At 28.1% G+C, this 52,264-nt stretch overlaps 6 protein-coding genes across 11 annotated transcripts; 3 read left to right on the top strand and 3 right to left on the bottom strand.

The window, feature by feature from the left end:
- Positions 1-411: 411 nt before the first annotated feature.
- LOC145183800 (UMP-CMP kinase 2, mitochondrial-like) lies at positions 412-4,324 on the top strand. The gene is made up of 6 exons (XM_090083793.1): positions 412-1,073; positions 1,428-1,530; positions 2,940-3,141; positions 3,345-3,572; positions 3,656-3,743; positions 4,027-4,324. Exons 1-6 carry the CDS (start codon positions 552-554, stop codon positions 4,108-4,110), a joined length of 1,227 nt encoding a protein of 408 aa, XP_089939919.1. The 5' UTR covers positions 412-551; the 3' UTR covers positions 4,111-4,324.
- On the top strand, positions 4,248-9,471 carry LOC145183798 (adenylyltransferase and sulfurtransferase MOCS3-like). Of its 4 annotated transcripts, none has more exons than XR_016451411.1 (13): positions 4,248-5,082; positions 5,235-5,327; positions 5,652-5,772; positions 6,092-6,166; positions 6,324-6,365; positions 6,498-6,573; positions 6,682-6,790; positions 7,037-7,099; positions 7,889-8,000; positions 8,078-8,125; positions 8,389-8,485; positions 8,613-8,690; positions 8,972-9,471. XR_016451411.1 is itself a non-coding variant. In XM_090083789.1 (13 exons), the coding sequence occupies exons 1-13, from the start codon at positions 4,869-4,871 to the stop codon at positions 9,133-9,135; spliced, it is 1,344 nt and encodes a 447-aa protein (XP_089939915.1). In that variant the 5' UTR covers positions 4,248-4,868; the 3' UTR covers positions 9,136-9,471. The 4 variants fall into 4 exon arrangements, 1 of the variants encoding a protein (XP_089939915.1); XR_016451410.1 differs by having other exon boundaries at positions 7,837-8,000; positions 8,576-8,690; positions 8,972-9,183; XR_016451412.1 differs by having other exon boundaries at positions 8,576-8,690; positions 8,972-9,183.
- Positions 9,472-12,737: 3,266 nt separating this feature from the next.
- On the top strand, positions 12,738-19,558 carry LOC145183469 (uncharacterized). The gene is made up of 6 exons (XM_090083803.1): positions 12,738-12,823; positions 13,067-13,114; positions 15,598-15,762; positions 18,321-18,377; positions 18,502-18,726; positions 18,972-19,558. Exons 3-6 carry the CDS (start codon positions 15,607-15,609, stop codon positions 19,089-19,091), a joined length of 558 nt encoding a protein of 185 aa, XP_089939929.1. The 5' UTR covers positions 12,738-12,823; positions 13,067-13,114; positions 15,598-15,606; the 3' UTR covers positions 19,092-19,558.
- Positions 19,559-19,783: 225 nt separating this feature from the next.
- LOC149889578 (zinc finger FYVE domain-containing protein 21-like) lies at positions 19,784-25,060 on the bottom strand. The gene is made up of 7 exons (XM_090083801.1): positions 24,803-25,060; positions 23,376-23,426; positions 23,113-23,281; positions 22,114-22,177; positions 20,505-20,611; positions 20,294-20,424; positions 19,784-20,087 (listed from the first exon to the last, which is right to left on the bottom strand). Exons 1-7 carry the CDS (start codon positions 24,941-24,943, stop codon positions 20,058-20,060), a joined length of 693 nt encoding a protein of 230 aa, XP_089939927.1. The 5' UTR covers positions 24,944-25,060; the 3' UTR covers positions 19,784-20,057.
- An 11,236-nt stretch (positions 25,061-36,296) lies between these two features.
- On the bottom strand, positions 36,297-38,060 carry LOC145182923 (gamma-glutamyl hydrolase A-like). Of its 2 annotated transcripts, none has more exons than XM_090083796.1 (3): positions 37,838-38,060; positions 37,023-37,697; positions 36,297-36,888 (listed from the first exon to the last, which is right to left on the bottom strand). In XM_090083796.1, the coding sequence occupies exons 2-3, from the start codon at positions 37,687-37,689 to the stop codon at positions 36,599-36,601; spliced, it is 957 nt and encodes a 318-aa protein (XP_089939922.1). In that variant the 5' UTR covers positions 37,690-37,697; positions 37,838-38,060; the 3' UTR covers positions 36,297-36,598. The 2 variants fall into 2 exon arrangements, with proteins under 2 accessions (XP_089939922.1, XP_089939921.1); XM_090083795.1 differs by having other exon boundaries at positions 37,843-37,996.
- An 8,055-nt stretch (positions 38,061-46,115) lies between these two features.
- On the bottom strand, positions 46,116-49,973 carry LOC145183402 (uncharacterized). Of its 2 annotated transcripts, XM_090083798.1 has the most exons (5): positions 49,801-49,973; positions 49,382-49,646; positions 49,211-49,247; positions 47,680-47,782; positions 46,116-47,454 (listed from the first exon to the last, which is right to left on the bottom strand). In XM_090083798.1, exons 1-5 carry the CDS (start codon positions 49,835-49,837, stop codon positions 47,027-47,029), a joined length of 870 nt encoding a protein of 289 aa, XP_089939924.1. In that variant the 5' UTR covers positions 49,838-49,973; the 3' UTR covers positions 46,116-47,026. The 2 variants fall into 2 exon arrangements, with proteins under 2 accessions (XP_089939924.1, XP_089939925.1); XM_090083799.1 differs by lacking the exon at positions 47,680-47,782 and having other exon boundaries at positions 46,678-47,454.
- Between the last annotated feature and the right edge of the window lie 2,291 nt (positions 49,974-52,264).

Genomic DNA, 52,264 nt, shown 5'->3' on the forward strand with positions numbered 1-52,264 from the left:
CTTGCAGAAGAACATTTGAAAAGAGAACAATGGTTACTTTGTAATATGAATTCTTAATTTGCTTTCATTTATTACCATGTACAAGAATGTAAATTAGGTACCATTTATTGAGTCTAAAAATTAAACTTTGTAAATAATTTTCATTTGGAATATGATGAAATGAGTCCTAACTTTAATGATGTAGTTTCTTATGTTGCTGTTTCATATGCTGTTGTAATTTTCTAGCTGTTAATGTTATTATTGCTAGTAAATGGTTATGTAAGGTAAATTTGGTACTTAAAGCTGCTAAAATATTGGTTATTTTAGATATTGCTTTAAATTAAGCACCTTTTGTTATATTGAGATTTATTTTATTATTTTTTTGGTGTTTTTTTTTTTTTTCAAAAAATTTTTAATATATTTATGATTATTATTTTAACTTTATATTTAGTTAAGATTTAAAATTGCAAATCAATAAAAAAATAGTTAAACTACTAATTCAAAACAATTTGCAAGGTTTTAATCAGGCCTTTGGTTTACTATGATTGCATCTGTGTGTACATATCACAGCTATGTATCGGCTGAAGTTCAATTTTCATAAGGGAGTCTTGAAAACAGTTATGTCATGCAAAAGAAAAATTCATATCTTTGGTGTAGAGACACACAGTGGTATATATCAATTAAAACTTGCAACAGAATGCTGTGCTGACAATTGCAATAGTGGCTTTCCTTTATATAGCAAGTCTTTTTTAGTCACACATCCGAATTCACATTTTGATACAGAAAAACAATTATTAAAATTAGAAAAATTTTTTAGCTCTATCCAAGGTCCTGCCTATAAAGGTTATGTGCTGAACAATGGTTCCTTCCAGCGATCACTTGTAATTAGTGATGATGCAGTTATTCCTGATGATTTTAATTGTTACTCATGTAATTGGGTTGGAGAAAAAATAGTTTTTAAATCCAGTGATGATAGCATAAATGGAAAAAAATATGTTGTTGAAAAACTACATAGTTATCATCCTGTATTCGATTGCAATTTGAACAGTCCTGTTTTTAAGTCTTTTGACCGGACATTAAGAGTTCTAAGTCAGGTCAGTTTTTGTTTTAATGGTTTGTTTGTGTTATGATATTTAGATTTCTTGTGAAAAATGATGAAAAGTTGTTAATTTTTAAATAATTCTTAATTGATAATAAAATGTTATTATCAATTAAGAATTCCTTATGAAGAAATATTGTTGAGTTATAAAGATATCCAATTTAAAGACAATAAAATTAAGATGATAAAAATTTCTGCTTGAGTGTTGTTTTCAACAAGCGTTTTAACAATTTTTTTTATTCCAGAAGAACAATTTATTCAGTTTATTTATTCAGGGGTTTTTTATTGTTTAAAAAAGGGTAGTTGTTTAGAAAAGGGTAATTGTTTAGAAAATTTGTTTTTTGTTTAGGTTGCTAGTGAAGAACTATTGGAGTATTCTAAAAATGTATATCAAGGAAATCCAAGTAACCTTAAGTACCCATTTATAGTAGTTGAAGGGCTGGATGGCACAGGTATGAAATGTTTCAACTATTTTTTTAAAAATTTGGTATAGTAGGGACTCTTAGCAAGTCTCTGTTAAGTTTAAAAATCAAAAATCAAAAAATCATATTTTAATCTTTCTGATGTAAAAGATTCATGAAATCTCATAATTAAAATTCAAAGTGCATTTATTATAAAATTTTTTGGCATGCAGTCTAAATTTTTCACAAAATGTTGTACATACCCAAATTAAATTACAAATTTTGTTGCATTTCCCATTTTAAGTTTAATTACTGATAAATTGCATCTGCTTAAATTCATCTGATTGTTTCAAGATTCATTATTATAGTGAAGATTTTAACTTTTTTTTTCCTAAGTTTGTTTCAGTTTTTTTAAAGGTGTTATTTGAATAAATTTGACAACTACTTTTTCAAATATTAAAATTTTTCTTTTAAAGTTTATCAATACTAACAGCTGGATTTACTAAAGCTTTTTCTTCACTGTATTTTGATGGTTTAAGTGTCTTTTAATCTTTAAGTTCTTTACAAGGGTTTAAAAGTTTAAAAGAAAAAAAAAACAGGTGGTGTGTTTAGTGAAACAGCACAGAAAGAATTTGAAAAAAATTTTTTAAATTTTTTCCACCTTTTTTAAAGGCTAAAGCAAGCTACACCTAGAATCTGCAATAATTTTCTTATGTGAGGTGGTAGCTCAAGTAGTGTAACATCTTCAGCCATGTTGTGTTTAGTAATCTTTATGGATTAATGTGTGGTATTGTCATCATAAATAAGTAGAGTGGCCAATTTTTGCAGATTTTTAAAGGAAGTAAATAAAAAATACATGTAAGAATTTTGCAGCAAGATAAAAAATAAAAAAATAAAAAAACCTCTTAATTGGACTTTTGCATTTGTTTTTATTAACGATTCAGCAAGCTGCAACATAATCATGGTGTCTTTTATATCTTTTCAAACTGAACATTTATTTTTTGATGAAAGTCGATCATTATAAAATTAACCAATTAAAAGAATATCATAAAATATTATAAATCAATTTTTATATAAAACATTATAGGGATCATTTTCAGTAAGAGAAAGCTTTGTAATTGCTCCCATTTTTAAGAATATCAGAAAGTTCTCAAGTAACTGTTAGTTAATATATGACTTTTAACAATACAAAAATTCAAGCCAAAAATGGCTCTATATAAACTTGAGAAAATATCTGCATAATAACTAGGAGAAAAACCTGTGTAATCAAATGGCACTTTGATCATGTTATTACTTTTTTAATTCAATTTTATTAATGTTATTTTCTTCATTAAAAGCAAATCAAGGGTCTTCTAAAAAGCGTATTAAAAACATATTTCCCATAAATTATTTCCTTTCAATTTTTTGTGGTTTTTTATTTTTTGTTCGAAAACATTTATAAAATTGAATTTATGTCAAAGGAAAATCCACAATGACAGTAAACTTAGCAAAGCATTTCAATGGTGTTGCATTGAGAACTCCTCCTGAGGAACTTAGTTGTTTCCGAAAAAGATTTGATGGGTTTCCTGAAATGTTACGAAGATCATTTTACTCCTTCAGTAATTATCTTGCTGCAAGGCATTTATATGATGCACTGCAAACACAGCCCGTTGTCTTGGATAGGTACTTTTTAACATTAAAAAAAGTTTTTTTTTTAATTACAAGTTTAAAAAAAAAGTTTTTTAATGTTAAAAATCACAAAAAAAAGAAAAAAGATAATTTTGCTGAAGATTTTCTTGTTTAGCTGTTTTTCTCAGTATTTTGTTGCAAAAGAAAGTTTTTTCCTTTCTCAAAACAAGAAATTTTTTTTGCATATGCTTCAACAGGTTCTGGCACAGTACAACATCTTATGCAATAGCAAAAGAAACTGCTTTTGATTGTTATTTACCACCAAAAGGTCATTTTGTGTATTCTTGGCCCCCTGATTTAATACGTCCAAGTGCAGTAGTGTTTCTCACCACTCCTGAGAAGGAAAGAGATTTTAGAGTAAATGAAAGACAAGAAGTCACAAATGAAGAACAATTATTAAGTCAAAACATACTTCTAAGAGAAAGGTAAGCTTTTTGGCATTTATTAACTTTTATAATAAGCTAACTGCCTAATGATCTTGTGTTACAACAAACTTCTTTTTTATTAGAATAAAAGAGACATATAGAAGAATTGGCTATGATAAATGGATAGAGGTTGACACAAGTGGTTCACAAAAAGAGAGTTTGCAAAAAGCAGTATGCGCCCTTAAAAACATTAATATTGCATAAAAAGATGTAATCACTTTAATAACTAAAACGCAAATACTTTTAACAAAATTCAGACAAGTTAAATATATTACAGGCCACATCCATTTTATTATTATAAGATGTCTTTTTAGATAAGTAATTTTTTATATAAACCTTTTTTATTTAATCTTTTAAAGGATTGTTGGATTATTTTAGTACCTTTCAATGCAGAATTTTTTTAAAAAAATTTTTCAATCTATATAATTATGGTGGGTATATCTAAAAATTCCAGGCTATATCTAGAGCTTCCAGGTTCAAGCACTATTTGCATAACTTGCAACAGCCTGTCTCTGTAATTCACTCATGGTGTATCTAATGAGAGAAGATTGCTAACTGAAAGTAAACATTCAGATGGAACTAAAAATAGGTTGAAGTGTCAAAATTTTTTTTTCTACTTGATTTATAAACATTTTGTATTTGCACAAGATTCATTCAAAATTCTTGTGGTAGCAGAATGAGATGACTGTTCTAAGGATAAGTGATGAGTTTTGAGAAAACTGTTGCCATTAATATATTTTTTTTTGCTTAAATTTTTTCTTCTTTTGGTAATTGAGAGATATTTAGAGGGTTCTTAATTTTTCATTTATTTATTTTTATTCTTATTTTTATTATTGGAGAGATATTTAGAGGGTTCTTAATTTTTCATTTATTTATTTTTATTCTTATTTTTATTATTGGAGAGATATTTAGAGGGTTCTTAATTTTTCATTTATTTATCTTTATTCTTATCTTTATTATTGGAGAGATATTTAGAGGGTTCTTAATTTTTCATTTATTTATTTTTATTCTTATTTTTATTATTGGAGAGATATTTAGAGGGTTCTTAATTTTTCATTTATTTATCTTTATTCTTATTTTTATTATTGGAGAGATATTTAGAGGGTTCTTAATTTTTCATTTATTTATCTTTATTCTTATTTTTATTATTGGAGAGATATTTAGAGGGTTCTTAATTTTTCATTTATTTATCTTTATTCTTATCTTTATTATTGGAGAGATATTTAGAGGGTTCTTAACTTTTAACTTATTTGAAAGTTAACCAGTTTGTTTATAAAAGTTATAAAATATATAACAATGGCATCTGATATTCAAGAAAGAATTACTGCCCTGAAAGCTGAGCTTAAAAGTTTAAAAATCCAAATTGCTTCTAAAAACGCTTTGAGTGCTTCTGATGCATCATGTTGCACTAACCAAGCTAGTATGCACTCAATAAACAAATGTAATTTAAGCAATAAGGACATTCAACGTTACTCAAGGCAGATTATTCTTCCAGACATTTCTGTACAAGGTATTGCAGCTACCAACTTTATTCGTAACGTTTTTAAATCTTTTTTCTGCAAAATATTATTTCCTTAAAAATCTGTTATTAACTTTTGAAAAAATAGATATCACTCAGATGTAAAGGCGTAACTATATAGAAGTAGTTTAATTTCTAAACAGGGCAACTTCAGATCAGAGATTCTTGTGTACTAATTGTTGGTATTGGAGGCTTAGGCTGCCCTGCTGCACAATACCTTGTAGGAGCTGGTGTAGGTACAAAACTTTTTACTTGCTTGTTTATGATGCAAAACTTTAAAAAATCAATTCATGGTTTATGTATTAACATTCCAAGACTTTTCTTAAAAAATTTGAGCAACTGTGTTTTTAAAATTTGTTTATTCTATTACCTTTCCACTCCTTTTATTTACAGGATTCTTTTTTTTTAGTTTTATACAAAACTTACATTAAATCTTGAGTTGTTGAAAAATAATAAAACTATTTAAATTGTAAAAAAAAAAAATTCACAGCATAAAGTTTATTTTTTTGTTATGAAATACTTTTTTAAGAAAGTGATTATTGTGTTTAAAATTAATTCAGGTACAATAGGCTTAGTTGATTATGACACTGTCGACCTAAGCAATTTGCAGAGACAGGTTCTTCACCGTGAAGATAATATTGGTATGAGTAAAGTTCAATCTGCTATACATGAACTGAAAAGGTATTCTCTTATGACTTCACTACTTGTTTTATTTTGTGTTTAAATGATCAGTAACTCATTAATTCGTGTAGAAAATGCATTTTCAAAATTCCACTTTGAATTTTTTCATTTAAACTTATCAGTCGTAAAGCATGTAAATTTGATCATGAAGTTATCAATATTTTTTAATCATGAAGTTATCAATATTTTTTTATCATGAAGTTATCAATATTTTTTTATAAATGATATTTATATCATTTAGTTTTTTACTTTTTCTCTTGTATACTGCTGTTTTTTTTTTACTTTAGACTTAGGTCCAACACTTTTTTTTCTACTTTAGGCTTAACTCTAGCACTTGTTTCAATGAACATATTGTTGCTTTATCTGCAAGCAATACTTTATCAATAATTGAGAAATATCTTTTCTAGGTGAATAAGTCTCCCTATGACTCGAAATATACTTTTATCATTTTTCATCCAGTTGGTTTTTACTTTTTTTTTCTCTCAACTTTGAAGCTTTTTATATATTGTTAATATATAACAAAGAATCTATTGCACTTTAACAGCTCTCACATATGATCTTGTATTAGATTGCACTGATAACGTTGCAACAAGGTAACAATTTTTTGATCAACAGCTTTAATTATGAAGGTTTGTTCCCTGAAGTTTATTTATTTTAAACATTCACGTTGCTCATGTTTTGATTTATTGCTGTAATCGCAACATTAAGTACCTGATATAATTTAGATATCTTTTAAATGACGCGTGTGTTTTGTATGGCAAACCTTTAATATCGGGAAGTGCATTGAGGCTTGAGGGACAGGTAATAATTTTTTTTAACTGACCCACTTAACGCATTCAGGTAAAACTTATTCAATACTTTGAGAACAAATTTTGAACGACTTAATATTCATAGCAAAACGTTTTTTAGCTGACAGTCTACAACTTTCGAGGTGGTCCTTGTTACAGATGTCTTTTTCCGGTGCCTCCACTTGCTGACGCTGTTACAAATTGTTCGGATGGTGGAATACTGGGTTCAGGTAATTAAACTTTTCTTTTAATTAATGAAAAAAGTTTTATCATTTTTTTTTTTAATCTTTTATTTGTACTTGAAAATTAAATTTTTATCTTGCAATGATAAAGTTTTCTCTCGGTTCGCAAAATGATATAATTTTTAGTAAACGTTTTTTAATTTAAAGCATAAAAAATTGTAGGAGATTTAAACATTTTTAATAGATATGTAATAAACATATTTGTTATTTTAAGAATTATTATGTATTTTAAAGTAACTGGTGTCATTGGTTCATTGCAATCCTTAGAGGCTATAAAAATCATTTGTCATCAATCAAGTATGTTGAAGTTTTTTATTTCTAATTTATGTTATCTCGGTTAAAAGCCTTCATAAAAGCTTTATCAATTGTCTATTGTGACATAAAATGATTGCCATTGAAGGGATATTTGATTTTCCACCACTTGTAACTAATTCTTACATAAAAAAATAATTTCATTTAGCTTTACATAAAAAAATAATTTCATTTAGCTTTACATAAAGTTCGCGAGAAGTTGAACTTTAAAAAAAAAACTAAATTTATAATTGAAAAAAAGTTTACACAAAAATCAAACACGTTTTTTTTTTTTTTTTTTCATAAGAGACGTGTTTATAAAAAACTAGGACTAGAAGCCCCAAAATCTTTAGAAACCATTATTACTTTTCGATAAGAAATTTATTTTATTAGGAGCTCAAAGAATATTCCCTGATTTGTGTTCAGAGACAAATCTGAGTATTATGTTATATAGAATGATATTGATGGAATTCAAATAATTTTAGTTGACAAACTGTAAAACATTTTATCTTACAAAAATGAATTTCAGAAAAGTCATGGTTTTTATCTTTTTCATAAGACTCGAATCTAAATACGTTAGCTATGAATTAAGAAACACCAAAAGTGATTCAAGTGCAATTCTGATTAGCGTTATACCTAATACCACTTTAGCTATCTCTAAAGAATCGACCGACGTAAACTGTTATTCGACAGAGAAAATACAGTTTTTAAATTCTTCTGATATCTATTTATATATATTTTAGCTTCTTATAGCGGCACTCTGTTATTATTTGACGGTCTTCGGGGAACTTTTAGAAATATCAAGCTAAGAGGCAAAAAGGATTCGTGTTACGTTTGTGGAAAAGATCCTGTCATAACAAAACTTCTTGATTATGAGCGATTCTGTGGTACAATAATGGCTGATAAGGTTTCTTTTTGAAATCTACTAAAACGTTGTCTTACTGTGTTAATTAAGGTTTAAAAAAAGCAGCTTCTATATTTTAGGCTATATCTTTATCCATCTTACCCGAGATAAAAAGAATAAATGTTCAGGTTGGTATTTTATAACGAAAATCCAAAGATACTTCATTTTTCAATAATGCATATAATACATGGTTTTTTTCAAAATTTGAATGGTTTTTTTTTTATTTCTTATAAAGTTATAGAAAAAAAGAATAAAAGTATTTCGTGTGACTGATACGTTCTATAACTTTACAAACTCTTACGTAATGTTAAACAACTTATGCCGAGGCTTGAGTTAATCAGAACCTAGTGTCGTAACAGTTGTAATTATATATAATTTTTTCTTCGTATAGGAATATTCATCCCTGCGTTTATCTAACACTCCTCACTTGTTGGTCGATGTTAGACCTAGAGTGGAATTCGAAATATGTTCACTACCGGGGTCGATTAATATCTTTTTTATTTGCGGATTTTTTTAAAATGAATATTTTATATTCTTTTATCCTCCATCAATTTTTATTTGAATTAACTTCTTTTCACATATACCTTTAAATGATTTGAATTAACTTCTTTTCACATATACCTTTAAATGATTTCTTACGTGACCAGTGTGCAGAAGAAGCAAAACAAGTTATTCTTCGCGATTCTAAAGATGGTACATTTTCCTATTTGGATTTAAGTTTGTAGTTTCAGTTCTGGTCTTGAAATTTTTATTTTGTGTGTGAGTGAGTGATCAAGAGAATATATTTTAAAAAGTCAACAGTTTAATCGACTATAACAGCTGTTAAAGTCGATTAAATTAACTGAACCTGAAATTACAAACTTGTATTTCATTATTTTTATTTTTATCTTCTAATTAATTAAATAATTCTAATCAATTAATTGAGCGATCTGTTTTGGTACTTGCTTAAATAATTATCTAATACTTTTTTATAGTGTACTTCATTTGCAGACGAGGTAACGATTCACAAAAGGCTACACTCCATTTTCTCACTCTGCATAAAAATTATGTCAAAACTGGTAGGGAAAATATTAAAGATATAATTGGTGGTTTTGCCAGTTGGAGCAGTTTAATCGACAAAAATTTCCCAATTTATTAAAACCTACCAATGTGTAAAATCAGCGGAATATTTTTAAAAATCTCGCTTTTTCGTCGTTTTTACTTGGAGTATCGTCCATAAATGTTATACATTGTGAATAAAAAAAAAAAAAAAATCGTTTTTCTCACTCGCATTCCGTTGTAACAAATTTTTGCGTTCACTCAACATGGAGTTTACGGTTGAAAATACGAAATCGCCAGATTTGGATTCGATTAATTTGGATTTCAACAACTGAGTCGAATATAAAGTTTGAACGCACTGCGTCGTATTTCTTTTTTTGTACAGAAACTTATTTTTCGTATTTTTTTTTTTTGGTGCTAAAACCTTCACATTTGACATATTTTCTTTTTTGACTATTTATTTAGGACTTACAGTTTAGTTCGTACTTGGTAGATAATTATATCATATAAATTAACTTATATATCACAATATTTATGTATCATAAATTGTAAGTTAATTCAAAGTTTGTAACTTAAAACCTGCTAATTTCAAGTTCAGCCATGTGAAGAATGAACAAAGAAAAGGTGGCGCAGTGTACAATAATTCCATTTAAAAGCCGTGAGAGGAAACCAAAATTTCTTCATACTGACGATATTCAGATTAAGAAAGGGTGATTTATGCTCAATTACGTAAAACGAACTCAATGTAAATAGTTTACCCGTAACTCACTCACAGGATCCACGACGGCTTCTAAATAAGACCTAAATGTGTCACTGCGTTGATATTGTTTCCTTATTCATACAACTCATCACCTCAGCAACAGCTATCTTAGCATTTATGGTATACAGAGAGAATTTTTTGACCTTTAACTGAACTACGTCCCACACATTTTTCTATTCTAGTAACCTAGGGAACCCAAAGTCGGTTTACCAGTGGAATGGTATGTTCTTCGTAAGCCAGGCTTGAGTTATTTAATTTCAAAGAAGAATCTTATCAAGCCGGAAGTCTCATGCTTGAGGTTACCTTGCAGAACACCGCGACTAATTTAGTCGTCATAATTTCACGTCTTCCTAATTTTTTCATAGGTTTTGATATTCTAGTTTCCATTTGTTTTTTCATAGGTTTTGACATTCTAGGTTCCATTTGTTGAAGACTTTGATTTCACTTTGCTCTCTAAAATTGGTGATAAAATCACCGCTGTTGCTACTACCCCGGATTTGTCCGATAGAAAAGATAATGTCTAGTTTTAGTATATCCAGTAATATCCAGTCCTTAATAATATCCAGTTTTAAAAGTTTATTTTTAGGGAAAATATTCCTTAATCGTGCTTCCTAAAAACTTTCAAACTTACGTGCTTCTAGTTCAGCATTAATACTTTTTTTTTCTTTTTCTTTTCAAAGGATTTGATTTGCATTCTTCTTTTTTCCATAACAGAGTGCTTAAAATCAATTCCGCTCATAAATCCAGTTCAATCCTTTTGGTCTTTGCAATGTTAAGAAACTTATCTTGTTCAATAGTAAATATCATAGTAAATACTTTTCATCTTCATTATAGTAAATACTTTTGAACAATATTAAAGAGATCATTAAATGAAGAAATAAAAATTATTTCTTTTTCCTTGTGAGAACCTAATTTTCATTCAAAGTGTTTTTATAAATTTCTTCATTTTTTTGTAAAAAGCTTCCAATTTATTGATGCAATCTTAAGCTTTTTTAGTAGAGATTTGGGTTTTTTTCCCAGAAAACGAGAACTTCTTGTATTGATAAGATTGCCCTTTCTCGTAAACCGAGTTTTATGCGTAAGTTGTAGAACAACACTTATTTGGTAAAAGGTAATTTCTGTCATCCATTGAGAACAATTACCAATAAGGTAAGTTTTATCCTGTACATTTTGAAGACATCTCAAAAGCGTTTTTACCTGTAGCACTTAACTCATCAAAAACCGTGGATGAAGTAACGATCAGTGCTGATTTTTCCATCCTGATATAGTTCTTTTCATGCGTCTCAACTGTGAATAATAGTAATAAGCAGCAGTATATAATAGTATTAAGCAGCAGTAAATAATAAATCATATGTAAACCATATAATCCCGACAAAATGCAAACAATTGTGCGTTTAACGGTTTTGCCGACTTATAATTTAAATAATGGCGATTTGTTTTTATTATTTATTTATTTTTAAATTGAGAAAATGATAAATTTGGCAAGCAATAAGGAAAATCAATTCACATCAAAAAAAGAAAACTGTTTGAGTCAATTATTGCAGAAATTACAAAAACCATTTTAGAGGGTGTACCGAATTAAAATTTAAACAGAAATTTTTCCTGTGAGAAAAAAGGACCACTTGATGATTTGATCAGTAACATCCGAACATCTTTTAGATGATATACCCGTATTTTAAGTGTTAACAGAAATTAACATATTGCATTGCTTTTTAACTATGATGCCGAATTCAGTTACAATAATTTTAAAACATCCCAAACTACAAAACAAGTGAAAATCTCAAGATTCAACTATGCTTTAAAATTTGTTTCAAAATAAAAAATAAACTGTGTAAGTGGCTTCCTCAAATTAATTGCTCGTTAGATTAGAAGCCGTTGCTTCCTAGCAACAACGTCTAACCACTTAATCATTCGATGAATGTTGCTCAAGTTTTTTAAAAATATTTTCAGATATATGCATTTAATTTCTGCAATTTATAAAATTTATAGAGATTATAAATTACATTAAAAAGTTAACGTAATTTATAATCTCTTTTCTTATCAAAGTACATACGCACCTTAAAATTTATGCTTCTTTTACTTATCTTTATTAAAAGTAAAGCAAATAGTTTGTGTATTCATTATCTACGTAATAAATATCTGTTATGTAAAACATTTTTTCATAACGTTACTGTAGCTTTTACAAAGAAAGTTTTTTTTAAAAATTTCCACCAGGTTGTTGTGAGAAAAATTTTAAAAACTTAGATGTATGTAATAAAATGATTTCATCGCCACTTTTCCCTCTCCGAAAAAAATGAAAAAGTTTTGTCTCATTGTAAATGTTTTATCTATTACAAATGATAATAAATCGTTTTCTAGTGTTCTTCTTTTTTATGTGCTCTTCTTGCTCTTCCTTAGAAAAAGATCATCTTTAACTGTTATCATTTCTTATACCGAACTGACTAACTGAAGCATGTTTCTTTCCAACACATTCGATTACTTTTATTTAACTTTTTATCTTCAATATTCATAAAAAAAGGAACACGAAGTTATTTGCACATTTCAACACACATTTTTGTCAATTTGCAATGGTTGGTTACTGTTAATAATTTTTATAACTAAAAAAATGAAGTTGCATTTCTTTGCCAGCAGATATTTAGATGTTTAAATGGACTGGCGTATACCATGAAGAAAATATATCTAAGAAGTCTTCATCGCTTCATTGGCTCAATCAATTTTTAATCTCCTTTTAAAAAAATCATGACTTTTTAAATGAGCGGTTTTGTTTTGAACTGTTGAACTATAGAAGATAGATAACTATAGAAGATAACTATAGAAGTAATAGTATTAGTGCATTCACATTTTTTGTCCCACGAATGAACTTGACACTCCAACAAATAGATCAGCGTTATCGTGGAAGAGACTCTGAAAACAATAAACACTGCTTATACGAACTTATTTCCCTAAATATTGTTACATAAAGTCCATTAAATCATCGTCGATTACATCAGATCTAAATAAATTCTACCGCTGGAGCACTTTAATACTTGTAACACATTTCAAATTCATTTATAAGTTATTTTTTGTACTGATGTATACTAAAAATTATTTTAACTTCTTTTGTCACAGAAAAAGCGCAAATTTCTATTTTTAAATATGTTTGAGAATTTCATAATTCTTCAAAAGATCTGCAAAGGAGATTCATTAAGGATGTATCAAAATTTGCGTATGACAAATGGCTTCTTATAACTTCCGCCTATATAACCTACATAACATTCTTTTTACTGTCTAGCATATATCTCTGGATGTTCAGACGACGATCGGTTCTTTGCAATTTAAGGTTAGTGCTATCAATTTTAGAAGATATTTTTATGTTTTAAGTTACTTCAAGCGATTTGTTGCTTCTTAATGACTCAAGCTTTATGCAAATAACTTTAATAGCAGGTTTCAGATTTACTGGTATATGCAGAATAACTGGAATATTTTAAAAGTATTAAGATTCCATCAAAATAAAGCAACACTAAATCTTCATCACTTATCTTCCTAATAAATCATTATTTTTTTAAAAAGTTTAGAAACAAAGACTTTTTATGAAAAAATTTTCTTCATAAAAAAATATGTCAACAAAAATATTCAATTTCACTTTACACACACAAAAAAAAGTACAATTTTTTCTAACTTTTATTAAAAATTTGTAACAAATGTAAATTATTTTTAGCAATAACTCGATGCATGGACGCAGCTTTAATTTCTATACTTCTTGTTTCAGATACAAAAAAAATTTAAGTCTACTACTAAAATTTAAGGTGTAAACAATGAAAATTGGTTGATTTTATTTAAAAACTTGTTAAACTTTAAAGGTCAAAATTTGCTAAATGTAAACAAGCCGTCTGTACTAAAATAAAGTGTATTTTTGCACAAATTGTAAAGGGTTAGAAAATGTATTTCTAATAACCATCATTATATTCAGTTATGACCTCAGGATTTAACCTCAGTTTCTACGAATTAAATTGCCCAAAGTTAATTTTATTATCAATGATGATTTAATTATATAATATAATCTAAATGATGATAAAATTGTAGAAGCAACTTCCAGTTCGTGTTTGTAACATATTTTGAACAATTTAATGAATGATGTCATATAGATGAATAATTAGAAACCATTTCTAGGCGTAGTCTACAAATTATAAAGCGGGACATCGATTTGATTTTTAAAAATACAAACTAATTAAAAATTGCTAATCTTAATGTTTTTACAGATTTCTTAACAAATGTGTCTTAATATAGTGACTAATTTTAGAAATAAAGCAATTAAGGATTCTAAAATGATATTAGATTACAAACTTCTTCTAAAATATGACATGACAGAATACAAACTTCTACAAAAAAAAAACAAAACAAAAAAAGACAAAATATGATATTAAATAATAAATTTTTTCAAAAAAAAATAACTGATTTATAAACAAGTTATTATGATAAATTTAACAATAGTTTCCTTCCTAAACTATCACGTAACACAGTGACAGGAAAAGCTGATCATTAATCGTATACATCATAACAATTACTTGCAATTCAACATTTTTCACAAATTTATTTCATTAATTCCATTTCACAATTTTTTTTTGTTTGAATTTGTTTTAAACTTTGAGTTTTGTCTGATTGTTCAGCGCGGTTTCTATAAAAGTCAACCCCAATCATCAATTTTTTTTTTATTTCCTAACATGCTTCTTTAAAAATTTAATATAAATTAAAATTTTCATAAACTTGTCTAAGCTAAATTAATGTTTATATCAATTTAATTGTAATTTGAAAAGCCTCGTTGAATGTTACATAATTTTTAATTTGCAAACAAACCAATATACCGTGGTGTGACCTAACAAAATCTGTAAGGAAGTCCTAATGTAAAAATTTAAAAATTTTATATTGTAAAATAAATATTTCGGGAAAATATTTTTTTTTAAATTTTAATTAGATATCTAGTTATTATTTTAAAATTATAAAGTATAAGAAAATATTTATTTTATAATATACAAAATTTATAATTTGTTACATTAAGACTTTCTTACAGCGTACAACTTTCTTACAGCGTACAACTTTCTTATAGCGTACAACTTTCTTACAGCGTACAACATTCTTACAGCGTACAACTTTCTTATAGCGTACAACTTTTGTCACATACCACGGTAACAACTTTGACACTGAAGGAATAAATTTTATTCACACATAATATTAGCTGTCTTGGTTACCAGAATTGAAATATTGCTAAATTTATTTCATTTCTCAGACAATCTCTTTTTTCAATGTTCTTTTGTTTTCACTTTTTACGAAAATGTTCTGCATTTAAACATGTTCTGCCTGCATTTAAACATGTGCGTCTTCAGCGTAAAAAAAATATTCTTTACTTCTTTGCTTTATAAACTTTTTTTTTGCTCTTTAAGGCTTTCACAATTATTTTTAAAAATCCAGAGCACCTTTTTATTGATAAGAGAAAAGAGTAACTATGATTTAAATGGATATTGAAAAAGAACAAATCTTAAAAATTTAAATTATCGCAATTTCTTTCTATTTTTACCAGTTAGGCTCTTAAGATAACTTCTAGTTATAAACTCTCTGTAATTTTAAGATAAACGCTATTTGTTTTAAATCAGAAATGGTTTAAGGGAACTCGTTGGAGTTCCAACATTCTCTTTTAATTTAATTGGACCATGGTAAAGTTGTTACAAATCACAAATGTTTCGTTGTCATTCGTTATAAGTCGTTCATGTTTTGTTTCTAATATTTTGTTAAAACTTTTTTATTTTTTTTCTCCTTATAAAATTATAGCATCTTAAAATGAAAGCGCAGCGTCGAAAATTTGTCATTACGTTTTTGGGAGCTCTCCAAGTGTTATTTGGTATTTTCTTGGTAATCGTTGGCATATGGGCACTTGCAGAGTGCCAAGCTCCAGTCGGGAAGACAGGTGCAGTACCATTTTGGATTGCTGGACTGGTAACACGTTTTGAATTTATAATTAATAGTATTTTTTCTTAGTTTAATTTCCTTTTTTTCGAACCATCATAATAAACCATACATGTTATGAAAATGAATTTTTACATTTCTTTACAACTGATAAGTGACGTTGAAATTCTTGATGCAATCATGGACCTATAAGAGATGGACGTGCAACCTATTGTTTTACATCAGAGAGGCCGCAAAAGTCAGCGAGCCATGCGAGTTTCTGACAAACTCTAAATTTTCACCCGTCAACAAAAAAATCTATTAAAATGGCTGCACACAGGTTTAAAACAGAAACTCTGATCACGTGGTATTAGTTTAAACTTTTATAGCATTTGTTTGATAAGACTGTTCAAGATAAAGTAACTACTTCACGCGTTGACAAATTACTAAACAAATTACACCAAGGTAAAGGAAATTAGTTGTCGGCACGAATAGATTTTCATCATTTTTCCAAGATAAACATTTGTAAATTTGTGAACTTTTGTTCCGTCAAACAAAAGTTTTGTTCCGTGTAAACAAAGTTCCGTCAATAATAAAATACACCTGTAAGGTTAATTTTAAAATGACTAAAAAAAGTATAGCGAAATATAAAAAAGCTTAAATAGAGTTTTTAGTTAAGGCTTGGTTTCATTCAACTCCTTGGTACTTCATTCACCAGGCTTAATTTTGTGTATTTTTTTAGTATTCTTTCCGATACGTCGCCATTTTTTGCCTCGATTACTCTATAAACTCCATAATACATATTCCACTATGCATTATTTTTTAGTAGTTGTATTTTCTAATGGGCTTTTTTGTAATTCGTTTGATAAAGCAAAACCTTTTAAAAAGTTGTTCAAATTTACAATTATCTTGCAAAATGCGCCCAGATAATTCATGTTTTTGTTTTTCATATTTCATATATTATTTCATATGTCATAAAAAGCACATAATAACTCATTTGTTTTTGTCAAACAAAAATCAGTTTATATATAGCTGGTAAACCATACCATGTTAATATTAAATACTTAGTTATTCTTGAGGTTTGCCATAAATTGGCTTTGCTAAATTCTTTAAAACTGTGACAAATAACTTTTATTTTTATTGTATTTACATTCATTTTATGTATAAGTTATTTATCCTTAACTGTATATAATTCTGTTGTTAAATATAAAAGAAGAAAACTCTATAATATTCATAAACTGGAAGTCTACAGCAATATAATAGATGGAGTAGTTCCCTGGACACGAAACCATTATGCTCCAGGTAGCTACAAAACTAGCTGATATTGTGTATTATTTATTACATCTCTAGTTATACATGTACTAAAATGGTTAAGTAAATGATCTCAATTTCTATATTATCACCAGCGTTATATCTAAAAGTATTAAGAATATCTAGCTATATAAAATTAAACTTAAAACCTGATTCTATGGCTGTTAACTTGAATAACTAAAAGGAAGTTGATGTGACTGGTTAGACGAGACCAAAACTTTTCGACGAATCCGACAGACTTCAATATAGTTTAATTTCTATTGTTTAAAACAAAAGATTTGCAACAATGCGCAACGAGCATGGTTCGCAAAAAAAGTAATAGGTTGCACGTCCATCTCCTATAGGTCCATGATGCAATAAAACCGATTTCAACTTGATTTTTCACAAGTGAATATAAAAATATTTTGTCAAAAAAGAGAAAACCAACGAGTATCGCAAATTTTTCGAAAAAAGGTAAAACTCGTGGAAAAAGTGAAAAAATATCAAATACATTAAGAAACGATTCACTTAGGAAAAACATCAGTGTATATAAAGCTGTTAGCAAGTCAATCTAGATTTGTAAAGAGATTGGTTCAATGAAATGAGGAGATAGGAGAGAACTACTTGTTAAATAAAAATTGGAATGAAACAATTTTGAGAAAATAAACAAAAAAAGCAAGTTCTTGTGAAAACTTTTAAATGTGAAAAATACAGTTTTATTGTACTGAGGCTGCAAAATGATGTTAGGGCGTAAGTATCTGGTGGCGTGATCACCAGACAAATCTTATTAAACCTATTTGTGATTTTATTGACAAAGAATAAGTCAAGGTCCACATACATTCGATCAAGTACTAGAGGCCAATTGGATAAAAGTTCCAACTAAAATTTGCAATAACCAAGTAAATACGATACTAAAAAGATACTTAGTTTTCAAAAAAGCATGAGGGGACTAGATTGAAAAATTAACTTGGTTTTTTTTTTTTTGTTATTGTTGTGTGTATTTTGTCTTCGTAATTTTTGTTAGTTATTTTATTATTTTGGATTATAAAAAAATTTTCAGCAGGATACTTTGATATATCTTTAATATCAGAATCAAATTAAAAAAAGAAAAAAAGTCAGTTAAAAAACTAAAACAGTTTCTATTTTCTCACTTTATGAGCTTGAAATAAACTTTATGAGCTTGAAATAAACTTTGAGTAAACTATATGGAAAAAAACCTTTATGCGGCTATTTCTTTTTCTAAAAGCGCTGAAAGTTATAAATATTTTTAAGGTGAAAGTTTGAAGAGAGTCTTTGTAATTGTTATATCTTATTTTTAGTGCTTGCTTACCGGTTATATCGCTTTATCTTTTCCGAGAAACTGCAGCAAGAAATGGGTAAGTTTAAAAATTTCAACAAAGGTTTCAGGCTCTCTTTCTGTCACAAGAAATTAGGATGAGAGCATCAAACAATGTGATCATATATTTACACAGTTATATAGAAAATTATTATTTCTTGTAGATATACCTTTTAATATGCGCTTCAATTATTTCATGCATTGTATCTGCCGTGGTGACCAGCTGGATGTTTGTTATGTTACTTCGAGCATCTAACTATGCTGAAAGAATTTATTTTAGTCTTGTGATGAGTTGCAATATTTTCTTGATGTTGAATACCGCAGTATTGGCTGTTGTCGGACGAGCAGAAGCAGATATATCTTCTTTTAACTCCTCCACAACTACAAGGGTAATTATGTCAAACGCTTTTAAATCTTCTTGATCTTTCCTTGTCTTTTATGATAACAGTATTTAGTTTTTAAGTATTTTTTTTTTAAGTATTAATTTTTAAATAAAAATTAATAATGTTTAACAGTAATTTTTTTTTAAGTAGTTTTGAAAAATTAATGAATCCTTTATCATTATACTTATTAAGTTTCTCAAAAAGTCTTTTAGAAATAAAGTTTTTTTTTAAAAATAAAGTGTTTTATTTAGAGATCTGCATCTTTTATGGATCATCCTCCACCATATACAAACGTTGCGTTTCAGTTTGGAAACATTGATTTTTCACTACCAGCACCGGGACTCGATGCTCCTCCACCGTATGAACCATAAATAGTAGCTAAAGAGACAGAGTTCTTCATAAATTTAAGAACCGTTGGTTTAAGTAGAATCAAGGAAAGGACAAATATTCAAAGTTTTTGTCTCGCTGCGAAGTCCACAAGTATAAATACCAGTTGCATACAGTTGCACAAGTATACCAGTTATAAACATACAAGAACTTCATAGAGAATTGAAAAAACGAAAATATCTTATAGTGTATATAAAGAATTTGTTTAGAGTAAGCAGCACGAAAATGAATATGGTTTTATACGGGACAGATCTCGATTACATATGAGCCTATCACTGAGGAACATAAAATTGCGGAGATTTAAGGAATTTCGGTGCCGGTTTTTATAAACTTTTGAAATTTTTGAATACCACGTGGCGTTTATATTTTTAATGGTCTTTATTAATTTGATCGACCTTTTTATTTACCACTAAAAAAATTTCTTCATTTAAACTCTCAAATCATTAAAAAATAGTTTTTACTGTGCATTAGTTGCAAAAAATCTCTAGTTGCAAAAACCACGATTCTCCAATAATATTGATCAGATGCTAAAGTTGTAATAAACTCGACCAATAGGTGTAAATCCAAAGAAGATAGATAAATTCTTAGATTTTATCATATTCTATTAGATTATTATTTCATTATTTTTTTGATACTATTATCACTTACACTAAAACAAAAGAATAAACTTTTCATACTTTTTAAAAATAAAATATTTAAGAATTTAAAAAACTTGTATAAAAATTACGTATAAACAGAATGTGGTGAAACGTAGCTTATGTTACAACATTTTATGAATACAAAATCGTCAACAAAGAACAAAACAAGTGTTATTTGTTTACATATCAGGTTTGGAGTGGAAGTGGGGGTTGTAAAGCTTACTTTAAATAATCGCCCAATCGAAATATTTTTTCACCATCTGACCACACTGCAGCATACCAAATGTAGTAAAACCGTTATAATTCTGAAAATTAGCTGGAATCATAAATAAAGCGAATCACCTAAAAGAAAAACACGGTGAAAAAAGTTTGTTGTCAATGACGAATTCACAACAGAGAGTGACACAGTAATGAGGTTATTAAAATTGTCGATAAAGATACAAACTTTATGAAACTATAAACATTTAAAACTGAAATAATATTTAGACGATATACAATATATAATTAATAAGATCTTTAAATAATTTTATTTGAGAAGCCCAGTTTACCTTCTGCAGTGTCAGCAAGAAAGTGATAGCTTCCTTACGACTAATTACACTGTTCTGTACATTTAGCTTCAGATGTCTGGGTTCCGTTCCTGACTTATACTTTATATTTACTCCAACAAGTTGTCCAGCTCCTAAAAAAACTCATTTAAACTGAATTCTTAACTCATTATCCTTTTAAGAAAATTAACAAAAAAAAGTTACAACATCATACTTAAATTATTTTCAACATTTTCTAGAATACACTGGAACGATTCAATTTCTCGTAAAAGAATTCCTTCTTGATATTCATTAGAAGTGGAGCCTTGGAAAGTTAATTCTCTGAAAGATAAAAAAAATTCGTATTGTTATTAATTCACCTCGTAATAGAAGCTCAGAATAAAAGATAATGGAACTCGTGAGAGAAGCTCAGAATGAAAGATACTTTAAGAGACCATTCTCAACTTTAAAAAAAATTTGAAACCATTTTGCATTATACATAAAAATACATAAGAATAAAATACATAAAAATGAAAACAGTTTTTCATCAGTATTTAAAAAAAAAATTATTTAAATTGACTTATAAATCATTTCTAAAACAATTAGAAATTAGAAAAATATCTTTATTTTCTAATACTTTATTTGATTGGATTTCTGGAAACTAAGTTGTTAGAAAGTTATATAGAAACTATAACAAAATCCTTTTACGTTGGTATAAAATAAAAATAAAAATCTGTTATTGAATTTTCTGATTATTTTTCTGATTATTTTGTTACATTTTAAATTAATTCTTTTTTGAAGTTAGCATAAAATTTCATGGACATGTTAAAAAATTGGGTGCAGTTTGAGAATGATCAATATGTTAAGGCTTTATGAATTACTTTAAACCATGGAATTGTAACTTCAGTAAAAAAAAAAGCTGACTCATTTCTTCTCAAAACCCTTACACTGTATTAAAGGCTTTCAAAACCTTTTCAAACTTTTATCCATACATCTGGTTTAGACAAATAGATTTTTGAAGCAATAATAAAAATTTCTCCATTTTAAGAGAGATATTCTTGAAGAAATGTTATTCTTTATCGCGTAACATAACTTTACACAATTGTCAGCTCTAATGTAATTTTGCACTTTTTTTTTGCTTTTTTTTACTTTAGATCAAGAAAAAAAAAAAGATTAAAATCTTAAAAGGATTTAAAACTTTAAAAATTGGTCTCCATTTTATCTTGTGTAAATTTTAAGCTTTTTTTAATCTTTTAAAAAAATTTTCAATGTCTATTTAAAATGTATTGGTTATTAATAAATAACAAATTTGAAATGCAACACAATAGCATTCAACTTTTTTTTTTCCTAATTGATTTGCGTTTATGTGTTATAATTATTACAGGAATGAGAATTGTTGCTGGTTACTGTTTTAGGTTGGTTATTCTTAGCAGTTTTAAATTATGGAAATTAGCTTGAAATTTAAATTAAGTTCTTTGCATGAAAAATGAGATTTCAAATTTAAACTTTCATTATTTGCAATAAGTCATAATTTGTAATAAAAAAGGTGGTGCACTTGAGTCATGTTTTTTAGCAGTGTTTACAGATTGTACAAATCCTTATTATCATTAAAAATATTAAAACAAATATTAAAAAAACCCCAAAAACTAGAAAGATTTTATGCTTGGTATATTTAAAGCAAGGCAATACCAAGATTTTATGAGGTCCTGGATGAGAAATGATAAGCACAAGGTACATAAAATCACTGTGGATTTTCTTGTAAAATCAGTGCTTGCACTCTCTCATGTTTGCCCTTCATATTAACTAACAGAAAAAAATATATAAAAATAAAAGGGAATTGGTACCTCAGTGATTTAACATCGAGCTTACAGAGCATAGAATTTGTTTCATTGACAAGAAATTCAGCACCTAAATTAAAAGAAGCTAGTAGAAACTTTAAGAAAATGAAGAAGTTTTTTTATATGAGGAGGGAATCAAAATATTTATTTGGTATTACTTGAAAAACGTTTTTTTTTTGTGAAGTAAAAGTACATCAATCTATTGATTAACAGAATGATTATTAACAAATTGAATTAAAGTCAAAATGGGTGATACCATCATTTTATTTTATTTTTATGTTCTTCTTAAACACATACAAGAAAATATTTAATTGAAGGTCTGAGATAATGCATTAACACTAGACTTTTTCTAAAGTTCCTAAATGCTGTTTTCATGACCACTAATGCTTTATCTTCTCTTAAAACATGGCAGTAATCTTTAAAGTTAACATTTTTTCATCATCTGTCTGAAGTAGAACTCAGAAACACTACTGTTTTCGCAGCTTGAACTTTGTTATGACTTTTTATTCTTAATTAAATAATTTAAATAAATTTCTTTTAGTTGATACTGGTACTGGTTTTCTGCCTATTTGCTCGTTTTTGGAAATATTGCTAAGTAATTTTTCAGTGTTTTTTTAATCCAAATGTTTTTTAAACCAAACTTATAAACTTTATAAACTAAAACAGTCCTTAGATCTAAACTAAAAAAATTCTGAAATTAGTTCAATTATCAGGGCCATGTACAACTTCTACTACCATGTTAACAATAACAGAGATTTAGTAAAGGAAGAGTTTTTTGTGTGTTTATTATTACAAACCTAAATTACAATAAGAAAAAAAAAACTCTAACGCTCTTTAATCTCTGCTAAATTGGTGTTAAAAAAATTAGCATTAAGTTAAATTTAACATGAACAGTACGATTGTTACTAACTTAAAAATACAAGAAACTTTGTACAAATTTTTATTAATTGATATATGCTATTAAACTCCATTAAATCACAGAAAAAAGTTCATTTTTACTGTAACCTTTTGTGAGGATTGGGACTAAATTTTCATAAAGGTCAATTTCTTTTTTCACTTTGTCAATGCAGTCTTTACAAACAAGTTGTGGATCAACAAAAGAAAGTCTCGGTAGAGCAAACTTGTTAGTGCAACAATCACTGCAATATATTTTTCCACACCTTCGACAATGATGCTAAACAAAGGAAAAAGAATTAAATTAAAAAAAAACTCTATTTTTGATCTTTTTACCAAATAGATTAATTTTTTTATAATAAATTAAATTTTACCCTTCTGTATTTCAGTGTGAATCTTTTACTGCACTTATTACAAATTGGGTGCTAAGTAATAAAAAAAAAAAAAGTATTTTTGTTAAAATGTAATTTATTAGAAATGTAATGTGTTTAACAGAAGAAGTTGTTGGGCTATTTGTTTTATCCAAGTTTAAAAAAAAAATTGGCAAGTTTAGAGTGAGTCTTTAGCAAAAAGCTAAAGACTCACTCTAAACTAAAGTTTCAATAAAACCTGAAGGAACAAAGAAAGTCATTTTCCACTTATAATGGAGAGACCATTATAAATGGAAAATGAGTTTCTTTGTTCCCTCAAATTTAGAAAAAACAATGACTCCTAATAAAAGTGGTTTAAAATGAAAGCTCAAACTTTATAAAGTTTGTTTGTAAAATGCTAATGTAAAGAAGAAGAAGGAGTAAAAGAAGAAGAAGAAGAAAATTTAATTTGTTTTCTAAAAATTTAAATACAAAGAAAAATTTATTAGAAACACTGATGTATAAGTTATATACTGACGTATAACTGTAAAAATGAGGTTAAAAAAGTTAAAAAGTTTTAAAAGAAGTTAACTTCTATAAATATCAAATCAAAACATAAAGATGTTAAAGTAATGTATGATTAATTTACTTATACAGAGTCAAATTATACAGCAGTATGAATAGTAACTGTTTTAAAAGGAAATCTTATAATCAACTCTAGAAGTACTTATTTTTTCACTAACACTGTTCCTATTGAAAATCAATTACTTATGTTAATCTAAGTTAATAAGAATTTGAAAAGGAACAGAAAAACTTTTCTTCAAAATACAATTCTTTTAATTTAAATTCTTAACTGGAATTCATGGAACTTTTGGAATTTTCTGGTAAATTTTTGGGTTATATTAATGTTATGAACATAATGTTCAGCTAAACTCTGTATGTTAAATTTCTTCAACTGGTACTGAACAGAAATTAATAAATAGAAAAAACCTAGCACCACCATTAAAACTGTTCTATTTTACTTACAAAGCTTTTAAGGTAATTAACTATTTTCTTTTAATTGATTACTAACAAAACATTCACAAGTGAAACAAGTTTTTTTAATGAATTATACATGTAATATACATATAATATGATATAAATTCAACTGTTTGTTTTGTTTTCAAAAAAATTCAACTGTTTGTTCTGTTGAGAAAATCTTAAATTCAGATCAACATTAACCATGGCTGAATACACAAACAGATAAAAGTTAAAACTTTTGTAAATCTAAAAATGAGACACATTTTTAGATTTACAAAACTTTGCTAAAGCTTATTTGCAGAAAAAGACATTTCTTTTCCAAAATAAATTTAAACAATTACAACTCTATATAAAATAGATTATGAAATAGACTATGAATAAGGATGATTTATGAGTTAATTAGTACAAAATATTTAAAGGAAAAGTGTAACCTCACAATCCACTTGCCAAGTTGGTTCATTAATTTCAAATGCAGATTTTTCAGCATCATTTATGCATAACATACGTAGACCACTCTTTGTACTTACAAGTTTCTTACCACTTGTTAACATGGTAGATGGATAATTAGCCATAATGCCAGATGCTTTTAACAGCAATACACACAAATAATGATAAATTGAAATGGTGGAAGCATTTAATTTAATTACATTCTCATGTCCTTGACATAAACAGAACTTAAAATAGTATTAAAGTCTATAATAGTATAAAAGTTTTAGACTCATAATTTTGTAGACGTAAACAAATAATTTTTGTTTGATTAAGATAAAAACTACATCAGCTTTCCTTCCTTAACTAATTTAATAAAGTGGGTTTTGTTGCAATAGGTTTAAAGACTAATTTTGACAATTTTAAAACAATATATATATATATATATATATATATATATATATATATATATATATATATATATATATATATATATATATATATATATATATATATATATATATATATATATATATATATATATATATATATATATATACGAATTAAATTCCGAATATCACATGTTGCAAAATATAAAAAGATCTTTCAATATATTTATATATGTTGAAAGATCTTTTTATATTTTGCAACATGTGATATTCGGAATTTAATTCGTTTGTTAGAACTAATTGTTTAGTAACTTTGCTTTTTTCTCGAGGATGTTAAAACGACTTCGACAAATCCGCACTCCCAAGTATTTGGCTGCCATATCGGAGCAAATGTCTGAAAAACGAACTGAAAAAATTTCATATTTCTATTTCAAAACTGGAATTGAGTGTAGATGATATTGTGATTAAAAATCAGCACAATGCTACAATTTTCATTTTATAATAACTTAAGGTAGCTATCAACTTGAGACTTCTGACCTTTTGATCTATCACCTAGTCACCGGATGTTTGACAGTAATAATTAAAACCACGATTGATTATGTAATCGTTTGTTGGTTGGAACTAACCGCCGAATAAAAATTTGGGATTAAACCACCGATTAAAAGTTTGTGATCATCTTGTGATGTGTGGCGTATTTTTAGTGACCAATAGGCGGTCATTTTTACTTTCGAAGTAATCAATAAAGATCCAGTAATGATCGATTAATCGCTGATAATAACCAGATACGATTAATCAGCGATTAATGACTCAACAATCATGATTAAATGATTAGACGCATTTGTTAGCATTGCCACCTACGTAACAATTAAAGAGAGAGAATTTTGTTATTTAAATCCTAAATCGATTAATCGCTGATGATTAGTAATTGACATAAAAATCGGCCTTGCTCGATACAAGTATCTCTCACTTAACTGGTTGCTAGAAGGAACTGCTAGGGAACTTAGACGTTGTGAACGAAGAGTTGTGTTGTGTCATTCACGCCGGAAGGTTTTCTTTTGCTATAAAACTGGTAAAAACAGTAAAAAGGATGCAGTTGGTCTGATCAGGCGCGGATCCACCTGTACTCTAATGAAGCTGAAACTTCAGGGCCCCGGCTAAAAGAGGGCCCCGAACACTTTCAACTTTATATCAAATACAATTCTAAAAAATTTTTAAAAAAATTAAAGAAATTGAAAATAAGAAAAAGAAATGTTTTTTTATTTACTTTCTGATTCTTTATTAGATTAAATTTGACAGTATCGAACTGTAGTCCCGATATCTAAATTTGTAATATTTTTTACAATTATTTACTTTTATTCTATAAAAAATGGATAATTTCATGTTAACATCAGTAGTGATACAGGTAGGAAGTAATAATAAATCATTATTTTACAATAGCTTAAGATATTTATTTTATTCTATTGTAAATATAAAATCACACAGAAATAAAGCCTATGAATATAAACAAAAGAAGAGTCTTACAATTGAAGGATTAGGATAATTCAACTAATAAAAACACATCTTTAAAGAAAAATACAAAAAGAAGAAGAATTATAGAGCTAAAATGTTCATCAGATCAGATTTATTATTCTTATTATTATTATCAACTATCTGATTATTATATAGATTTTTTTATTCCCTTCGTGCGATTTGACGCGGAGATTTTTAGAGAGTTATTAAAATTATTGATTTCTATAAGAATTAATTTTCTCATTAGAATTATTTGTAAAAGAAATGCGAAAAGATTCAGAAGAAAAAATGAACGAGTTCGAAAAAAAAGCTAAAAATTTGAGTGAAGAAATTACAGGAAATGATAATGATTTAAACAAGCGGCGAAAGACACATTTTTAATGGCAAGGACAAGTTTCGGGTAGAGGAGGTGTACAATGTCCTTTTTGATCTTTAGCAAACGAATTATCGAAAAGAGGAAGAGTATACAAAGAAATAAATAAGAAATATAAATTTCTTTTGAATATAGGAAAAAAAGATCATTCTCATATAGACATGGAAAGCATTAATTATGTCATTTCATTCTACAATAATGACAGATGCTGGACTAATAAATGAATGTACACAATTTAGGGAATATCTTCAAATTACAAATAAAGAAAAACAAACAAAATGTTCCAGTATGCTTAAATTAATATACGAGAGAAATTTAATAGATGTTTTTCCAAATTTATATACAGTATTAAAGATATTTCTAACTTTACCAATAACCACTTGTGAGGCCGAAAGAGCATTTTCAAAATTAATATTTATTAAAAATAAGTATCGCACCACAATGCTGGAAGTCAGACTTAATTATCTTTCAATTTTGTCAATTGAAAATGACTTAACAAAATCAGTATCTTATGATGAAGTAATAAGAGAATTTGCAAATAAAAAATGCCGCAAACAAAAAATTTAAATTTTATTATGTTTATTGTTATTTTTATGAACTAAAATGAATTTATAGTTTTTCCAAAGTTTATTTGTGTTTCATTACGTTTTACTTATATTTTGGTAGTAAGCTTTTGGAGCCCAAAAATTCACTTAGCTTCAGGCCCCACAAATGGTTAATCCGCGCCTGGGTCTGATTGTTGAGATCATGGACCTATAGGAGATGGACGTGCAACCTATTACTTTTTTTGCGAACCATGCTCGTTGCGCATTGTTGCAAATCTTTTGTTTTAAACAATAGAAATTAAACTATATTGAAGTCTGTCGGATTCGTCGAAAAGTTTTGGTCTCGTCTAACCAGTCACATCAACTTCCTTTTAGTTATTCAAGTTAACAGCCATAGAATCAGGTTTTAAGTTTAATTTTATATAGCTAGATATTCTTAATACTTTTAGATATAACGCTGGTGATAATATAGAAATTGAGATCATTTACTTAACCATTTTAGTACATGTATAACTAGAGATGTAATAAATAATACACAATATCAGCTAGTTTTGTAGCTACCTGGAGCATAATGGTTTCGTGTCCAGGGAACTACTCCATCTATTATATTGCTGTAGACTTCCAGTTTATGAATATTATAGAGTTTTCTTCTTTTATATTTAACAACAGAATTATATACAGTTAAGGATAAATAACTTATACATAAAATGAATGTAAATACAATAAAAATAAAAGTTATTTGTCACAGTTTTAAAGAATTTAGCAAAGCCAATTTATGGCAAACCTCAAGAATAACTAAGTATTTAATATTAACATGGTATGGTTTACCAGCTATATATAAACTGATTTTTGTTTGACAAAAACAAATGAGTTATTATGTGCTTTTTATGACATATGAAATAATATATGAAATATGAAAAACAAAAACATGAATTATCTGGGCGCATTTTGCAAGATAATTGTAAATTTGAACAACTTTTTAAAAGGTTTTGCTTTATCAAACGAATTACAAAAAAGCCCATTAGAAAATACAACTACTAAAAAATAATGCATAGTGGAATATGTATTATGGAGTTTATAGAGTAATCGAGGCAAAAAATGGCGACGTATCGGAAAGAATACTAAAAAAATACACAAAATTAAGCCTGGTGAATGAAGTACCAAGGAGTTGAATGAAACCAAGCCTTAACTAAAAACTCTATTTAAGCTTTTTTATATTTCGCTATACTTTTTTTAGTCATTTTAAAATTAACCTTACAGGTGTATTTTATTATTGACGGAACTTTGTTTACACGGAACAAAACTTTTGTTTGACGGAACAAAAGTTCACAAATTTACAAATGTTTATCTTGGAAAAATGATGAAAATCTATTCGTGCCGACAACTAATTTCCTTTACCTTGGTGTAATTTGTTTAGTAATTTGTCAACGCGTGAAGTAGTTACTTTATCTTGAACAGTCTTATCAAACAAATGCTATAAAAGTTTAAACTAATACCACGTGATCAGAGTTTCTGTTTTAAACCTGTGTGCAGCCATTTTAATAGATTTTTTTGTTGACGGGTGAAAATTTAGAGTTTGTCAGAAACTCGCATGGCTCGCTGACTTTTGCGGCCTCTTTGATGTAAAACAATAGGTTGCACGTCCATCTCTTATAGGTCCTTGTTGAGATGGTGGCCTAAAAAATTGAGGTTTTTCACATTTAATCAAGACGAAAGTGTGAAAGTAAAAAATCAATAGAATTTAATAGTTTCTGGAACTAAAAAACTATTTAAAATTGGTTTTTTGCCTTTTATAAGCAATTTTTTAACAATGTGATCATGGTCTGTAAATTTCAGAGCTAATTCTTACGGTGATTTCTAAGAAAACCCTTTAGAGGTATCAATATTCACATATGGCAGATAACTGCTAAATATCAAAATCTCTCAGCTTTGCCTAAAAGAGATGTTCAATTTTTAAGATTTCAATTAAAGATACCTTTAGTTAGCAAGTTTCAGTAGGATAAAGTTTCTGTTAATCAATCTTACCGAAAACAGAAAAATGCAAAATTAAATATGCTAACCGCTGAACAGTAGCAACATAAGGTGTGCTTTTATTTTATTATATTTTTTTATTAATAATTTATAATTAAAAAACTTCTTCAATAACTTTAAAAATGTTTGCTATTGAAGTCGACAATTTACTGCAAAGGCATGGATCCATAATCTGGATGGGATTTATTTCTTTTGTATCTTCCTTAATGTTTTTTGAACATCGAATGCATTGCTTTTGTCGCTTATTCACTGAATAAACTTAGTTAAGTGGACCATGACGTTCAATTAATTCTAGAGCATAGTAGAAAATAGCATGTGCTTTAGGAGTCACAGTGACTGATAAGAAGAGGGATGAATTCTTGAACTGATGGTTTTTTTTTCAGGAATATTTTACCTAACGTTTGTCCAAAAAATAAATTTTCAACAAACAACTTTTCAACGAAGCCAATAGCTTGAGATATAAATTATTTTTTAAGCCATTTTTTGAAGTATGTCAACATTCTTTAACAGGTTACTGCACTCAGTCCCGGAAAATTGACCACCAAAAAATAGTTGCATCTAAATAAACATTACAGGCCAGTATCTTGCTTCTGGCCAACACTGTAGAAGATTCTTGAAAAGATGGTTAATATCGCCCAAGGTAGATGAAGCTCCATTATTGGATTCAAATCCAGTAAAAGCTGAGAGTCTTTAGCCTTGACCAATCAAACTTCGATGACGTTATTTAAATTCTTTATTTTGCTTTTGCTCAATCCATTAGCAACAAACCTGTTGTAATTGTCTTTAGACTTTCAAAATGTTTTTGAATCTCCTCTAGTGGAAACGTTTTCTGAGTCAATTTTAGACTAACAGCAGGAGTGTTTGCTGGTGATTGAATTGAATTCCATAAAAAAGGTTGATAATTTTAAGGTTAAACCTCAATTGACCAAATCCAGCAATGCCTTAATGTTCTTGTAGGATTTCAGAACTTCTTCTGCAATTGCCGCTTGACTCTTGTGTCACGTGTTGTCAAAGTAGACGGTACTTTTAAGGTTTTCTATTTAGGACTAGATGTTTCATCAATTCCCAGGGATTTGTTAACAGCACCAAGACTTATTTTCAAAAATGATCCTCTAAATTGATTGATTTCAAGCTTAATGAGGTGATTTGCTGAATACTCCCTTTCAATTGGAACATGATTATTTCTTCTGAATTCTTGCAATTAACAACGTCAGTCTTCTCAGTTGTTTTGCCTTTTTCTTCAAAAATTCTGACTGAACTCAGAGAGTTCTTTTCTTCAGCAGAAAACTTCTCACTATAGTATAGCTTAACAACTCCGTTGCCTGTTGGCTTGTTTCAAGTAGATCCAAGTTATGTCATTTTGGAGTTAGAAAGTTCTGTATTGAGCTGAACATTTACCTGTCTTGGGTCTTGAGATTTTTGGCAAAAGACATGCGTGCTTTTGATGGTCCTTTTTTCTTGAAAAAAGGATGAAAAAAAAAAACTTCAATTACTTAACAATTTGAAACTAAACGAAAAAAAAATAGATTTGGGCCTTTTTTAAAACTGATCTTCAATGTTTAAACTTTATAAAAAATATTTTAAAGGTTGGTAGAATTCAAACCGCTAAGATAAGCGTTTGAAAATCAGAAATACAGCGTCTATACCTGAATGAAATTGTACTTGACAGTGGTAAACTAGAAGATATGGTCTAAACTTAAAACACAAAGAAAAAAACACGAGAGAAGAATGTGTGTTCTTATTGCAAATTTAAAAATTCTCCATTAAGAAAAAGATGAAAGACAGTCTTTCTTCAAATAAATAAAACATTTGTTTTACAAATTTAAATTAAATAAGGGAGAGTGTCATGATGTTTTGATTTTAGCTTATTTTTTTTTATAATACTATTTCTTATGACGTAAAAAGTACAGGAGCCTGGTTTTCATGGTTATCTTTTATAAAATGTTTGAATAAAAATTGAAGGATACTTTCGAAAACTATGGTCAAAATATTTTTCGTTGCGACTCCAATCGACAAAATCTAAAATTTTTAACAGTAATAACAAAGACTTTCAACCCCCCTTTTCCCCATGTTTTAAGATATAAAGGTTGTATTCCCATTTTAAAGGTAATTTTGAAATTTTTTCCCATTTTTTAAATATTCGTTGTTTTTACCAATTTTTTAGGGATAAAGATTATTTTTCCTTTTTTTAAATTGATATTTTTTTAAATTGAAGTTGCTTTGTTAAAAACACTGTGCAGCTATAAAAGATATAAAAAATATTGTATTAAGTTGCAAATAGTAAAAAAATAGAAGAAGTAAAAAAGTTTTTTTTTTTGGCTGGAAAAAAAAAAGAAACAACATTAATCAAAGTCAAAGTTCAATTTAAAAAAAAAACTATTTACAGATAAAATAATAATAACTTCAAAAAAAAAAAAATAATTTATTAAGAAATATTTACATTATAGAAATGTTATATGTACATTCAAACTTGAATTGATATTTTAAAGCAAAGTTCGAAGCGAAATGTTTTGTTCTTTCTTTGTTATGCTTATCAACTTTGTAAAGAAACGAAAATAGGAATTTCTTTTTAGGTACCCAGTTTATAAACAATAGATATATTCAAAGTTTTTAAAATAAATATTTTACATTTTGTATATTCTTTTTTACAACTATTTTCAATTAGTTATCGAGTTTGTTTATCCAGTCAAATTCTCTTATATTTGCTGAATATTTTTTAAATAAAAAATATACATCAAATAAATTTTACGCAAAATTTGCAGGAAAAAATGATTCAATTGAATATGTGTGATATAAGATTTAAAAGAATTAAAATTGTTTTTGTTAAAAAAACATCAAAGCAAAATAATATAGAGATATTTGGATAGAAAGAAATTTAAACAACAACTAAAAGACGTCATGAAATGCGTAGTTTTTTTCGTTATTGTTGTCCCAAGATTGTTCCTCGTTCGTTCGAAAATAAACAGCAAATTCGATGCGTTCTTTTATTTTTGAAAATTGTTCGCCCTTTATTGCCATTAAAAAAAAAAAGCAATCAAAATCCAGTGAACTCTCGCGCTGTATATGCCCGCACATTACGTCACGATAGGTATTCCATTTATCAAGAGTTATACGAGCATAAACAGTCTTATAAATTAAGTTTTTTTTAACAGCAACTAAACCAAACACATTCGCATTATCAGCAGTACCATATGTCAAAACACACAGGTTTTTCTTTTTCAGTGTTTCTTCTTTAAAAACAGATCTTTTTAATGTTATTCCGCCGAAAAAAGACAACGTGTGTTCGTCGAAATGCTGTGACGTTTCAAAAACTTTCACTTGGCACAAAACGCCTCCAGCTTTTTCATCAGCAAAACAAACCTTTTTTTTTTTCCGTTCATAATCTCGACAGGTTAGTATACCGTTTATGGTGGTTAAAGGAGCGGTAGTTGCATGCAAGTTTCTTGAAGGGACGAACAATTGAGAATAGCAATTTCTTCTTGCCAACATCACTGCTACTAATGCGTAAAGATGATAGTTACAATTTGCATCGATTACTTGAAAATTAAATATAGAAAAAAAAAAAATTTCTTTCAAAAAAAAAAAGGAAACACTTTTCGGATAATTGTTTACGCTTCGGCGGATTTGTGCGTTCTATTTGCGTGCGTTCTATTTGCGAAAAATAACTTTAAAATATGAAATTCAATAAAACTTGTGCTAAAAAACTGTTAACACGGATCAGGCGGCTGAAGAAATTTTTTATATAAAAAACTATAATACTCACATTTTTTCCTAACTAAAAGCTCTATTTTCAATTCAAACTTTTTTTTGCTTTTTGCTTGGTTCTTGAACGGGTTATTTATTCATTGACCCGTTTACATAAAATACTCTATTAATATCCATTTAGGTGTTACAGTAGCTTGAACTTTAAACCTTTTGATCATGAATACTGCACGAAGGTTCCACGTGTCTTATAACCACAATGGTATTTTTTGGAGTGGAAACAGATAAATAAACAACGTAGTAGAGTAAACTTCTAAGCTTATCACGACATTTCATTCATTAAAGTTCGTTCGTGTTTTTTGAAAAAACTCAAGCATTTTGATTTGAAGCCACATTCTATACCCATTTATTTACGTAATAAATTTGACCCAAACCAATTTGGATTTGAGATAATTCTTTATATCTATAGACTCGCACAATTATCACGAATAAAGCATTTGTCTCAGTTTTTTTTTTATCACGTTTTCTATTTAAATATCTATTTAATACTCCGTCTTTCCTTAAGCAATCTTCAAGGCAAAAAAGTTTATTGGTTAAAAGATTTTAAAGTTTTTTACATAAAATATTTCCTTAAAATCAAAATATAAATCATTTGTCATTAGGGATGAATATATATATATATATATATATATATATATATATATATATATATATATATATATATATATATATATATATATATATATATACTGATACAAATATTGTATCAGTATAAAGTTTTTAACATAAAACTTTTCCTTAAAATCAAAATTCAAGTCAATTTGTCATTTGGGATGAATACATTTATATTTTTTTTACTTTAAATGCAAACACCGCCGAGTTACAGCATAAAATGATTATCGATTTATGCAGAAATTTTTTAGAAATTTGAAAAGCTGGAATATCAACTTATTGAAGATGAATTCACCAACATATTAGAGCTGACTTCACCGACATATTAGAAATGAATTCACCGACATTGCCTTAAATAAAAGTTTTAAAACAAATTTTTTTCTATTTTTCAAATGAAATCAGCAGATCCAGGCTTTTCAAATTTCTGAAAAGTTTCTGCATAAATCAATAATCGTTTGATGCTGTAATTAGGCGGTGTTTGCATTTAAAGTTATAATAACTTCATACAAAACCTAATTTGCGTCAAAGCTGGTGAAATACTAAGATAACGACAAATACTGAGTTAAATATGTACAAGCAAATAATTGAACCACTCCTTATTTCAAATGCTCTAACTGTTTGATTGCGCATAGAAAGACGCACATCTATCCAAATCAAAAACATCCTACATCACCTTGGGAAAAACATTTTTATTGGTTTTTAAGACTTTCCTACAAAATTATAAATAAACTTATTTCACTCTTTTTCTGGCAATAAATTTACCTTCCTTTTTTATATCCTAATTCCTGTTTTCGTATTTGTTATTACATCGAGATACCTTGATTTTTTTTCTTAATTTTGGCAAAAGCTTAATCTTATACATACTAAAATCAAATCAGATATCTTGGCATTTAACATCTTGGCATCCGACATATTTTGCACTGATTTGGTTTCAAGCCAAGTAAATCTCAAAGCCAAAAAAAAAATTCGAAATTCTTTTACCGTCGATGAATTTAATTTGCAACACAAAACTTTCACAGATAAAACTCCTTAAGTTTGAAAAATCATTTGCAAAAAAAAATTTTAAAAATTATAGGAAAATATATTTTTATATAAGGACATATTTTTATATGAAAGGAGAGTTTTTTTGCCAGTCTCGAAACAAATGTTTCTTTTTTTTTTGTTTTTGCTTTCAAGCTCAAAATTAAAATTTCTTGTTACAGACTTTTTTTCAATTTAGATTTTTTTCTTTCGGGCGATCGGAAATTAATATTTTAAATGAAATTTTGATAAAATTAAAGCAAATATAATTTGTAAATATATTCCATATTTATTTGTGTTGTATGTTCCTATATTTAATAATGAGGATAACACCATTGTTTTTGTCGTTCTAAACATCGTATTGAGAGTAGAAGTTTCCAAAAGTTGAGAAATTAATTAGAATATTTTTTAATATATCCTTGTAAAATGTTAAATTAATATTAGAATTACTTGTACAATATCTACATCTGTACAAAACGTCCTAGAATCCCCATGTTTAATAACTTAATAGATTTCAAAACAGGTTTAGAATATTTCTTGAGACCTGCAAAATGCTACAAACGCCAATGAATGTAGTAAAATTGTAAAAAGAGAAGAAACCCACTGTTCTGATTTCAAAAAAAAAATTTAAGTCATCATCCGGATTTTCAAATATACAAATGTTTTTTTTTAAATAAAATTTATTTAAATGAAAACTGGGGAAATCAAAATTTGTTCCGGTTCTAACAGGGAAGATTGTTATGAAAACAGCTGGCATATTGTAAAAAAAATTTAAAGAACTCCATCACGTAATATTTTAAGCAGGTCTTCATCAATTTTTATAAGAAATGTCTAAAATGTTTGTTTTTCCGTGAACTTGGCGTAATATAGTTAGTGGGTCGAGCCACAAATTTCAAAAAACGCAACTGTTAATTGGCCACCAAAAAATTGTGGTTTAACTTCTTAGCTAGAACTCAAAAACATTTATTTTATTTTGGTTCCTTTTAAAAGCGTTATTTGAAATCTGTATATATATCATTGATTCCAAATATTCGTTGTTTGTAAGTAACCTTTTAAATAACAGTTCGTTGTTTATTTGCATAGGCAAACAAACAACAAATATTAAATGGCTAAAGCTGAATTTGTTAAACATTAGAGAAGAATCATTCGTCCAAATTTAAATTATAGAATCATAATTTTATTGGAAGTTTATATAAAATATAGAATCATAATTTTATAAGAAGTTTGTATAAAATTTTGAAATTTTATAAATTTAACGTTTGTGTAATCAAATTCTTATTTTTATTTTATTAAGTTAAAGAATTCTTATATTACATTCACAAACTTTACTGCTCCATAACTGGTTTGTACAACTATGTGATTTTTTAACATCGTAATTTTAAAATATCGTGGTCGTATAATATACTTGTTGCATAATATCTTCGTGCATTTTGTAAAACAAAAATATTCAATATCATCACCAGAAGTAACAACAACAACAAAAAAGTTAAATAAACAAGAAGCAAACAAAATCTCCAACTTCTTTAATAGAAACCTTCGAATAGCTCTGATCAGCACAATTTATGAATGTGGGGCGGGACCAGGGAATAAATATATCTGCTCAAAGTTCATAAGCTTGCCCTCTTTCCCCCCCGTATGAAAAGGGTTGTATTTATAAATCAAATAATTTTCCTCGACTTCTGTTGACGGAAATCGGTGCCCACTTTTTCGACTTTCATCAACGAAAAAATTTGCCATGTACTGCGCCACTCTGACAGCATTTACTGAATGAGGAAGTTGCTCATGCACGGAAAATTCAAAAGGATTTTTCTCGGGATGCCATTGTGTTCCATAAATGGGATAATCATAAGCTGAAGCAAAAAAACAATGTAAGTTTATATATATATATATATATATATATATATATATATATATATATATATATATATATATATATATATATATATATATATAATTTGGTGAAAAAAACGTATTTCCTAAGCACCTTCAATGGAGGAGACAAACGTTAATCCGTTGAGATCTTTGTTAGTAGATAATACTTTGTAAAAGGAACTCAGATTTGAATGAACATTATAAGCTTCTGGAGATACTCCATAAGAATGATGATTGTATGTTAGATTTTCAGTAGCTAATGCTCGAATTAACTTCATATCGATACCGGAAAACAAACGACTTGTAATCGCGTTTGGCGCAAAATTTAGCTGTAGAGAAACATCTTCAGCTGAAAATTCGTTTAAAACATTTGCGCTCTCTGTAGCAATAACATGAAGCGTTTCAAATCCAAGACAAGTTCCCCAAATTGGGAAATAATCTCCTTTTTTATTAGCCTCTATGGCAAGATCGTAAAAAAGTTTAGCGTGTTTGTAATATCCAGAACTGAACCAAGTGGTGCTGCCTCCGGGATATAGGACACCGTTAACATACTTAAATAGCTTTAGAACTTCATCTGCCGTGAAGTTTGAAGGAATGGGAACAACGCGAGCTCCTGCACTCTCTAAGTACTTGACATAAGAAGCCGCAATGTACGAGTAATGATTGTCTATTGGAGCCAATTGTGCAAGGACTGCGATAGTTGGACGATCATTCAGTATTGAACCATGTGATACGGTAAAAACTGTCAAGAATAAACAAATTTCTCCAAAATAAGTCATCTTTTTAGCTAAAAAAAAGTTTTTTAAGCATGTATAAGACAAATGAGTAAGTTAATATTTATGTATTGGGGTTAGAAATGCACAAAAGTATCAATGTCAACTCAAAAATCAGCACTAAGTATATCAATGATATAAACGAATTTCTCACCCTACTTTTTTTATGAACATAAAAGTTGACGTACACGTTTCTCAAAACCGTTTCAAATGTTTTGATATTTATCCAGTGATAATAAACTAATCTTTTAAGTAGTTTCAGTGAGGATGTATCTTAAAGACTTATTCAAAAGACGCTTTTTTTTAAATATATAAAGATGTTTTACAAAACATATAGCATTTAAATTTTTAAAACGACAAATTTAATTGGATGCTGATTCAAAGCGTAAATTAAACATTGGTAAAAGTTCTATTACTCCGAAATGTGACGTCACAATCGAGCTTATTTTTTCTGTCATCTTTGCAATTATTCCTAAAAAAACAAAATTGGCGAAGAAATTTTGACTCGATAAATGAACATTAACTAACAGTCGTGTTAATTTATTCTAAAAATCAAATTAAATACTTATACTCATTCAGGTAACAAGATGATTATTAAAGTTCCTTAAGTTAATAAATAACGTTTGTTTTTTTTTTTAGCGTAGAATGAATCCAAACTGCAGACTTTTAATTCAAATGATATGTTTATTCCAGCAAAAACTGAAAAAATATATATATATCTTGTTTATTAAGTAAAAGAAAAACTTTAAAAAAAAGACTCGGAGAGTAATACAGGTCTCATGTCCATGGGAGGGGGGCTGTAAAAGGGCCAGAGAGGTTATGGCCTCATCACTTTTTGGCAAAGTAAATTTTTTAACCGATCGTATTAATTACGAATAAATACGATCACAAAAAGGCGTTTTGTACCTCATATAATATCAAAATCGAAAATAATCAAAGCATTGTAGTGCTCATAACTTTTTTAATTTCAAACTTCAGATAATCTATCGAGAAATTAAATAAATTATCAACGTACACGAAAAATGCCTCGTCTGTTCGAAATGAAAAAAAATGCTTCGTCTGTTCGAAATGAAAAAAAGACTAAAAGAAGTTGATTGCGTAAATTTTTTTTTAAAAAAAAACCTAAGCTTTGAGCACTTTCAACTACTTAAGCTGTGGAGTATTTATGAATGTTTAACAAAAGCTGCTTTTACACTTGCTACAGTCTTTGTATCTGTAAATATCTTGGATTGATAAACATAACTCTTTCACTGAGAGATTATCTAAGAGGTCTTCAAGTTGGTGAAGTGATTAATATAACTGTTTATGGAATGATTCAAGGGGTAATAAAATTTTGAAAAGAGTTTCTTTGATTGCAGCAAGCACAACCATACGGGACCCAACACAAGGACCTCATAGGCAGAATTAAAAAGATAGAAAAATCTTTCGGCTGCTTTTTTCTTTTCCCATATTGATCCCAGATTTCTCTTGGATATACTTTAAATAGATTTATTTTATAGATTTCTTTTTTTTTTTTAAGTTGATTACTTATAATACACATTTTCTAAAGTTTGTTAACAAACTCTAAAAAAATGTAAATTATAAACAATCATTACAACAAACATTAAAATTTCAATGTTTATTCGTTTCATTTGAAATAAATTAAATGAGCATTTAAATTACGATATGGTGATTAATTATGTAAGTTTAATATACGTTTATATGCAAATTGAAAACATAAGGACATATATATATATATCCTTATGTTTTTAGAGGCGACAGTTACTTGTATTAAAAAAGCTAACTTTTTCTCAAGTTATTCAATTGAGCGAAATATTGTAGCTCACACCAACGAGTCTTCAGTTGTCTACCTAAAAGTGGTCATCTAGTCGAAGAATTCCATCAAAATAAGGAAAATATTGTTATGCGATGAAACAGTGCTATCCGAAGATTCGTTACCAGAAGATGCATTTTTGTATAACTGCTTTATTAACGCCTTCGGAAGAGTTATTTCCAAGTGCTGCCGAAATCATTACATAACGCCGAAATAGACTTAAACCAGATTTTCAGTTGAACAATGTGTCTTGTTAAACCAAGAAATAAAAAATGCCCATCTGAGTTTTTTTTCTTGACATTGTGATTGTAATTCATCCAACGGATGATAACATTTAATTTGGCCTGTGTTTGAAGAGTCATAACTCACTTCAAAATTAAAATTGAAATTAAACGAAGACACATTTAGATTTTAGAGTTTTTGATCTATTTTTATTATTTGAATTTAGTTTTTTTTCGATTAGCCTATTTCTACGGACAAAATCAACTTTAGAAACTTTCGACTCACCTAAGCTCTGGATGAACTTTGTGTCAATTTTACCAATACAAAACTGAATCCGTTTTTAAATTGATCTAAAATTTTAGCTTACTAATTGTTCTTGTGTAACCAGTCTTTTAAGAATATTCCAAAAATTCACTAATGGACGACAATAGTGAATTTTTGGAATAATAGTGCTTGGTTGTCTTCTTTTTCAACAAAAACAACTAATGTAAGTTTTATTTATGTAAGCTTGGATGCAATTGATCTTTCAGGCTGCCTATATTTCAGAAATTCCATCCTTGTGGAAAACTTTTCCTTTTAGCGCTTGACATTTTTTTTGGTCATTATTTTGGGTTTACGACCATTTCCTGTTGCTTTTTGACAGCTAACTCCACTTTCTATACGTCTTATTATAGTATAGATAATTAATTTTGGTACAAATTCTGCTATATGCTATGGTCACCAGTAAATCTTTTCGCTTTACTTTTATGCGATTTATAAAACTTGTACACACGCGCACACACTCATACACACGCTTTCTTAAAGACTTTTTTTATTTCAGTTAATAAAAGTTAATTTTATTATTGTTATTGTTATTTTATACTTTACTTCTCCTCGGTTCCAATACCAAGTCGAAGAGTGGAATGTTCAATTCTTGCTTACATCACCCCGTTTAATGTCTTGGCGACAGATAATTTATCACCCCGACTTATCTGCCTTGAGAAATTCCGGGTCATCGAAAAAAAGCGAGCAAAAATTGGCGAAAAAAAGTGAAAACAAATAAAAACTCAGATCCTCTACCCGACTTTAGCCGCTAAATGATCGAGCTAGTACCACCGACTCACATTGGTCTCCAACTTTGGGTTCACCAATTTATCTGATGAGCTTTACGATACTATAATTGATCTTAGCCATTAGGACGAGAAGCGATTAATAAAAATTTATAGATAAATTATATTTATTTAGTTATCGTAATTATTAATTACTATACTTGATTTATAGAAGTTTAAAGATAATTTTCATATTACCTTAAAGAGGAGAAAGTTTGCAATATTTTGTATTTATTTGTAATGTTTCGAAGTGATTGTGGTGTCAAGAAATAAGTCAAAAACTGCAGTCCAAATGGTGTTATCACCCGTCAATATATTAGATGAATTAAAATCGAACAAGAAAAATATATTTTAAAATTGTTATCCTAATAAAAAAAAAAAAAAGTTCTTTTAAAAGAAAAAAACTTAAAACTCTCGAAACTAAAATTAAATTTTACTAATTTAAAAAGGGGTTTTTTTGTAGAACATTTTGACGATTAAGAAACTCTTTTTAAATTTGAATTTGTTAGTTTGGAAAAAAGGTTATGAGCAAAAAAAGGTTATGAGCAAAAAAGCAAAAACCGAGGAAAAGTGTATCTAAGGGAAGAGAATACACGTTGATTACACGTTGTGTTTTTTTTGTAAGAAACGTGTTTATAAGAATCTAATACTTGAAACTCCAAAATTTTAAGAAACCATTTGTACTAAGTTGTTCTCAATAAGAAGCTCATTTTATTAAGAGCTCGAGGAATTTTTTCCTAATTTGTGTTCTGTTCAAGAAAAAACTTAAGGTTTACATTACATTGAATGGTATTGATGGAATTCAAATAATTTTAGTTGACTAACTGTATAACATTTTATCTAAATTTTTAACATGTTTTCAAATTGCATTTTATGTACTTTTTCTCTCTTTTGTTAATTTGAAATTTAAGAAACTCTTAAGAAACCTTTAATACTTGAGCTGTAAAAAAAGTACCCTTAAAATAAGAAAATTTCCAGTGCTAGATCATTTGCTGGATTTCTTATAACAACAACAACAAAACAAAAAAAAAACGTATTATTATAAGCGCAGCTAAAATAATTAATAATTAGTTAAAGCGTAAGTAAATATCATCATATCATCATCATACTATCATCATATTTGCCATCTAAAAATCTTTTAAATAAAAATGACTCGTACTTACATTTGTTAAAATGCAAACAACAGAGAAATTTGAACACTTCACAGAAAGACTCGTAGGCAATTTGAAAAATGTTTTACAGCGCCACCATGTTGACACGCACACATAAACCAAAGAGTCAACAGTCTGAGAGTTAAAATAAAACAAGTCAATGTGACCAAAAAGTCAAAGGATTGACTTCAGTGAAGCTTCAGATGTAACTCAGCAAGTGCAGCATTTAAATGTACGGAGACAAGACAAAGACATCGAGAGATGCAAAATATGTCGCAGAGGGAAGAAACCTTACTAACTCAAAACAACATGTGGTACTAATGTGAAGCTTCTAGTTGCAAGTGTTGGGTATGTCAATCGTGTTTTCCCAAAAATACAAAATTGGTGAAGAGTTTTTTTGCATGAAAAAATCTAGCTGACTTGCTTCTGACCATGATACAACTCCAACTTAATTACGAAATAGTTTTTTTTTTGTGTATTTAATTTCATAGAAGATTTGTTTTCATGTCATTTTTAATTTATTTTATTATTATTTTATTATTATTTTATTAATATTTTATTATTATTTTATTACTATTTTTTTATTATTTTATTAGTATTTTATTATTATTTTATTACTATTTTATTATTATTTTATTAGTATTTTATTATTGTTTTATTATTATTTTATTAATATTTTATTATTATTTTATTACTATTTTATTATTTTTTTATTACTATTTTATTATTATTTTATTACTATTTTATTATTATTTTATTACTATTTTATTATTATTTTATTACTATTTTATTATTATTTTATTACTATTTTATTATTATTTTATTACTATTTTATTATTATTTTATTACTATTTTATTATTATTTTATTACTATTTTATTATTATTTTATTACTATTTTATTATTATTTTATTACTATTTTATTATTATTTTATTACTATTTTATTATTATTTTACTTGTTTACTTTTTTACAACTTTTTATTTTTTTTTATAATTTCCATAAAAAAATCCATCTTTAAAAATATTGTTTTTCAATTTTTTGTTTGCATCGTATGAAAAATTCTCAATAAAGTAAAAACTGATCAATCAAACCTTTAATTATATTGAAATATCTTTTAACTCAATTCAGTCTATTTATTTTAGTACATTTTACTGGTATTTATTACATCGTCATTATTAGAAAATACATCGTCATTATTAGCAATTAGCACTTAGATGTGATTCAAAGTTTGAACCATCAAGAAAGCATTGTTAAAAGTTTTAGCTTTAAAGGATATGTTTGTAATAGTTTTATCATTAATATTGAAATGCGCTGTGTTTTCAGTGCAACCTTTTTGTATTTCTTTGGTTGTTAAATATTATGTAACTTCTTTGAACGTTTTATGATAAGTTGAAATAAACGTTTACAATTTCTGTACTTGGATTTATTTTCAAAATAAATCCAAGAACAGAAATTGTAAACGTTCTTTGATTTATTTTTCAAGGGTTCTTTTTTAAAAAACCCTTGAAAAATAAATCAAAGTACAAACATCGAAGCTACGCTTTGAGAGATTTGCGATGTATTGAGAATTTATTGCAAAAACGCAATTTTTTAAAAAAAGAAGCGATGCACAATCAGCCGCTTTATACAAGCAAGGTGGACAAAAGTCAGTTCAAAGAATTGGCTGATTATGATATTTTCACAATAGCAAACCCTAATTGGTAACAACTGGGGGTATTAGTTATTACAAACATTCAGAACGATGAATTATGAGCCGTTAAACTGAAGCCAAAATAGAATTTCGTTTATGAAAATAATTTTAATTGCAATTTTACAATCCTTTCAATACCATTTAACAAGATTTTAAGAAGAAAAACCATTTGTTGCTTTGATGGATTGTACTTTAAAGGCTATGTCATTTTTAACATCATTTTATTCAAAAGACCCAGTGGGCATGCATCGTCCGCACGACGTTTTACGGACATCTTACGAATGTCTTACGAACTTATGGACGTCTTACAGACGTCGTGCGAGCGATGCATGGGGGAAATAATATGTGTAAATTAGGAGTGAGACAATCTGTTTGAATGTGCTTTTTCTAAACAATATGTTAGAAAATTTTGAAAAAAATACGGTAAAGTTTAATTTTTTTTTTTGCTTTTTCAATTTATCAACACATACGGCCTTTTGTATCTACATTTTTGTATCTTTGTAATCCAAAAATATATTTTTTAATATCGCATCATACTTATATTTTTAATTTTGTGCTGCGAAAATCTTTAGCTTTACAAAGGTATTTAAATTATCTCATCGATCCACAACTTCAGCAATTTAGCTTTTTTTTCAGATCGCTGTTCTTTTACAAAAATCTTTGGTCTTTGAAGAATGGCGAAAACATAAGCAAGAAGAAAGAAATTCTCGTTTATTGGATTTTAACTTGTAAAAAATTTTTGTTAGTGGTGTAGCTCGAGATTCAGAGAGGTTTTTGCAGTTAAAAACTTCATGAATTGTATAAAAACTTCATGAAAAGTTCTTCTTAATGTGGTCTGCATCCCAGATGATGATGGAGCGTTTTTTAAGTGAAAATAAAAGTTGGTTAGAGAGCGCAGGTGTAGAATTTAAAATAAGTATATATCAGCCAGGTCTTTTCTGGATTTAATTTTTTTTAGGGTTTGTTATATATTAGCTATCGTTTGTTATACATTAGCTATCGTTTGTTATACATTAGCTATCGTTTGAATATAAAAAAGTTGACAAGTTAAAAGTAATGAAGATAAATCTAGTGTGCAGCAACGTCCAGAAGAAATCAAACAAAAAGTTAAAAAGCATGTAGGGTTTATTGTAGAAAAATCAAAACCTGTTTTTAGGAATACAAATGGTGGGAACATAACTCGCAGGTTCTTCATGATATCAGAGTTGAGTGGTGAGATTACGGGATTGGACGTTAATCTCATTTTTCAAAAATTCCAGTATTTTGTAAAGAACGCTCTCTCCTGGCTGTGATATTAACTTAATAGAACTTGAAAATTTTCGTTCTGAAACTAAAACCCTTTACGCCTGTTATTGTGCTCAATACTTTTGTACAAGAAAAGATTTTGATTGGCGTTGCTTTTGGAACATTTGGCGGATTGATCTCCTTAGCAACATAGTTCAAGTTTTCGATCATCCATGCAAGAGTTGCATTTGAGTAATGGGCACTTGCTAAATCGGATCAAAATATGAACTGAAACTCGGGATAATGCTTATGAAGAAATGGGAGAAGTCTTTTCATTAAACATTCTTCAATATATAACTCAGGTGTGATAGAGCATGACTTGGTTTTAAGAATAAGTAGAGTCGATATACCTCCTATTGAAATTGCTGCCCATATGAAAACTTTTGATGGGAACTTTCCTTTTCCTGCATATTTTGACATTTTTGATATAATTGACGTTTTCTGGACACATATCGACGTTATCGGTGTAAAATCCTTGGTTTCCGGGCATTTCTATACCATTAAATAAGAAATATTTTTCGTCGTCGATCGATTTTTTTTAAGTAAAGATGGTTAAAAACTTTCAACTAAAATTTTGGCTCGCAAAGCTTGATCATCACTTTGTTTTAGAGTTTTTGTTCAATTATGGTAAGAAATATGCATTTTTCGACTATTGGCATGAAATATCTTGATGACTTTTTCCAAGTTTCCGGCCCAATTTTTGTTAATTCACTTCACACTATTGTTTACTTGTCGCTTAAGCTCACTTAGCCGGTGTCTATGAAGATGGTCGTCCAATTCTCTTCTTGTCTTTAATTGGTTGATCAATTTGCAACTTGTCTAAGACCTCATACAAAGTTGAACGAGCATATTCTTTTCTTTAAAAAAAAGTGATTGACGATTACTGATTTTTTTCAGTGAAATTTTTCTCTTCTGGAAACGTTTTAATGAAAATTTTTCTCTTCTGGAACCTCTTTTTTAAAAAATATTTCTTTAGTTATATTTTAGACAAGTAGTTTATTGTAAATTATGTAAAACTAAACATCTTCGTATCGATTTATATGAGAGAAATTAATTTAACTTTTGTTTTAACATTTTTGCTACCCTTTAATAAAACTGTAGAAATTATCAAACTAAATCAGAGGTTTATGATGAGCACAGACATTCAGTATTGAATATTTCCCGCTAAGAAAACACTCTTACACACCGAAGAGGGTTTGAAAATATTTGTTGTAGTTTTGCTCAGTTTTACAAGTTTAAGATAAATTGTATGACCACTTGATTTTCTATTAATAAATCCGATCCAATATTTGATCGCACAACTTTTTATAAGAGAATAAAATTTGGTAACGTTTTAACGTTAAATCGCATTTATTCAAATTTACGTTAAAAAAGAAACAAATAGAAAACACGTGTGTTAAAAAAGAACAGAAACAAATAGAAAACACGTGTGTTAAAAAAGAACAGAAACAAATTGAAAACACGTGTGTTAAAAAAGAACAGAAACAAATAGAAAACACGTGTGTTAAAAAAGAACAGAAACAAATAGAAAAATCATATAAAATATGAATACAAACATGGCACAAATAATGATCTTTAAAACGAGAAAAAAAAACTACAAAGCAAACCAAAAAGCGAAATAATAAAAAAACGAAAAGATGGAGAATGTTTTTAAGATTGAAAAAGTTGAAAATCTTTAGCGAAACTTGCGCAAGTATGGAAACCTTTCGCCGAACAATCAGCTCGAAAACAACTCAAATTAAATAATTTTTCATTTATATACTACAAAATATTTATATGGCTTTACTTATAAACTCTTCATAGAAGTGAAAAACCAAGTCTTATAAATAAACTGTTAAATTCTCTTCATTAATTACCAAAATGCATTACTACGAGCCGAGTGATTATTTTAAGGAGTCACCACGTATTGGTGGGGGTAGGAAAAAGGAGGGGGAGCATACATAACTAAAATTAGAGATTAAACAAATTAGCAACACAATTCCATCAAGTTATGCCCTCAATTAGAATCTCGATGATAAAAGTAAGCAGCCAGCACTTAACCAATGTATTTCTATATAAACTTTACGTAGAATGAAGAGTAACAAGAGCTAGGAATCAAAAATCTCCACCTCCATCGAATCCACCTCCATCGAATCCACCTCCTCCTCCATCAAAACCACCACTATTATAATCATGATTGTAATGGCTACCACCACCATAATTATCCATATGGTGATGTGACATTTCAGATATAGTGCTACCTAATAGATAGCCACCCAGTAAACCACCACCTCCAGCTAACAACATGTTTCGTGTATTATTGTTGCTACTTTGCTGTTGTTGTGGTTGAGGACCTTGACTAACATAAACAGGTTGCCCATACATGGGTGTTCCATACATAGGCTGAGGTCCATACATCGGATTAGGCGCATACATAGCCCGCCCTCCATACATGGGTGTAGTTTGAGGTACATACCCAGGCTGTTGATAATATTGGGGTGATACCATCTGTGGTCTTTGCTGAATTGGTTGAGATGGAGAACCTAAAATATGTTAAAAAAGCTCAAATAAAAAAGATTAATTAAAATTATTGGTACTTTAAAAGATAAAAAACTGTTGAGGTACTTTTTTGAGTATTTACGTTGTTCAGACTTCTTGGAGTTTGTATTAACTTGGTTCAAAGATATCACTGTAACATTTTTTTTGCCTAAACTTTTAACTAAAAATAGTTTATTATAACAAAATTTTTTATCCATTTTAAGTCTTACCCCATTCATTGGATTGTAATGGTTGACTGTACTCAAGAGGTGCATATGGAGGAGGAGCAAGATTAGCAGAGGGAGCAAATGGAACTTGTTTTGATAATGGAGGCTAAAACAAATATGGAAGCATTCTCATTCAACAGTTTAAAATTAGATGACATTTGACACAAAAAAATCACCTATGAATTGTAAATCAGGAGGAAGGGGATAGGTGATGGGGTAATGTAGGAATAAGGGATAAATGGGTTTAATTTAAAATATTGTTTTTGTGAGAAGATACTTTTGGTAAAGCTAAATGGTTTTGCCTAACTTTTAAAAAGCAGTTTATAGGTTATTCAGGATATTTTAGTTTAATATGAAGGATAACAATTTTTTTAAATCTAGCTTTTAACTTTGAAAAAAACTTAAAACAAAATGGTGGGCAGAAAACATGGTTTTTTTTCTTAGAGATAATTTATTACAGGCTAATATCCTACATACAGGCTAGTCCAACATGTTAAAAATTAAATATTGGTAATGTGATAAATTTGTAAGAAGGTAATGGCAAACATTTGTAAGTAAGATTCAGTGAGGGGAATATGTGTCTATTTACTAACCAAATTAGAGTGAAAGGATGCAAGATGTTTTAGTTTGGAATTCTTTCATGATATTAACACAAAGTAAAAAACACTGAAGTTTATGATTATATTGGTTTTAGGTTTGTTGAGCAATTTATACTTTTTGTAGGAAGAAGAAGCTAGTTCTTCAAGTGTATACATGGGATGGCAGTTACCTTACTATCAAAGTTGATATGGATAGCAACCTCTATTGCATCTTACCAAACTACTTCTATAAAACCATAGTTATTGGGACTAAACACCTCAGTCAATCACTACAGCATCACATATGCAAGCCTCCTGAAGTCAACACACTGAGATCTAGTATATGTAAGTATGAATAGTTAATATGATTAATAAAAGTAATACTAGATCAATAATATTTGGATAGTCATTTGAAAATTTCTATCATAAGATTTACTTAAGTTAAAAATTATATGACATAAATTTAAGTTTCCTTCAGCACCTTAAGTGTGTTGTTTATATATAAAAAAAAAAGCTTTCCAAAATCACTTTCAAATTTAGGAGAAATTTATTTATTAATCCATATGAACGAATTTTTTTTTTTTTTTTTGCTAATTTAAAAGTTTGATTGTTAAGAGTAGATTTTGGAAATATTATTACCCTTTAAACTTGTCATTAACTGTCCAATTCACTTTTCTTTTTTAACAAGATTGATCAAAAACAAATTATTTATTTTTAAATGTGTTAAAAAAAGAGAGAAATGGACAATTAGTGACTAGTTTTTTCTTTCTTAAAAAAAGTGATTACAACTGTTTAACTGTTTAATATTGAAAGAAAAATGTGGCATTTTTAATACTTTAACAAAATCTTGGAATAAAAAATATTATTGAGTTCTGAGACTGTGGATTGCATTTTTTTAAAAAAGTTTTCAACTAAATTTACCCAGGAGTATAATAAAACAAACAATAAAAACTTACTGCTGTGCGGGCATTTTCAAGCATACCAAACCAATCTCTTAAAAAAAGAAGTTAATATGGTTCATAAAGAGATACTTATCTTAAATGAAAACTGATTAAATTCTGCTATTTTAAGAGCAAATAAAGAATATTACATAAAACATAATATGCATAATAATTTATTTTTACTACCTGCACTCAGAGTCATTTGATGCACAGAATATATGTTTTTTATTGTTCCTCAATACAATAGCAAATACAGACTCAACATTACTGATATCTTTTGGAAGATTTATTGAACCTACATCAAATCCAACTTCAATTTTTGAGCACTCAATTTTCATGTTAATTCTAAGCTCTGCTGTGGCATCTGATGCTTTTGCATAAACAGAAAATTCCCCATCATTATATAAAACACAGTGCTTTTTGTACCAGTCTTTGAAAAAAAAGCTCCCATCTAAATATCATGTATTATTTCTATTAAGAAGTTTCTATAAAATGTGGTATAAGCATTTATTTCATTAATCACAGCTTTTTTTATTAATAAAAAATTTAAAACTGTAGCAAAATAAAATAGTATTTATCTCTAGTTAAGGTTCTTGTTAATTTACCTCTACGTGAAAGCCATCCACTTTTGAGAGTACTCATTCTTGAAATGGTTATTAAAATTCATTTACCAAAATAAAATTTTACATGAGGATCTGAACTCAAAAGTAAGCCATTCATAAAAAATACATACATACATACATACATACATACATACATACATACATACATACATACATACATACATAACTACATACATACATACATACATACATACATACATACATACATACATACATACATACATACATACATACATACATACATACATACATACATACATACATACATACACACACACACACAAAGTAGTTACTTAAGCATTTAAGAGCTTTTAGATTTACTTATTTCTTTGTTTAGCATGAAAATAGATTATAAACCGTTAAAACGCTTTTTACCTGAGGAGTGTGTTATACACTCCTCAGGTAAAAAGCGTTTATATATATATATATATATATATATATATATATATATATATATATATATATATATATATATATATATATATATAACTTGTTTTATTTAAAGTGTACCTACATATGCAAATGTAAAAAAAATTACACTTTGTTAATAACTATTACAACTTCATATAAAACCATAGTAAACGGCAACTAACATTACTGAGAATGTTTTTTACAACGCTTTATATGCATTTTTTATAATCAGTTACGTCATATAAAGAGCTTGCTCCTAGATAGTGATTACGCGTTTTGTCTGTTTACTAATTCCTGTGTATATTTAAAAAAATATCAAGTGGCTAATTATAAGGACAATAAATAAAATTAGCACGTAAAATTCATGTTTCATTTCATTTTTTAAAAAAGAATTGCATCTGATTTGTCGAAATCGTGTCGAAATCGTGAAACCGTCGAAAGAAATCAACTACTCTCGGCCCAGTTTCTAATGCCCAGGGACAGCTGTAAGGGGGGGGGGGGTAGTGTCCTGTAGCAAAATATTTTTAGGTTTTTGGATTTTTTAGGGGCTAGATAGGGAGGGGGGGGGGGAACGGGATGTTACGTGAAGATAAGAAAAAGTTTATTTTTTTATCAGGTTTGGGAGCCGTTGTTTTTTAAATAATTATTGCTTTATTGATTATAAGGTATTTATTCAATGTTATTCAATAAATATCCAAAAGAGAAAGTAAAAGGACATATATGCTCAACCAAAAATTAACCAAGTTTTTTTCAGTATATAATTTTTGTATTTACTCCTTCTACCAAATGCATATTATAACTTATATCATACTGACGACCAGCCGACGCCCAGTTGATAAAAGTCGGCTTAGATATCGTGATTCAAGTAACTAACTAAAAATTAAAAAAAAATTGAAATATCTCAAAAACTACGCTTCAAATGACAAAGCATCTAATAGATGAAAGATATGTATATATAATGGTAATATAATGCGCATCAAATGGTTGTTGGACCGCGGTCAAGTGAGATGCACGGGCACTTTTTCAATTTTGGACCAAAAAAGAAAAAAAAATTTTTTTTACTATTTTTCTCTTAGATTTTTTTTACTATTTTTCTCTTAGATTCGTTCAAGAGATCTATTAGACGTAGTAAAAATTGCTCGACTATCCCCGTCCTACCCTACATACATACATATGTGTGTGTGTAATTATTATTATTATCTAGTATTGATTAATAAAAAAATATATATTAAAACATATCAGTACATTTCAATGCTAGAAGGAAGATCTGAGTTGATTTGCACTTACAGAGCTCAGATAACAACTTTATAAGTTTACAATTGTACAATTTCGAGCAAAAAAAGACTCAAAAGTTGTCTACCATACAGTTATAATAATAATCTTCTAGCAAATTGAAGAGGGTAGTTAAAGATTGAAACGTGCATACCAGAAACAGTTAACAGTATAAATCATTATCCTAATACTCCCTGAAAATCTCTTAACTATCAAAAGAAACTTTAAAAAATCGTTAGGACCTATTTTTGTCCTTACGATTTTTTAAAGTTTCGAAAAAATGACTCATTTTTATCTACGTTTTTCCCTCGTTTATGCTCACAGTTAATAGCTGCACAAAATCCAGCGGACATGTTTAGGTAATCTATAAATATTTAATTAACTTAAAAGTAAATGCAAAGAAAAATCAATTGAAAATGACTAAACCAACCAATCACACAATTTAAGTTACACATTTACAGGCATTCTCTGTGGCTTTTGTTTACAATCTGGCTTTAATACACATCACAGAAGCTTTAGCGTCACTGATTACACGATTCTAATGCAGATTATAACCTCTTAACATGTCAATAGTCACCGGTTGTCTAACGGTTGTAAATTATGTAAAGTGTGAGCTGAGAGGTATGTTAGACATGTTATCTTGCCAAGTCTCTACAGACTTCAAGGTAAAATGTCATTTTCTATCCAAACAGAAGTAAAATTTAATATTTGCATCGGTAGGCCCATCTTTAACCAAAAGTCATACAAACGATTTTTCGATTTG

The sequence above is a fragment of the Hydra viridissima genome, unplaced genomic scaffold (genome assembly GCF_058129835.1).
Source record: "Hydra viridissima isolate aposymbiotic clone 2 unplaced genomic scaffold, HvirCarnegie_v1 scaffold_4, whole genome shotgun sequence".
NCBI classification, from domain to species: domain Eukaryota; kingdom Metazoa; phylum Cnidaria; class Hydrozoa; order Anthoathecata; family Hydridae; genus Hydra; species Hydra viridissima.

Excerpts from the sequence above, each read along its gene's own strand:
- LOC145183469 (XM_090083803.1), top strand. The coding sequence starts at position 15,607 with ATGAAAGCGCAGCGTCGAAAATTTGTCATTACGTTTTTGGGAGCTCTC. Across the intron at positions 15,763-18,320 it reads CATTTTGGATTGCTGGACTG|TGCTTGCTTACCGGTTATAT; the intron begins GTAACACGTTTT and ends TCTTATTTTTAG. Across the intron at positions 18,727-18,971 it reads ACTCCTCCACAACTACAAGG|AGATCTGCATCTTTTATGGA; the intron begins GTAATTATGTCA and ends TGTTTTATTTAG.
- LOC145183402 (XM_090083798.1), bottom strand. The coding sequence starts at position 49,837 with ATGAGTACTCTCAAAAGTGGATGGCTTTCACGTAGAG. Across the intron at positions 47,783-49,210 it reads TTGAAAATGCCCGCACAGCA|CCTCCATTATCAAAACAAGT; the intron begins GTAAGTTTTTAT and ends TATTTGTTTTAG. Across the intron at positions 47,455-47,679 it reads ATTACAATCCAATGAATGGG|GTTCTCCATCTCAACCAATT; the intron begins GTAAGACTTAAA and ends AACATATTTTAG.
- LOC149889578 (XM_090083801.1), bottom strand. The coding sequence starts at position 24,943 with ATGGCTAATTATCCATCTACCATGTTAACAAGTGGTAAGAAACTTGTA. Across the intron at positions 23,427-24,802 it reads CTTGGCAAGTGGATTGTGAG|CACCCAATTTGTAATAAGTG; the intron begins GTTACACTTTTC and ends TTTATTACTTAG. Across the intron at positions 20,425-20,504 it reads AAATGTTGAAAATAATTTAA|GAGCTGGACAACTTGTTGGA; the intron begins GTATGATGTTGT and ends GAGTTTTTTTAG.
- LOC145182923 (XM_090083796.1), bottom strand. The coding sequence starts at position 37,689 with ATGACTTATTTTGGAGAAATTTGTTTATTCTTGACAGTTTTTACCGTA. Across the intron at positions 36,889-37,022 it reads GTTTGTCTCCTCCATTGAAG|CTTATGATTATCCCATTTAT; the intron begins GTGCTTAGGAAA and ends TTTTTGCTTCAG.
- LOC145183798 (XM_090083789.1), top strand. The coding sequence starts at position 4,869 with ATGGCATCTGATATTCAAGAAAGAATTACTGCCCTGAAAGCTGAGCTT. Across the intron at positions 7,100-7,836 it reads AATCATTTGTCATCAATCAA|CTTCTTATAGCGGCACTCTG; the intron begins GTATGTTGAAGT and ends TATATATTTTAG. Across the intron at positions 8,691-8,971 it reads TCTTCGCGATTCTAAAGATG|TGTACTTCATTTGCAGACGA; the intron begins GTACATTTTCCT and ends ACTTTTTTATAG.
- LOC145183800 (XM_090083793.1), top strand. The coding sequence starts at position 552 with ATGTATCGGCTGAAGTTCAATTTTCATAAGGGAGTCTTGAAAACAGTT. Across the intron at positions 1,074-1,427 it reads CATTAAGAGTTCTAAGTCAG|GTTGCTAGTGAAGAACTATT; the intron begins GTCAGTTTTTGT and ends TTTTTTGTTTAG. Across the intron at positions 3,573-3,655 it reads AACATACTTCTAAGAGAAAG|AATAAAAGAGACATATAGAA; the intron begins GTAAGCTTTTTG and ends CTTTTTTATTAG.